Source organism: Choloepus didactylus, assembly GCF_015220235.1.
Source record: "Choloepus didactylus isolate mChoDid1 chromosome 25 unlocalized genomic scaffold, mChoDid1.pri SUPER_25_unloc2, whole genome shotgun sequence".
NCBI classification, from domain to species: domain Eukaryota; kingdom Metazoa; phylum Chordata; class Mammalia; order Pilosa; family Megalonychidae; genus Choloepus; species Choloepus didactylus.
In genome coordinates, this window is record NW_023637607.1 from 5,061,065 (window position 1) to 5,132,719 (window position 71,655).

A 71,655-nucleotide genomic window follows, 5' to 3' on the forward strand; every position below is an offset into this window, starting at 1 on the left:
TTCACCCTCAGCTGCTTTCTAGTCTGTTTAATTATTTCCTGAACTGGCTGCTATGGTCCATCTGTCAATGAATGACTCACCTGTGATTTCCACCACAGGCAATCCCACAAAGTTGCAAGATATGTCATTTCATTCTGCAGCTACTTGGCATTGTGCTCATATATCTTTTCATGGTATGTTTACAACAGGGAGTGACTGACCCCAGAGTCTCGCCTCATCTCAGCGGGTACAGCTCAGCTCTGCAGTGCATCTGGGAGGGAGGTTTGGGCGTGGAAGAATTTTCCTAAGTTGTCAATTTAGTAGTCATTTCATGTTGAGACCACTTTGGCTTCCCTCAACACCTCAAAAACTGCCCTCCTTGCAGGTTTGGAGCTCTGATGATCTCTCAAAGCTGCAACTCTAAAAGACGGATAGTGCGGTGACTGTTGGGGCAATCAAAAATAAAAGCTGGATGCCTCAACATCAACTCCTGATAGATTGAGTGAAAGAGAGAGATTAAAGAAGCAGTAACAACCAAAGGTAATACATGATTCCACTGATCTAATAAAGGGGGAGAGAAGGCTCAAAAGGACTTTATTGGGACATGAAAACAACTGGAAGAAAAAAGGAAGAAAGGGAGGGAGGGATGGCAAATGTGGCAAAGAATTAAAAGTTGGTGGAGCTGGGTATCTGAGTGACGGTCTGTGGGAATTCTCTATATGTGGTTTGTGTTATTTTTGCAACTGTCCTGCAAATTTGAAATTTATTTTAAAATAAAGCTTTAAAAAAAAAGTACTAGAGAAAAAAACACATGGGGACCTTTTTTTTTTTTTTTTTTTTTAAATTCAGTTTTATTGAAATATATTCACAAACCATACAGTCATCCATGGTATACAATCAACTGTTCACAGTATGATCATATAGTTATGCGTTCATCACCACAATCTATTTCTGAACATTTTCCTTACATCAGAAAGAATCAGAATAAGAATAAAAAATAAAAGTGAAAAGAGAATACCCAAACCATGCCCCCATCCCACCCTATTTGTCATTTAGTTTTTACTCTCATTTTTCTACTGATTTTTTTTCAATTTTTTAACTTTGTTTATCAAAAAATTAAAAACAAACAGGCAAACAACAACCAAAAAAACCCCACAACATTTCAAACAAAGCAATGGATTAAGGAAAACAAATAACCTAAAATAACTACTTTGCTTCCAATATGTTCCTACCATACCCCAAGAAAATTAATAAACCATGTCCAAACAGAGGAGTAAGAAAAACAAATAATCTAAAATAACTACATTGCTTCCAACATGTTCCTACCATACCCCAAGAAAATTAACAACCCCTAAGAAAACAAAGGAATAAGAGAAAAAAAAAAACCTAAAATAAATCTATTGCTTCCAACATGATCTTACTATATCCATGAAAGTTTACAAACCATATTCATTCCTGAGCATTCCCATAACATTGAGATTACCCTCCATAGTTTATCTGTTCTTATTAGATTATCATTCCCCCTCCACTAATTGGTATCTCTAGGTCCCCTACATTCTACAGTATAAAACATTGTACATTTTTCACAGAATTCACATTAGTGGTAACATACAATATCTCTCTTTTTGTGCCTGGCTTATTTTGCTCAGCATTATGTCTTTTTTTTTTTTTTTTTTTTAATCTTCATTTTATTGAGATATATTCATATACCACGCAGTCATACAAAACAAATCGTACTTTCGATTGTTCACAGTACCATTACATAGTTGTACATTCATCACCCAAATCAATCCCTGACACCTTCATTAGCACATACACAAGAATAACAAGAATAATAATTAGAGTGAAAAAGAGCAATTGAAGTAAAAAAGAACACTGGGTACCTTTGTCTGTTTGTTTCCTTCCCCTATTTTTCTACTCATCCATCCATAAACTAGATGAAGTGGAGTGTGGTCCTTATGGCTTTCCCAACCCCCCTGTCACCCCTCATAAGCTACATTTTTATACAACTGTCTTCGAGATTCATGGGTTCTGGGTTGTAGTTTGATAGTTTCAGGTATCCACCACCAGCTACCCCAATTCTTTAGAACCTAAAAAGGGTTGTCTAAAGTGTGCGTAAGAGTGCCCACCAGAGTGACCTCTCGGCTCCTTTTGGATTCTCTCTGCCACTGAAGCTTATTTCATTTCCTTTCACATCCCCCTTTTGGTCAAGAAGATGTTCTCCGTCCCACGATGCCGGGTCTACATTCCTCCCCGGGAGTCATAGTCCACGTTGCCAGGGAGATTCACTCCCCTGGGTGTCTGATCCCACGTAGCGGGGAGGGCAGTGATTTCACCTTTCAAGTTGGCTTAGCCAGAGAGAGGGCCACATCTGAGCAACAAAGAGGCATTCGGGAGGAGGCTCTTAGGCACAACCATAGGGAGGCCTAGCCTCTCCTTTGCAGCAACCGTCTTCCCAAGGGTAAAACCTGTGGTAGAGGGCCCAACCCATCAAACCACCAGTCCTCTATGTCTGTGGTCATGTTAGCAACCATGGAGGTGGGGTAGGCGAATACCCCTGCATTCTCCACAGGCTCCTCAAGGGGGCACTGTATCTTTTTTTTTCCCTTGTTTTTTTTTTTTTTTTTTTAACTTTCCCTTCTTTTTTAAATCAACTGTATGAAAAAAAAGTTAAAAAGAAAACAAACATACAATAAAAGAACATTTTAAAGAGACCATAACAAGGGAGTAAGAAAAAGACAACTAACCTAAGATAACTGCTTAACTTCCAACATGTTCCTACTTTACCCCAAGAAAGTTACCTAATATAGCAACATTTCTGTGAACTTGCTCCTACTATATCCATCAGAAATTAACAGACCATAGTCATTCCTGGGCATCCCCAGAACGTTAAATAGCTTATCTGTTCTTCTTGGATTATTGTTCCCCCTTCCTTAATTGCTCTCTATTGCTAGTTCCCCTACATTCTACATTATAAGCCATTTGTTTTATATTTTTCAAAGTTCACATTAGTGGTAGCATATAATATTTCTCTTTTTGTGCCTGGCTTATTTCGCTTAGCATTATGTCTTCAAGGTTCATCCATGTTGTCATATGTTTCACGAGATTGTTCCTTCTTACTGCCGCGTAGTATTCCATCGTGTGTATATACTACATTTTATTTATCCACTCATCTGTTGAAGGACATTTGGGTTGTTTCCATCTCTTGGCAATTGTGAATAATGCTGCTATGAACATTGGCGTGCAGATATCTGTTCGTGTCACTGCTTTTCGATCTTCCGGGTATATACCGAGAAGTGCAATCGCTGGGTCGAATGGTAACTCTATATCTAGTTTTCTAAGGAACTGCCAGACTGACTTCCAGAGTGGCTGAACCATTACACAGTCCCACCAACAGTGAATAAGAGTTCCAATTTCTCCACATCCCCTCCAGCATTTGTAGTTTCCTGTTTGTTTAATGGCAGCCATTCTAACCGGTGTTAGATGGTATCTCATTGTGGTCTTAATTTGCATCTCTCTAATAGCTAGTGAAGCTGAACATTTTTTCATGTGTTTCTTGGCCATTTGTATTTCCTCTTCAGAGAACTGTCTTTTCATATCTTTTGCCCATTTTATAATTGGGCCGACTGTACTATTGTCATTGAGTTGTAGGATTTCTTCATATATGCAAGATATCAGTCTTTTGTCAGATACATGGTTTCCAAAGATTTTTTCCCATTGAGTTGGCTGCCTCTTTACCTTTTTGAGAAATTCCTTTGAGGTGCAGAAACTTCTAAGCTTGAGGAGTTCCCATTTATCTATTTTCTCTTTTGTTGCTTGTGCTTTGGGTGTAAAGTCTAGGAAGTGGCCGCCTAATACAAGGTCTTGAAGATGTTTTCCTACATTATCTTCTAGGAGTTTTATGGTACTTTCTTTTATATTGAGATCTTTGGTCCATTTTGAGTTAATTTTTGTGTAGGGGGTGAGGTAGGGGTCCTCTTTCATTCTTTTGGATATGGATATCCAACTCTCACATGGGGACCTTTTAAAAATAACAATTTGAGAGTAGGAAAGGCCTTTTTAAGAAAAACAAATTCAACATAAAAGCCATAAAAGAAAAAGGTGAGTAAATCCAACCTCAGAAAAATCCAAATAGATGCATAGGGAGAAAACGTTATAAGCAAAGTAAAAATACAACAAACTAGGGGAGAAATTGCAATTCATATTGTAGAATAAGAAGTAATTTCTTTAATATTAAAAGGAACTTCTATTGTATTTTATACAGTAAAAATAAAAGCAGCTGTAAATAAATAAGAAAAAATCCTGATGACTTAAAAAAAAAAGTTTCCAGGAAAAGAATAGAGATTCACCTTTTAAACAGAGGGAAGGTGCTCAGCCTCACTCAAAATAATAAATATGCAAATTAGAACAACACCATTTTTCACTGCTCAGATTAGCAGATTTTGGTAATGCTGCTTGCAGTAGGGGAGCTCTGTGGGAAACCCTTTGGCAAAATAGGCATCAAAGTTGCATCCACCCCATGCCCTTTTGACTCACAGTTCTAGTTCTAGGAATTTATCAAACAGATCTACTCTAGGAACGTGAGATAACATTCACACCAGGTTATTCATTACACTGTTGTTTAGATTAGAAGCAACCTCCTTGTCCATCTAGAGGCTGGTCAAAGAACTAGCTCAACTGTGGAACACACTACCGCTATGAAAAAGAACAGGGTGGAGATGGTTGCACAACTCTGTGAATATACTAAAAACCATCACCTTGCCACCTTAAATAGGTGAACTGTACCATATGTGAATTATATCTCAACAAAGCTGTTACCTTAAAAAAAAAAAGGGAGAAAAGGAGATCTCTTTATATACTGATTACTGAAGAGCTCCAAGGAACACTACATTAAAAAAGCAAGGTGCAAAAGAATGTTAAAAGAGAAAAGAAAAGAAACACATTTTATTGGGGAAAAAAAAAAGGCATCTTCAAACAACACAAATGTATTAGCTTACAGTTCTGGAGGTCAGAAGTCCAAAATGAGTCTCCAGGTGCCGACAGGCTGCATTCCTTTTGGAGGCTCCAGGGGTGAATCGGTTCCTTGACTTTCCCAGCTTCCAGAGACTTCTGGCATTCCTTGGCTTGTGGTGCCTTCTTCTGCTTTAATGCCAGCAGCATAGTAGCATCTTCAAATCTCTCTGCTTCCAGCATCCCAAATCCTTCTCTTACCTTCCTGTTTCTCCCTCTTATAAGGATTACTGGAGTCTCTGTGGACCCCATCTCCCCATCTCAAGATAATCTTAATCACATCTTAATCACATCTGCAAAGCCCCTTTTGCCATGTAAAGTCACATATTCATAGGTTTTGGAGATTAGGATGTGCGCATGGGGGGTGGGGTGGTGCATTCTACAGGGAGCAGTCCTGGGGCCTGGGAAAAGGCCAGTATGGCCGGGGCCAGCTGATTGGCTAGTGGGGAGCAGCAGGGATAAAGAGGGGCCCAGGGTCTAAAAACCAGCTGGCTCAATCCCACCTCTCTGCCCCCAATTCAAGCACAGAGGGTGCAAAGAACTGGAGGGAGGGGGAAGAAGGAGCTCTCAGCCTCCCTAGGGCTACCCCCCCATACCCCACACTGGACCCATCAGCTCAGAAACCTCTCCATTCCCCACCACCAACCAGGCCTGGCTTCCATTCCTCTCAAGTTCCTCCCTTCACTTCCACATGCCACCCCAAGGCCAGGCCCTAGCTGCTCTCACCCAGCTGCCCAATGGGGTGACCCTAGCCTGGCCTCCTTGCTTCCCCTCTATCTCCCATACTCTCCTCCACATGGTAGCCTAATTTTAAATCCAATGGTACGTTTCTGGAGGAGCCTCAAGGATCTTTATGGCTGGCTCTACCCATCTTCCAGGCTCAGATGTCACCTCCTCCTGGAAGCCTGCCTTGAACAGCCACCCATTCTCAGGCTTGAGGTCAGGCCTGGGCTTTATGCTCAGGGTTGAGGGAGGGTGGGGAGAACGAAGGCTTGAGGCCTCCAAGAAGCATCCAACAGCAGAAGGCCCCCTTCCTCCCACGCTCTGTCCTCCAGTCTCCCCACTTTTGCTTGCATGGTACTTTCCACCTGAAATCTCTTTGGAGCCCTCCCCTCCCCTCTTCCTCCTCCTCTTCCGGGGACCAGCTGCTTCTCCCCTGGGGCCTGGCCTCACCCGGTTCCACAACGTCTCCCCGCATTACTATTAATAAAGACGGCTGCCAAGTTCTGAGCGCCCCCAAGGTGGAAGGCGCGAAGGCGACATCTCTCCAGTAGCAACACCAGAGAAAAGCGGCTTTGTTATCCTCCTTTTCAGATGTGCAAAATAGCTGGGCAGGATGGGCAGACAATAAACTGGATGGGTTCGGTGGGGGTGCTGCAGAGGTGAAGGGAGGCGGTGGTGGGCGGTCTCTGAGGGGGGTACATCTGAGTTGAGGCTCGAGTTACGCATTTCAAACTGGGAAGAATAGTCTAGCAGAGTGAACAGCAAGCACAAAGGCCGGGAAGCTGGCCTCAGGGCGACAGGTTCTTTCACACTAGTCTAAGAGGCCGCCCACCCCCCTCCCCCTTCCTCCCGAAAGAAAGAAAATCTCAGCTCGTTGAAGCAATTTGCTCAGGGCCCCAGGCCAGGGAAGCCCGGCCTTTCCGCGCTGCGCCCTGGATCTAGTGCGCTGACTCAGGGAGAGGTTTCTTTTCCCACTTATCGTCCAAAGGTGAAGCCACTCGCTCAGAGGGCAGACGGTTGGTCAGCAGCTCTGGGAACCCCCACTAAGACTCCCCAGAACCCGCCTGGCCGGCGAGCTGGGACCGGTCCCCAGGTTCGGGCCACTCGGGGCGGCCGCGGAGGCCTGCCGCGGGGAGCGCCGCGGTGTTAGCTGAAGCGCGGACCAAAGCTGGGCCAGGGAGGGGGGACCCGAGAGGGGGCCGGAGCCGGGGATGTGCAGGCGGGTCGGGAGGGAGCGCGCGTCGGAGAGTGCCAAGTTCAAAGGCGAGAGTCAGTCCAAGCGCGGGCTGGAGCCCCGCCCAGCGCTCCTTGGGGAGGGGCTGGAGCCGGGGGCGGGGCCCGGAGGCGGGGGATGGAGCCTGGGGGCGCCCTGCCGGGGACCTGGAAGGGGGCGGGTTGCGCGCAGGGGGGCCGAGCGCCGCGACCACCCCGCTCCCACGCCGCGGCGAGGCTCCGCCCCCTTCTCCGCCCCCGGCCTCCTCCCTCCGCCGGCCTCCTCCGGGCCTGCGGCCGAGGCGGTGCGGGAGAGTGGAGTTCGGCTACCTCGCGCGGGTAGCGCATGTCTGCTGCTCCTCCAGCTCCACCGCCGGCCCCCGGTGCGCCCCGAGGTAAGCCGCCGCCGCCACCCTGCAGGCCACCCTCGCCGCTGCGCTCGGGCCCCGCCTCCGCGGCCGTGGCCGGGGCCATTAGGCCCCCCGCTGACCCCGCCTGGGACTGCCGCTCGGGCTTGCCTTCTGGGCCCCGGGCCGCCTCCCGCGAGCGAGCCCTGCTCCCCAGGGCCCGAGGGAATGGGGGCGAGACCGGCACCGTGACGCGGGAGAATCCGGATGTGTGAGCCCGAGGAGTGCAGCCAGAGTGGCGGCCAGTTTCCAGCGAATCGGTGCCGAGTGTGGACCTAGTGTCGCCGGCGGGCCGGGGAGGGGGATGCCGCCGAGCCCCTGGCTTCGGAGCCCTCAGCCCCGGCCGTGTGGACGGCTGGTGACAGCGTAAACAGATGAGAGGACGGATCGTTCTAGCGCGCGCTAAGTTGCTGGGAAGACAACATGAAGGAAGTGGGTAGGGATGGATCCGGCTGGGATGGCGGTCGGGAGTGAGGGGGTTCGACGCGATTTGACCAGCCGCCAGGGCTTTCTAGGCCCAGAAAATGGCAGGATCCTGAGACCGGGCCCGGCCTGGCGTTTGCAGAGCAGGAAAGAGACCAGCGTGGCCAGAGCGTGGTGAGCGAGGAACGGAGGTTGGGAAGGGCCTGGAAGGAGGTGGCGAATATGTGTGGATTCCACTCCCAAGGCCGTGGGGACCACGGCTTCCAACAGTGAGTGACATGATCCGATTGTGTTCTAAGAAGCTCCCACAGCCACTGAGGGAGAAGGGGTTGCAGGGCTGGAGGGCAGAAGTCCGGAATCTGGAAGGTTGGTGACCTGGACCCTGCTGGAAGTGGGTTGGTGGGAAGTGCGCCAACTGGGGGTTCGTTTGAGCGGAAGCACGGGGTCTGGATTCCTTGTCCGCTCAGGTGTGAGGAAAGCACATCCAGGAAATTTCTGGTCTGGGCAGCTGGGAGACTGGAGGGCTTAATTGTTGGGAGGGAGGGGGTGATTGTCAGAGGAGTGGGTCTGGGGTTGCCTGTTGGGGTGGGGTGAGGGGCTGTTCTGACTGCCTCTGGTTTGTAAAAGCTGTGAGATGCCATGTGAAGGGGGAGGCTTCTGGGGACCCGAGTCGAGCCTAGGCATAGGGGCCAGCCTGGCACTGCGGGGTTGACCCCAGACCCATCATCCGGAGCCACTCCTGATAGGAATACAGGAGTGTGGGACAGTCTTTGAAGCCCTCAGCCTCCCCAGCCTCAACTCCTTCCCCTTCCAGGAGCCACTGATATGAATAAACATGGAAATGGGGGTGGGGTGCCAGAATTCCTCTATCCTAGGCTCAGGCAAGCCGGAAGGAGGAGGTAGTCCTCGGAGAAAGCAGGCGGGATGTTTCTTTGCTGAGACAGCCTGCTGGCTCCCAGGAGGGGGACTGGGAGGTAGCAGGAGGAAGTACCTTGGGGGTAGGGGCAGGAGGGAGGAGGAAGAAGATAAAAGCCTGGGGTCATTCCCTGTATCCCCAGGGAAGCTTTCTGAGCTTCAGTTTGCCCATCTGTACAATGGGTTGGTAATGCCTATTCCTGGGGAGTGTTCAGCTCCAAGGAAGCCAAAGCAGAAAGGGCTTAGCGGACCTGTGAGAGGTAACTTCAGTCAGGCAGGAGTTGAGGGCCAGTGGGCCTCTGTTTCCTGCTCTGAGAAAGAAGAGCCATGCATAACGCCTCCTGCATCCAGACCCAGGACTGGCTGCCAGTTGGGTGAGTCAGGCACAGAGCGGGTTCGGTTGGCCCTGTGCCTGGCTCCGAGCGAGCACTCACGGTGCAGGGTGACTGTGTCTGACTGTGTCGTTGGCAGCAGGGAACAGGCCAGGTTCCCCACCCCCCTGCCCACTCGCAAGCTGCCCGCAGGAAGGCAGATGTCGGGCGGGGTGGGGGGGCATGCTTTCATCTTATCTGGGTACTTCGGCTGGCCGGCGGGGATGTGGAGCTGCCTCAAACCCTGTTCTGCCAGTTTTGAGTTCAGTGGCCTGGGGCCGGTGACTTCGCCACCTCTGGTCTCAGTTTCTTCACTCGTAAAATGAGGATAATGGCAGTCCCCACCCCAGAGGCAAAAGAACTGAGCCTAGTGCCAGCTGGTGACAAGTGCCCGGTGAATGGTAATGGGAGGCTGTTGGAACGTTATAGCGTGGGTACCTGGGAAGAGTCAAGGAGGCCCTCCTGGAGGAGGTTACAGCTGGCTGTGTTGCAGGGCCGTGAAGGAATTTAAAACAAAGGGGAGGCCGGGGCTACAAGGGACCGAGGGGGACAGGAGGAGCCAGCATGCAGGCTTTGAGAGGTCCGTGTGGGAGTTATTTTGAGACAGGGAGTGAGGGTGGGCACCTGGTGACCAGGATGGAGGCCGCTGCACTGATCCAGGTGGTCCAGGCTAGGGGTGATGGCCAGGGTGGAGACATAGATGGGCGAGAATTGGGCAAGTGCTAGGTAGATTGGAAGGTGTAGGGGTGAGAGAGAGGAGTCAACTCTTAAGTTACCTCCCAAGTTTCTGCCTGAGCACTGGGAGAGCAAGTTCAGGGTCTAGTCAGCAGTCTGTTTGGAAACTGAGGTGCTGGTGGAGGCATGGAGTGGGGTGAGCTTGGGTGAAATATGCCCAAAGGAAATCAAGGGCGGGTGGCAAGCCAGAAGCCAAAGGAATGAGGGCTTTGGAAAGGTGGAAGGGGGCAGCCAGGCCTCTGAATCCCGTTTCAGTAATTGCTGACAGGTGTCTCTTTTCCTTATGTGGCTGTCCTTCCTGTTCCCCTCAACCACACCCCAAGCCATTCAGAACAGGTTCTTCTTTGCCACCTGGAGTAGGGCACTAAGATCAGCCTGGCTCAGACATGGATGGCATAAAGGAAGCCTTTCTCCTCCCTCAATCTGGAGTCGATATCTTTGTTTATATGACTCAACTGTCAGGAGCTCAGCTCTGCCCTCTCTTCCCAACCCCTTCTGGATTCCTGCAGCCTTATTTTGGTCCAGGGTCCTATAACTGTGTCTGAGGAGGGATCAATCCCCTGCCAGCCATACACACCCTGGGGACCCTCTCTGGCCTGTACCTGGCCCTGTCTCCTCTCTGCTCCTGTCTATGTGTCATTCAGTTGTTCCTTCAGCAAACACTTCTGTAGTGCCTGCACTTGGAAGCACTGGGGACACAGCAGGGAACAAAATGAAGCCCCCCCAGACCTGTCCTCATGGAGCTGATGTTCTGGAGAGGTGGGGAGAGCAATACCTGAAGGATGAGAATGAGCCAGCCAGCTGGTTTTCTGGGGGAAAACCCTTCTGTGCACAGGGACCAGCAAGTGCAAAGGCCCTAGGGCTGCAACAGACTTGGCATGTCAGAGGAACAGCTGTGGCTAGAGCAGAGTGAGTGAAGGGGAAGTGGGGAGAGGGGCGGATGGAGCGGCTCATCCCACACCTGGGGGGTTCAGCTGGCCCAGACTCCCCTGAAGAGAAAGCGGAGGGCAGAAGCCAGGCAGAGGGCACCAAGGGGGTGTGTGTGGAGGCCCCATGACTGAGGCCAGGGAGGAGGAGGGGCCACGACTGGCTGAGCAGGCCAAGGAGGAGCCCGAGCTGGGTGGAGGAGCCAGGACGTTCTCAGAATGGCAGTAGGGGCCCCAGGGGACCCAGCTGGGCCTCCAGGGTGAGCTGGGTGAGCTGCCAAAGCGGAAGCAGGTGTGTTCCGGGAATGGCCACCTGTCAGTCGCCGTCATTGCCTTCTCACTGAGAGGAGAAAAGACGTGCTCCTCCTCTCGCCCCTCACGTCCTACGTGGGCATGGGCCTCCCAGCCTCTCTGCAGACCAGGGCATGTCCCAAACCCTTGTAGCCTTGGAGGATTCACCAAAAGGATTCAGACACTCAGATGCTGGGACCCAGAGAAGAGGGGCATGGAGGGGATAAGACAGTACAACGGGGGCATCCCCACTGTCCGTCTCCAGATTGGGGGTGGGCATGCCTAGGGGAGGCTCCCCCTGGCCCTCCCTTTGTCAGGGCCAGGGCTGGGGTGTAGAGGCTGAGCTCTGGGAGATGGCAGAGGACACTGACGGTGACAGGAGGGGCAGTAGGGCAGGACGAGCTCTGAAAATACCTGCCTCTGGATCTGTTTCTCATCTGAGAGGTCGGTTTCGGGCAGGTCTCAGTACAAGGAGCTACGCGTCCGGCCTGTCACCGCCCTGCCCTTAGTGCTTCCCACTCTCCCCTCTGTGCCTTGAATCCACCAGGCACAGTCCTGTTTCAGGACCTTTGCACTGGCCGTCTCACCGCCTGAAATGTTCTTCCCATGGGTCTCCACCTGGCTCCCTCCCTCCCTTCCTTCAAGATGCCTGGAAACATCATCTCCTCAGGGAGGCCTTCCCTACGTCCGTCTTCAAAATTGCGACCCTCCCAGCTCCCTGACTCCTGATTCCTTTTCCCTGCCATATTCTCTCTCCATGGTTATGAACACCACTGGACATAATGAAATAAATTATTTAACAAAATATATAGTAACTGCCTCCCACCCACCTACCCACCTACCTTGTGCTCGTCTAGTGTGTTCCCTGCTGGGACTCCATGCACAGCCCTGTACTTGGCACACACAGTAGGTGCTCAATAAATGTTTGTGGAATGGGGGCCTTCCAGCTGCAGCCTGAGAGGGTGAACTGGGGTGGGGCAGGACTTGGGGAGCCACCCAGGGTGGCCATTAAAGGTCTGTGTCTGAAGATAGGTGGTCCTGGGTTTGGGTTCTGGCTCTCTGCTGTTTATCTGATGACCTTGGGCAACTCTGCTGGGTACCTCCTGCTGTCAAATGGGGACGAGAGAAGCACCCGGTGCTTGACATGTACTGCTCCTGTGGCTTCCCGGGGACCCGGCAGAGGCTGGAAGGAGTCCGGGCCAGATTTGAGTTTGAGTCTCCCAGGAACCCAGACTCTGAGGCAGGACACTCAGGACTTCCCCACAGATTTCTAGAACTTTCCAGAGGTGTGATGAGAGCGGGGGAGATTCCTTTTACTTCGGGTGGTCGGGGCCTGTTTGAGGAGCTGACGGGTGAGCTGAGGCCCGAGTTGAACTGTTGACTGTGCTCCCCAAGCCCACTGTCCGGCGGGAGCACGTCTGTCTAGGCATGTTCCTGGGTGTTTGCCAGCGGAATAATCTGGTCAAAATGGAGAAGCCACAGGCTCCAGAGGCAAGAGGAGACCCCTGACCCAGCCTACAAAAGGTGAGCAGGAGTCAGCCAGGTCAGGGATTCAGGTGGTGGAAACGACAAACTCAGAGGGAAGAGCTGGGGCAAGGGCCTGGCCTCTGAGCAAGGCTTCTGAGACTTAAACAGACCCTGGGAATCCATCCGGACACCCCTGGCTGGAAACCACAGGGGAGCTGAGAACCACTGAGTCGGGGTGGCTGCAGGGTGGTACCGTGGACACAAAGGCTCCTAATGCCCGGTGAGGAGCTTTTCCTGCGGGCCACAGGCTCTTGAGCAGGGGTGGGGCAGACTTTTACCAGGAGTGAATTTTTGGGCTGCTGAGTGAGGGATCGGTGGGAGGCAGGGGGCGGGCGGAGAAAAGCAATTGATCCTCTGCTTCCCAGCCTCCCTCTATACCCCTCCTCCGCTCACCTGCCCTCATATCTGTACATCACAGAGAGGAGGGGCTGTCCCTCATATCTGTCATCTCAGAGGAAGTGCTTCGCCTCGAATTACACAAACATTCCCTGCACTGCAGCGTCAGCATCCTGACTGGGGCTCCTGGCTCTGCCACCCCCATGGGGCCTGGAACCCCACACACTCGGGTCGCCAGTCTCTGAAGTCCACCGTTTGTTGCTGTCTCATGTTTCTGGCATGTGTGATGCCTGCCTGGCCTGCTGGCCCCTGGGCTCCCCTGCAACCTGGGCAGGTGCATGGGCCTGTTTTCAGATGAATACCAAGTCAGGGTGTACAAAGGCAGCACCTCGGGGGTCCTGGGATCTTGCCCTCTCCCCGTCTCTTGGATGGCCCCTGGAGCCTCCGTTTGCTCACTGGGCTCTTCCTGCCCCCTCCCACCCCTGTGCCCCCAAATACCTGCCCAAGCAGGTGGTTCCCAGATCTCACCTGTCTGCCCCAATGTACTACCCCACCCCTTGAAGACACCTGGACACAACCCACAGGACTCTGTCTCTGCCACTTACCCCACTGTTAGCCTCCTCCTTAGCTTTTCTGATCCAGCCCTTGCTCTGTCACCTTTGTCGCCTCCCAGGAAACAGCCACTGGGTCACCTCTGGGGCGGCATATCCCTCAGCTGTGAAATACCCAGGGTGGCCTGTGTGCCAGGTCAGTTCACAGAACCATCCCTTTTCAGCATCTGCCTCCAACCTTATAGTGACGTCAAGGCCAGTGGCTCCTGTGGCCACTGCTGGATGACAGGTGCCCGGGAAGCAGTCTCCCCAGCAGCAGGGACTGGCCAGGCCAGGACCTACATCGTTCCATTTTTGTTGTTTTTTATGGCTGCTCTCTGCATGTGATGCTGATGCTGGCTTTCTCTTTAAGGGAGGGAAGGATAGTTTCCTCTGAAAATAAATGTATTTGGAAAAAAAGAAAAGTGAACCTTTAGACGGAGACTCTTGGGTGCATCACAGTGAAGATGCGGCGGTAGGAAAGCCTGCCCTGGGGTCCTGGGTGTCTGCAGCTGGAACCCGGGCTTCAGGTTTGCCTTTCACTCATTTGTCCGTTCAGTGAACAGCACTGGGCACCTGTCTTGTGTCGGGGGCTGGGAAGATGGAGAGGTCAGGCCGGGCCCCATCGTCAGGCTACTGGGGGAGATAGATAGTTGCCCTGAAAGTTCTGGGGGAGCCCAGGCAAGGGGCCCTTAACCTGGCCCAGGGGCACCTAGCAGGGCTTCCAGGAGGGAGGATGTGGAAAGCAGAGTCGGGAGTGTGGCAGGCAGAAGGAATGGCGTTACTGATAGGGGGATCAGCATGTGCAAAGGCACAGAGTCATGTTGGGAACTGCAAGTTCCCCGGGTCGTTGGGGGCACTTGCAGAACTTAAAGCTGAGGGTCAGATGTGCATCTTAGGAAGACAGTCTGGATGCTCGTGGAGGGGAGGGAGATGAGGGTGGTGGCGGTCACAGTTCAGGCGAGAGACACGAGGCTGTGGCAGTGGGAATGAGCAGAGGAGGAACTTGCTTGAGCGGCACAGGGGAGACAGTACCCAGGACGGGTGAGATGTCCTAGGGAGAGCGGGTAGCACGAGGGGGCCAGGGCAGTCTCGCCAGCAGCAGAGACTAGCCAAAGCAGAAAACAAAGAGCTTGGGTTGGAGACTGGTGGAGAGGGACCAGGAAGTCACAGTTCTTGGAAGGACAAAGAGGGAGGATGGGCCATTGCAAGGTCATGAACAGGAACGTGGCCGCTGGGAGTAGTGAGGTGGGGATGGGGAGGCAGTGGTGGGGGATGAAGGGGAGGCAGTGTGGGCACCTCTAGGGGAGACTGGGCTGGGAAGGGGAGGCAGGAGTTACAAGAAGGAGGGAGTTTTAGTAAAGTAAGAGTAGAGGGATCCGCAGTCCTGCTGACTTTGCAGATAAGGCTTTGCAGGGAGGCCTTCGCTGGCCCCGGCTCTTCAAGGGGATCCCCTGTGGAGACCCAGGTCATCTGTCTGTCCCTCTCCTCTGACGGCCGCTGTTTCAGATACACCCCCCCACCCCCAAAAAGCAAAACGAAACAGGCAGATCCTTCTTTCCAAGAATCCTTTGGCAGCCCCAGCACCATAGACCTGGGTTCAAATTCCAATGTGGCTCTGAGTAGATGCCATGGCATCCCTGAGACTCTGTTTGCTCATCTGTGCAATGGGGACGGTAAGGGCATCTTCCTCAGAGCATGGCTCACATTTCTGATGCAGGGAGGTGGAACAAAAAGTGGCATGGGCCCAGCCCTGGGGCAAGTGTCCGATAGACAATGGCCGTTTTCATTCCTGGGATGTTAACCAACGTTCCCAAGCAGGTTGGGCAATCCCCTGGCAAGGTTGTAGGGGAGGCCCATGTTCCCAGAAAACAGTATGGCTTTGTGGCTACTTGGCCTTTCATCCAACCTGCCTCCAAGCCTGCTGTCACCAGGGAGCTGGCAGCTGGTGGGTCATTGGGGCAGATGTTAGGCCAGGCTGGATAGAGGAGAAAATGCCATCAGAGCGCAACTCGGAGCCCACATTTCTCTCCAGCCTGGAAGGTGGGCAGTGGCCCCAGTGAAGGGGCTGACTCGACTGGGAATTGGTTTCTTAAGTGGTGAACTGGGATCAGGGAGTGTTACCCCATACCACCCAGGCTGGAGTATCCCCAAACAGAAACATCCCTCTGAGCCTGAGCCCGTCTTCTGAGTCTACCTCCCCTTCAATGAAAATTTTCTTCTCTCTTATATTAATATAATTTGCTATTTAAAAAGTCATCCTTAAACACTGTCCTTGCACAAATAAATGAAACACAATACAAGTCAAACAGCTCCCACCCCTGATTTCCTGAAATAATAACTCTCACGAGTGCTGACTGCATCTGTACAGTCTATGTAGCCATAGAAAACATAGAAAGTCCTTTGGTGTTTTTTCTTATTTCTTGAAGTACTTTCCCTGCTCCATTTTCTTTCTGCTCTCCTGCTAGGGCTCTAATTGCATGCATGTTAGACCTTTTGATATTGTCCTAAAGATCACTGAGGCTCTGTACATTTTCATTTTAGAGCAGTTGTAGGTTCATAGAAAAATGATGCAGAAGGTACAGAGTTCCCACATAACCCCCTCACATGCAGTTTTCCCTATTGCCAACATTTTTAAGCAGTTTTATTGAGATATTGTCACACACCATACATACATCCAAAGTGTACAGTCAGTGGCTTTTAGTATAATCACAGGTTGTACATTCATCACCACAATTAATTTTAGAACATTTATGTTACTCATGTTACTCCAAAAAGAAAAACCCCATACTCCTTAGCAGTCACCTCTCAATCCCTCCATCCTTCCCTAGCCCCACATAACAACTAATCTAATTCTGTCTCTAGAGATTTATTTATATTTAAAGAATACTAAAATATTACTGTTAACTATAGTCCACAGTTTGCATTAGGTGTATCTCTCCTATATACTACCCTATTATTAACACCTTATAATAATGTTTTACATTTGTTATAATTTGTGAAACAACATTCTTACATTTGTACCATTCACTATAGACATCTTCTACTGTAGGGTTCACTGTGTTATACAGTCCCATGTTTTATCCTCTAATTTTATCTTTCTTTCTAGTAACATACATGACCCAAAATTTCCTCTTTCAACCACATTCACCAACATAATTCACCAACATAATCACATTCACCAATGTAATTATACTCACAATAATGACATCAAAGGACTTTCTTTGTTTTCTATGGCTATATAGACTGTACACCACTATCCATTTCCAAACATCTGCACAAATTAAGCATCAGCTCCTCTTTCTCTACCCCCATTCTATCTCCTGGAAACATACATTCTAGATTCTAACTTTATGAGTTTGCTTATTATACTTTGTTCATATTAGAGAGATCATACAATGTTTGTCCTTTTGTGTCTAGTTTATTTCACTCAACATAATGCATCAGGACTTTATTCCTTCATATGGCTGAATAATATCCCATCGTATGTATAGACTACATTTTTCTCATCCATTCATTGGTTGATGGGCACTTGGATTGTTTCCATCTTTGGACGATTGTAAATAACACCACTGTGAGCATCGGTGTGCAAACGTCTGTTCACATCCCTGCTTTCAGTGCTTCTGGGTATATACCTAGTAGCAGAATTGCCAGATCATATAGCAGTTCTATACTTAGCTTCCTGAGGAACCGCCATACTGTCTTCCATAGTAGCTGTACCATTTTACATTCCCACCAGCAGTGAATGAGTGTTCCTTTTTCTCCACATCCTCTCCAACACTTGTAGTAACTTTTTGTTTTTTTAACAGTGGCCATTCTAGTAGGTGTGAAATGATACATCACTGTAGTTTTGATTTACAATTCCCTAATAGCTATTGATGTTGAACATCTTTTCATTTGCTTTTTGGCCATTTGTATTTCCTCTTTGGAAAAATATCTATTCAAGTTTTTTGCCCATTTTTAAATTGGGTTGTCTTTTTATTGTCGAGCTGTAGGATTTCTTTATATATTCTGGATATTAAACACTTATTGGATATGTGGTTTCCAAATATTTTCTTCCATTGTATAGGCTGCCTTTTCACTTTCTTGACAAAGTCTTTTGAAGCACAGAAGTTTTTAATTTTGAGGAGTTCCCATTTACCTATTTTTTCTTTTGTTTCTTGTGCTTTGAGTATAAAGTCTAAGAAACCATTGCCTACCATAAGATCTTCAGAATGATTCCCTACATCCTCCAGGAGTGTTATGGTCCTGATTCTTATATTTAGCTGTTTGATCCATTTTAAGTTAATTTTTGTATAAGATGTGAGGTAGGGGTCCTCTTTCATTCTTTTGCTATGGATATCCAGTTCTCCCAGCACCATTTGTTGAAGAGACTGTTCTGTCTCTGTTGAGTGGATTTGGCAGTCTTGTCAAATATCAACTGGCCATAGGTGTGAGGGTCTATCTGTGAACTCGTAGTTCAGTTCCATTGATCAGTATATCTATCTTTATGCCAGTACCATGCTGTTTTGACCACTGTAGCTTTGTAATATGCTTTAAAGTCAGGAAGTGTGAGTCCTCCGACCTTATTCTTTTTCAAGATGTTTTTGGCTGTTTGAGGCCCCTTACTCTTCCAAATAAATTTGATAATTGGCTTTTCCAGTTCTGCAAAGTAGGCTGTTGGAACTTTTTGTTTGTTTGTTTCAATAAGAGTTTAGTTTTACACATTTTAACAACTGCTGTTTTCAAGATATATAAGGAAAATATTTTTCTAATGTCAAAATAAGCATCTCTTTGGTACAGAAATCACACTTACGTGTGATCTTTAACTAAACTCATAGTTAAGAACTATGACCTCATATGCTAAACAAAACTATTCTTTGCCCATCCATTTGCCCCCTTTCAGAGCCACATTTTGGGACTTTAGAATATTGTCTCTACACATCTCCATATATACAAAGAATTAAGATGCCATATCAAAATGTCACAGAACTTATTTGGTAGAGAATTAGTTGGTTTAATCATTGACATGTGACACAAACTATCAAAAAAAGAAAGAAATATATAAGATAAAGAAGTAAAAACAATTGTCACTAAGGACAGAGAACATGAAAACAATCACACTGTTTAACTTTGATGCATTAGAAACAATGAAACTTCTTTAGAATTGTCACAGAAACAACTTCCAGAGCTTCAAATTCAACAGCTCAGTACCCTAACTCTGACAAGGCACTTTTTTAAGACAGCAGTCAAATGTATAAATATATCAAATTCAGGAAATATTAACTGTAAAAGCAGTTAACCATAGAAATAGAGAAAAATATGTTCTATCCAGACAGGCTTTCATTTTCTGAAGTGAAAGCCTTTTTAAAAACAGCATCATACAGGATCTATATTTTCTAAACAGTGTAACTCTACAGTCGGTTTGTTCAAACACCACAATTACATGGAACTTTGAATAGGAAGTGAGATATGGTAGGTTAGTTTAGGTTAGAGTGAAATAGTGACACATCCCAAAGTAATTTGGGCAGAGAATAAAAATATATTTACAGCCTCCCCGCCTCCCTGCCCCGAGGAGCTGGGAGAAGGTGCAGAGGTGTTGGACTTCTGTATCTGGACTGGTGTTGATGCTGTCACAAACATTGGGACTGGCGGTTTGATGTGCTGAGCCCTCGATCGTGGGACTTGCCCTTATGAAGCTCGTTACTGCAAAGGAGAGGCTAAACTTGCATATAATTGTGCCTACAAGTCTCTCCCTGATTACCTCTTTGTTGCTCAGATGTGGCCCTCTCTCTCTCTAACTGAGCCATCTTGACAGGTGAACTCGCTGCCTTCCCCACTACGTGGGACCCGACTCCCAGGGGTGTAAATCTCCCTGGCAATGCAGAATATGACTCCTGGGGATGAATCTGGACCCGGCATCGTGGGATTGAGAATATCTTCTTGACCAAAAGGGGGATGCAAAATGAGACAAAATAGTTTCAGTGGCTGAGAGATTTCAAATGGAGTCGAGAGGTCACTTTGGTGGACATTCTTATGCACTAGTTAGATAACACCTCTTAGGTTTTAATGTATTGGAATAGCTAGAAGTAAATACCTGAAACTACCAAACTCCAACCCAGTAGTCTGGACTCCAAAGACGATTATATAATTTAGATTACAAGGGGTGACAGTGTGATTGTGAAAACTTTGTGGATCACACTCTCTTTATCTAGTATATGGGTGGATGAGTAGACAAATGGGGATAAAAACTAAATGACAAATAGGGTGGGATGTGGGGGGTTGTTTGGGTGTTCTTTGTTCACTTTTATTTTTTATTGTTCTGATTCTTTCTGATGTAAGGAAAATGTTCAGAAATTGATTGTGGTGATGAATGCATAACTTTATGATTGTACTGTGAACAGTTGATTGTTTACCATGGATGATTGTATGGTTATGTGAATATATTTCAATAAAACTGAATTTAAAAAAAAAGCATCATAAAAGGGCAAAAAATATTTATCGTATATTTTAAAAAGCAATCGTCAGAAGTTCAAATCCCCATAAAAAAGAGGATTTTTTTTTTTTTTTACATAGAGAAATAGTCCTCATGCTAAAAATAGGAGGAAAAAAATAACTCTAATCATGTTTGCCTACTCTTATTCAACATTTAGTTAGTGGTGTTTTTAGTCAACAAACTATTCCAGGTGCTGGAGATACAGAGGAAATTAAGACACCATCATTAGCTCTAGGGAATGTAACCTAATGGAGCTAGGTCTGTCTTCGGCAACCTTAATCAAAGTTATCCACTTTGGCCCGTAATATGACGCTAAACTACAATGTCCCCTCAAACTGCCATTCTTGGAATCTTCTTGCAAAATGATCAGTGGTCTACCTACTTTAGTACTGATAGCACTGTAGCATTACTAAAATTAACTATCTACTGATGAAATTAACTTTCATACCAAAAACTTGCCATTATCAAAAATAACATCAGTATCCCACTTTTTCACCAAAATCAGGAAAACCAAGAAGAATTGCATGAAGAACACAGAACAGCTAGAGATTATCCTGTACATATGGTATGTGTGAAATATATATGAGGAAAAATGAATTATTACACAGTCATTATTATGAATTATTACACAGTCATTATTTATCAGGTCTCAAAGAATCGTAACCTTTCAGGAGATCCTGCTGTGTTTGAAGGAACCGTGCATTTTCTGTACATTTGAAGGCAAGCTCTCCCACTTGAGCTGGTACTGCAGATGTGACTTCAAGAAGTTTGATGAAAATGCTGCATCTCTGATCTGCAGCTCCATATCATCCAGTGGGTTCACTGTTCAGCTGCTGTTTCTGCTCAAAACAGGCCAACCCAAATTCACTAGGATGATGGGGGAAGATGCTGAAGAAGCATCCAAAGACTGGGGAGGGGAGGGAGGTGGCAGGGGGGCGAAGAGACACGTACCTCCCCAGACTCAGCCACGGAGAAGTCTGGGACTGACTGTACCACTGGGATGGCAGTATTGGACTTGAACAGCTGAGCTGACACCAAGCTAGTTGGAATTGTTATTGGATGGCATTGAATCTGTAAATCAATTTGGGTAGAATTGACATGTTAACAATATTTATTCTTCCAATCCATGGACACTGAATGTACTTCCATTTATATAGGTCTTTGATTTCTTTCAGCAATATTTTGTAGTTTTCTTTGTATAGGTCCTTTACATCCTTGATTAAATTTATTCCTAGATATTTGATTCTTTTACTTGTTATTATAACTGGAATTTTTTTTCTTCATTTCCTCCTCAGATTGCTCATTTCTACTTTATAGAAACACTACTGATTTTTGTGTGTTGATCTTGTACCCCACCACTTTGCTGAACTTGTTTATTAGTGCTAGTAGCTTCGTGGTTGATTTTTTGGAACTTCTTATATATAGGATCGTATCATCTGCAAATACTGAAAGGTTTACTTCTTCCTTTCCAATTTGGATGGCTCTTATTTCTTTTTCTTGCCTAATTGCTCTGGCTAGAACTTCCAGCACAATGTTGAATAATAATGATGACAGTGGGCAAATCAGTGAAATCCTGATTTCAGAGGCAAAGCTTTCAGTCTTTTCCTATAGAGTATAATGTTAGCTGTGGGTTTTTCATACATGTCCTTAATGATGTTGAGGAAGCTTCCTTGTATTCCTATCTTTCAAAGTGTTTTTATCAAGAAAAGATGCCAGATTTTGTCAAATGCCTTTTCTGTGTCAATTGAGACGATCATGTGTTTTTTTCCCCTTTGATTTGTTAATGTGATATATTACATTGATTTTCTTGTGTTGATCTACCCTTGCATACTTTGGATAAAACCCACTTGATCATGGTATATCAATCTTTTGATGTGTTGTTGCATTCAGTTTCCAAGTATTTTGTTGAGGATTTTTGCATCTATATTCTTTAGAGAAATTGGTCTGTAATTTTCTTTTCTTGCAGTATCTTTATCTGGCTTTGATATTAGTGTAATGTTGGCTTTAAGGAATGAGTTAGATAGCGTTCCCTCCTCTTCAATTTTTTGGAAGCGTTTTAGCAGGGTTGGTACCAATTCTTCTTGGAATGATTGGCAGAATTCACCTGTGAACCCATCTGGTCCTGAGCTTTTCTTTCTGGGGAGGTTTCTGATGACTGATTTAATCTCTTTACTTGTAATTGGTATGTTGAGGTCTTCTATTATTTCTAGAGTCAGTGTCTGTTGTTTGTGTGTTTCTAGGAATTTTTTCCATTTCCTCTAAGTTTTCTAATTTGTTGTCATACAGTTCATAGTATCCTCTTCTGATCCTTTTTATTTTTTATTCTTTTTATTTCTGTGGGGTCAGAAATAAAATCTCACTTCTCATTTTATTTATTTTTGTCTTCTCTCTTTTTTCTTTATCAATCTAGGGTTTGCTGATTTTATTGATCTTCTCAAAGAAGTTTTTTGTTTGTTTTTCATTATGTTTGTTTTCTCTCTTTTTTTAAAATCTCAAATTCATTTATTTCTGCTCTAATCTTTGTTATTTCTTTCCTTCTGCTTGCTTTGGGATTCGTTTGCTTTTCTTTTTCTAGTTGGGTCTTTAATTTTAGCTCTCTTTTTTTTTTAATGTAGGTATTTAGGACTATAAATTTCCCTCTCACACTTCCTTCACTGCATTCCATAAGTTTTAATATATTGTGTTTGTTTTCATAGTGAAAGAGATGTAGAAAGACTCTAGATTCTGTTTGCTGGAGGACACTGATTTTTTTTTTAAGTTTTTTTTTCCTCAGGCAATTAACCTGGCTGAACTCAAACTCCAAAGTCAATTTCTGCTGTGGCAGGTAGTAGACAAAATCTCAGTTTAGTTCTTTTGGCCTTAGCTGGGCTTGTTGGAGTCTGCCCCACACGTGTCTGGTTCAGAACCAGCAAGAGACTTGGGCAAAGTTTTTGCGTAGAATTTCAGGCTCCACCTCTCTGGTTCTCTCCTTTCCAAGATGTTCTGTCTCATTATTTGGTGGCTGTGGTCGCTTTGGACTCTGTCCTCTGATTGCTTCTTCAAGCCAGCAAAACTGTAGGTGAATAGCAGTAAAATGTGGGAAACTCACCCGGTGGCTGTTCTCATCTTCAAGGATGGACTACCCTCCAACTTCTGTTTTCCGTCACGCTCTACAGCAGTATCATCCAGTAGAATATTCTGCAATGAATGAACTGTTCTATCTCTCCACTGTCCAGTGCGGTAGCGATAAACCCCACGTGGCTACTGAGAATTGAAATGTGGCTGTTGCAACTGAGGAACTGAATTTTTTATTTTATTTTATTTCATAATTGATTTAAATTTAAATAGCCAACATGTGGCTAATGGCTACCCTATTGGACAGTATAGCTCTAGTGTAGTTGGTTTTTGCATTCAGTTTTTGTGTATAGAGTTTATAGTTGTTATCTAAGAGAGGGCTGGTCTGATGTGGCTAACTCCACCAACTTGGCGATCCTCCCAAGTCAGTGAGTGTATCTCTTCCTTAAACTCTCTTCTTTAAGCTCCCTTCCTTAAACTTAAGCTCCCTTCCGTAAGCTCCCTTAAACAGCCATATAATTTTTCACAGTATGGAATCTTGAGGTTTCTGATCCCCAACTTTTAGACATGAAGGTTACTTCCCATTGTCACTGGAAGGGAGAGAGGGAGGGATGACAAAGGGGCACAAGGAAATTGGGGGGTGCTGGCACTATGCATTACTCTGATTGCTATGATGATTTCACAGGTATGTGTATGTGCTACAACTAATCACATCATACACTGTGAACATGCACAGTGTATTCCAAGTCGATTGATCTCACACTCCCATCTATATGCTCCATCAAGTTCCTGTACAGGCACCAATCGGATCCCACTCCTCCCCACCTGCCTGCCTTTGGGGCTGGGGTGATCATTTTGTTACGGAGCACAAGTGGGGGGCAAGGATGGGTCTCTGCCCGATGTGATCAAGTGACCCATTCCTGAGACACCTGGGTTTCAAAGAAAGAGTGTATTGCTCAGTGCAAAGCAGGAGATCAGATGGCCTGTCGGTCTAAGGAGGTTAGGGTTTTTATGGACTCAAAACAAGGGAAGGTAGAGTGGTTACTGCTATGATAGCAAGTAGAAACAAAGCCTGGGACTAGTTCAGCAAGTTTCAGTAATTTCAGGTATTAACTTTTGGATATTCTATAACATACTAGACAGTTAAAAAGAAAATTTATATAGTGATTCAGTTTCCATAGTCATTTGTTAATTCTTAACTTCTTGGTTACGGTTTTCCCTGCGAAACTCCCAGAGACCTGACCCTATCTCCATCTTCAATCCTTCTTGATACCTCCCTGACCTGACACCCCAGTCCCACCCTACGAGGTGATGCTGGGAACCCCAGGACGTCTCAGGCTGGCCCTGGCTATTTGGGAAGAAAGATCCAGAGCTTGACACTCCAACCTTGTGGGGCCACGGCCCCAAAGAAAGGCCATGGGGCGGGGCAAGCATTGAGAGCGGGGCTCTCTCCAGGGTGAGAAGGACAGGGAAGTCCTCTTAAGTAGGGAATTTAATCTGACCCAGGTCCAGAAAGATGAGTAGCGGCTGGCCAAGTGACAGGGGTGCAGCAGGCTTGGCACCGGGACACCTTGGGGGCGGTGTTGGGAATCCGAGCATCTGGGTGTGGGAGGCAGGGCCAGAGAGTGCAGGGGCTGGAATGGAGCTGAAGAAGGGAGAGGTTGGGAGCCCAGGAGGGGGGGTGGGGCAGGGGCTTCTCACTTCCCCTGCAGCCAGCGCCAGGGCAGAATTGGGTAGGCAGCCGCACAAGACCTTCAGAGCCCTTGTGTTGGGTATTTTTTTTTTTATCTGGGAAGAGGGGGCAGGTTGCCAAGGGTGTTCTGAGAAGATACAGCTGGGGGATTGGAGGGCAAGCAGTGGCCAGGAAGCTGAGGGTACTGGGGGACACATACCCAGTTCACCAACATCCCTGAGTCTGCCTGGGGTTGTGGACGTTAGGAAATTCCATACTGACCTCCTGGTGTGCTGAGAGCTCAGACGGGTGGAGGGGTGAGCAGGAGCTTCCTTCCTGGGGAAATTTTGACAGCCAAAGGCAGGCCTCAGGTCCTGTGGGCCCCGAGCCACTGGCAGAGGGGGGCACAGCATCCCCTTCCCCACCTTGGAGAGGTTCCAGCCCTGGCGCTGTCCTTTGCAGGCTGGGTGTCCATCACTCCTTGCTTTTGAGCCTGAGGCTTCCCAGCTCCTAAGTGGGGAAACTGTGGTCCTACTGTATGGAAGGGTGGGTGGGGGTTGAGCTGACTTTGCCTGTTAAAGGAGATGGTTTCTTTTTCTAGAGAGTTCAACCAGCTGGGCTGAAGTCCCTACATCTGTTCACTCATCCCCAGTGTTATGCCAGACCCTGTCTGAGTCTCGGGAGTTAACAGCAGTGACGAAAACAACATTCTTGCCCTCACATGGCTTTTGCTTTGTGGTGAGGCAGACAAAGAAGTAAACAGGAGAACAGATCAAGTGGGACCAAGAGGCCTGAAGGAACTGAAGAGGGAAAGGAGACGGAATAATACGGTGGCTTCTTTCATGGTAGTCTGGGAGGCTTCTTGGAGGAGGTGACATTGGACCTGAGAAGTGAAAGGTGACACAAAGCTAGACATGTGGCTGGGTGATAACACATGCAAAGGCCCTGGGGCAGGAATGCACGTAGTGACTTGGAAGCCCAGCAAGCAGCCGCTGTGGCCAAAGTGGATTGAGCAGGAAGTGGGGCAGGGATGGTCAGCAGGGCTAGAAGGTAGAAGGCAGAAGTGGGTCTAAATGAGAAGGGCTGGCAGGGGCGAGTAACACCTCCTTAGGGTACTGGTGGGGAGCAGGATGGCAGTGCCTCCTGGACTGGCTGCTGCTTTGGTCATTAGCCCCCTGCTGGGCCCCTGCTCAGGAGGATCCAGAAGTGAGTCAGGGCCATCTGGAGGGAACAGGCTTGGGCCCAGGGCAGGGGCAGGCTGTGGTTATCTACAAACAATCCAGGCTCAGCACATCGTGTGTTCCTGGCCTGGGCCTCTGGCCATAGAGAGTCAGGTGACCCAGGCAGGAGGCCAGGCTTTGGGGGAAGGGAGGGGCAGGTCAGTGTGTAAGTGTCTGTCTGTCTGTTACTGGGCAGCCCAGGGGTCCTTCTGGGGTCTGAGTTGATTTCCTTTTTCACAGCCTGGCAAGTCCCATGTTTCCAGGTAGATCTGAAATAAAACCAACCTCTGTGTCCAGCCCCCTCTCTGCTGGGCATCATGGGGTGTGTGGTTTCAGGGGGGGCATTAATGATCAGGCCAGCTCTCTCTGACCCCTGGGGGGACCAGGGTTTCTCTGCTCATTCCTACCCCCCTCTGAAGTCAGCACAAAGCCCCAATCTCTCATTCCCCCAATCCCCAGATATTTTTAGCCACAAAGGAGGATTATCAGAGTCTGGCTCCCAGGTGACAAGGCCAGGGCTGGGAGTGGGGCCAGGGAGGCTTCAAGGGAGCAGCCGGGTTGGGGAGCTTGGGGAGGCGGGTGAACAGGATGCAGGCTCCAGCTGGAGAAGCTGGACCAGCCACTGCCTGCCTGGTGATTCTCCAAATGACTGTAGCGGCCTGGCCAGGTCCAGCCTGAGCACATTAGCTGTAGCTTTCAGGGAGGGATGGGAGGCATGGGGGTGCTTCCAGGCAATGAGAGGAGCCTCAGAGGCTGGGAGCCATCCTGAGGGCTCCAAAGAACCGCCTAGGACCCTCCACAAGCCAGTGCCTCTCACTTCTAGACTGCTCCCCATCCCACCCCCACCTCCTCTAATAATAGCAGTAACTAAATTTTACTTGGTGCTCATTCCACCCCAGGTGTCCTTTTAGGCACTTCACAGCAAATCCGCAGAACCACCCCCATGTAGGTGGAAGGGGCTGCTGTTAATCCCCTTTTACAGATGTGGAAGTCCAGGCACAGAGAGGCTGGGCCACCTGTCCAAGGTCACACAGCCGGTAAATGGGTGAGGTAGGAATGAAAACAGTTGCAACACCAGCGTGGAATGCATACAAAGTGCCCAGCCACCATGGAGGTTCCCATCAGTGTGCACAGCCACATAGTAATACAGAGAATCTACCCATTTTTTCAGATGGGGCACTGAGGCCCAGGGAGGTACAGTGTCACAGAAAATGAGCAGAAGAACTGGGGTTTAAAAGAGAAAAACTGAAAATCCAGGAGGAATTCAGTCCTGAGCCTCCTTCCCTCCTCAGGAAGAGGGTTCTCCACAGAAACAGAACTGACAGAATATACATATACACATGTAATAGGAATTAGGTCACATGGCATGGGAATTGGCAAGTCCAAATTCTGTAAGAGTGGCTGTGAACTGAAAACTTTTGAAAAGGTGATGGTGAAATCTGGCACGTCCCAACTCTAGGGCAGGCCACAAGCCAGAATCTCTGCTGAAGGTGAAGTTGTATTCCCCAGGAGAGGCTGGCTGGCTGCAGAAGAGGCAGAAATTCTGATATTTGAAATCCTCAGTTCTGCTTTTAGATCTGCAGTTGATTGGATGAAGAGAATTCCCCTCACTGCTGAGGAGGGCAAGCCCTTTAGTTAATTGTAGATGCAATCAGCCATAGATGCAATCTGACTAATGATATAATTCCATCTACAAATACCCTCACAGAAACATTCAGGCCAGTGCTTCTTTGACTAAACAAAATGGACATCACAACCTAGCCAAGTTGACACACGAAATTAAATATCACAGTGTGAAAGGGAAGTTTGAGCTGTGCTGGCTGAGAACACCCAGTTACACCCATGCCTGAACCCCTGAATGCCAGGCCCTGCGTAGATGCAGAGTCTCTAGGTTACAAGGCTACCCTTCAAGAGGGCACCTGACCCACCAGTAGAGGAGGAATTTGAGGGTCCCAGGGCAATGAGCATTTGGAGCCAGATCTCTGGCCATTCTAAGTTCCAGACCCTGTTCTTGAACACAAGAGTCAAACTTCGTTGTCCCAGGACTGCACCCTGCCCCCCTCCTTGGGGCCGAGACCCAAGTAGCCCCTGCCTCCTCCAACTGTCAGCAGAGACCCGCTTGTCTGACACCAAGCTGAACTCCTGCCCCAAATTCAGCTCACCCATCCTAGTTCACCTGGACCCCCAGACAAGAACTTGGAGAATTTTTCTCTCTTTTTTTTTTGTAGTTATTTTTTAATGTGCATGTTTTAATTTGCACAGAGAAAAGGGCCCAAATTGAAGTACACAGCTCAGTGAATTTTCTCAACCTGAATAGCACCCAGATCAGGAAACAGAACAATCCAGAAGCCATGCCCCTCTGGTCCTTGTAAGTGGAACAGGGAGGCAGAAGAGAGAGATTCAGAGAGAAGGCAGTGTGAGAAGGACTTGGTCCAACACTGCTGGCTTCAAAGATGGATGAAGGGGCCACAAGCCAAGGAAAGTGGGAGAACTCTAGAAGCAAGAAAAGGCAAGAAAGTGGAATCTCACCTAGAGCCTCCAGAAGGAATGCAGCCCTGCTGACACCTTGATTTTAGCCCAGTGAGGCCCAATTTGGATCACTGACTTCCAGAACTTACACTAAAACATTTGTGTCATTTTAAGCCACTGAATTTTTTTGTAATTTGCAACACCAGTAGCAGGCTTGAGGACCTGGAAGTGGAGTGCTGCTGTAACAAACACTAAAAATGTAAAAGTCGTTTTAGTATTGGGTAGTTGGGCAGAGTTTGGAAGGAGTTGGGGGAGTGTGCTAGAAAACGTAGATTGTGTCGAACAGACTGCCAGTAGAATTATGGATGTTAGCAACTCTGCTAGTGAGGACTCAGAAAGAATTAAGGGCCTGGGAGAGAAAATTTAAATCACTTAAGAGGATATCTAAATCATCATAAACAGGTTGTTCATAGAAATATGGATGCTGAAGGCCCTGCAGGTGAGGGATCAGAAGAAATGAGGAGTGTGTTATTGGAAATTGGAGGAAAGAAGATCCTGGTTATAGTGACAGAAAGCTTAGTAAAATTGTGTCCTGAAGCTATGGGGAAAACAAAACTTTTAAAGGATGGCTATTTAGCTGAGGAGATTTCCAAGGGTATTATTGAAAGTGCCACCTGGTTTCTTGCTGCTTATAGCAAAATGCAAGAGGAAAGAGATAAGTTGAGGGTGGAACTGATAAACAAAAAGGAACTGAGACATGATGATTAAGTAAATTCCCAGCATACCTAGATGGAAAAAGATGCTAAAATTAAGAGAGTCACTGTCAGAAAAGTGTGCTCTAGAGAAAAAACTGAGGTTGTAGCTGGACAACCTTTTCCTAATACCTCAGAAAGATCTATAGAGCAAAGTATGCAGTCACACAGAGGGCTCTTAGAAAAGATGAAGCATTTGATTGATTCTCCCAGCCGTCTCAGCAGAAACCAAAAATAGAGATGGGTTTATCTAGGAAACATCTGTGGAAGAGCCTCTTGCCTAATGTGACTTATGCAGGAGACTCACAACATTCTTGAGAATATATATCAGCAGAAACACTGCCAGCTTGGACCAAAAGGGGTGGGGAGAATACAAAAGGAAAGAAGGCTGCAGAACCCCCAAATTTTACAGGCGAAAAGCAGGCTGATAAAACTACTCAGCTGCAAACTCTCTGGGATGACCCAGAGAGTGGAGCCAAGAATCACAGAAAAGAGTATTCCTGGGTCTTGAATCTAAATGAAGTTTTCCCAGCAGGCTTTTGAAATTGCTTGGGACCAGTCAGTCCTTTTTTCCTTCCATTTTCTCCCATGTTGAATGGGAATGTCTGTTGCTGTTATCCTATGCGTGTGCCACCATTGTATTTTGGGAACCAGAAACTTGTTTCTTGAATTTACAGACTCATAGATGGAGAGGAATTGTGCCCTGCTTCTGGGATTGCACCCACAGCCTCACCCACACCTGATTTAGATGACTTAAATGATGAGATTTTGGGCTTTTGAGACAATAAGACTTAGGTGAGGTTTTGAACATGAGTTGAGGCTGTATGGGTTGGGACTTTTGGAGAACTTTGGGATGGAATGAATGTATTTTATATGTTGGGTGGACATTACTCTTTGGGGGCCAGTGGGTGTACTGTGTAGGCAGAATAATGTCTCCCCCAAAATGTCTACATCCTAATCCCTGGGACTTGTGAATATGTTACCTCATGTTTTAGTTTGCTAAAGCTGCCAAAATGCATATACCAGAACTGGGTCTACTTTTACAATGGGGATTTATTAATTTATAAGCTTACAGTTCAGAGGCCACGGGATGTTCAAATCAAGGCATCAATAGGTAATGCTCTCTCCCCGAAGAGCAGCTGCCGGTGAACTTGGACTCTTCTGTCACATGGCCAGGCACATGGCGGCTCTGCAGGACTTTTCCTTCTCTCTCTAGTTTCTTTGCTTTCAGCTTGTGGCTGCTCCATTTGTGGCCTTCTTTCTCAGCTTCTGTTTCTTTCTCTGAATTTCATCCTCTTTATAAAGGACTCCAGTAAGAGGATTAAGACCCACCTGTGGTGTACCTCAACTGAAATAACAAACACCCACAGGAATGAATTAGCTTTAAGAACATGATCTTCTGGGGTCTGTAAAGCCTCCAAACCATCACACCTCAACATGGCAAAGGGTAATTAAGGTTGTAGACAGAATTACAGTTGCTGATCAGCTGACTTTGAGATGGGAAAATTATCCTGGATATTGTCCAGGTGGGCCCAGTGTCATTGCAAGCATCCTTGTAAGTGGAAAAGGGAGGCAGAAGAGAGCGAACCAGATAGAAGGCAGGGTGAGAAGGACTTGGTCCAACACCACTGGTTCTGAAGATGGAGGAAGGGCCCATGAGCCAAGGAATGTGGTGGCCTCTGGAAGCTGGAAAAGGCACAGAAATGGATTCTCCCCTAGAGCCTCCAGAAGGGATGCAGCCCTGCTGACACCTCAGCTTTCAACCAGTGGGAGACCCATTTTGGACTTCTGACTTCCAGAACCATAGCTAATATATTTGTGGTGTTTTAAGCCATGAAGTTGTGGCAATTTGCAATAGGAAATCAATGCAAGCATCATAGGTATGCTTGGCCCGGTTATAAATGGGATCCTACAATGTGTGCTCCACTTGGTCAGACTTCTTTTCCGGGGTCATTTTTTTTTTTTTAATGCACTTTTGTTGAAATATATTCGCATACCATACAATCATCCAAAGTATACAGTTGTTCACAGAATCACCATATAGTTATGCATTCATCACCACAATCAATTTTTGAAAGTTTTCTTTACTCCAAAAAATAGAAATAAAAAAGAACACCCAAAACATCCCATACCCTTCCTTCCCCCTACTTATCTGTCCATACACTAGGTAAAGGGAGTGTGAGCCGTAAGGTTTTCATAATCACACGGTCACACCATATAAGCTATATAGTTAAATGATCATCTTCAAGAATCAAGGATACTGGATTGCAGTTCAACAATTTCAGGTATTTCCTTCTAGCTATTCTAATAAACTAAAAACTAAAGAGGGATATCTATATAATGCATAAGAGAATGACCTCTCAACTCTATTTGAAATTTCTCGGCCACTGAAACTTTATTGTATTTCATTTCTCTTCCCCCTTTTGGTCCAGAAGTCTTTCTCAATCCTGCAATGCTGGATCCAGTCTCACCCCTAGGAGTCATGTCCCACATGGCTAGGGAGAATTACACCCCTGAGAGTCATGTCCCACATAGTAGGGAGGGCCGTGAGTTTACCTGCAAAGTTGTCCTAGAGAGAAAGGCCACATCTGAGCAACAAAAGAGGTTCTCTGGGGGTGATGCTCAGGCACAATTATAAGTAGGCTTAGCATCTCCTTTGCAGTAACAAGGGCTTGGCTTACTACAATGGTAGTCCCCAATGCTTGTGAGAATATCGGAATATACTAGGCTTAGTCAAGGGCATTTTTGATACTTCCCCTTCCCTACCTTTCCTTCCACCTCCAGGTCTAGTCCGTCAGCAACTACTGGGGGCTCTGCCTCTGAAATATCTCTTGAGTCTTTCCCCTTCTTTCCACCCCCATCTCCTCTTGTCAGCCCATAGTGCCCCATCCTGGCCTCCAAAAGGCCACTTTCTGCATGGCACCCAATACCCCGCAGCACCCCAGCTCATCTAAAATAAAGCCAAGGGCTGCAGAACCCTCAGATTCCACTGGTGGAAGTATACAATCCTCCAGCCACCCTGGAAAACTGGCCGTTGCTTATAAAGCTAAACATGTGCTTACCTTATGACCCGGCACTCCCTCCCTGATGGATTTACCCAAGAGAAATGAAGACTTCTGTTCACGCAAGTTTTGTACACAAACGTACATAGCAACCTTGTTCGTAATGACTCACGTCTGGAAGCATTCCAAATGCCAATCAGCAAGCAAAGGGTAACCCAACAGTGGCCCTTATAATTCAGCCATAAAAAAGAAGCAAGAAGCTACTGGTAGACATGACAACATGGATGAATCTCAGAAACATTATGTGGCGTGAAAAAAGCCAAACACAAAGACATCTTGTATGATTCCATTTATATGAGATTCAGGAACCGATGAAACTAATCTATGTAAAAAAAAAATGAATGAAAATGGAGATTACCTTGGGGCAGGGGGAGGCAGAGGTGGATGCAGAAGGTGATGGTGGGACTCTGTGGGGAGATGATCATGTTTAGGATACAGGGTGAGGTCAAAACTCAATGAATGTGCACTTAAGATTGATGCGTTTCACTCAAAGGCAGATTTTTACCTCGGAACAAACAAAACCATAAACAAATAACGAACCCTGGTTAATGATCTACATGCCGACAGGTTTAAAGGTGACGTGTTTTGATGTCTGCCGCTTACTTTGAAATGCACCCATGGGCCAATGGGGCAACGGGGGTGGGTGGCAGGATGGATGGGTCCATGGATGGGTGGGTGGATGGGCAGATGTGTGATAAAGCAAATAGAGCAAAATGAGAATGGTTAGGATCTCGGAGGGTATACAGTTTTGTTTGCTATAAAATTCTTGCAACTTTTCTCTGGCTTTGAGATTTTTCATAATGGCACATTGGGAGACGTAATCCAGATTCCTTCCTTCTCTGCACAGTCTGTCCCTGTCACCCCTCCTGCCCTCACCCCCTCCCAATTTTCCATGGCTCGCTCTGCTGCAGCCTCCTTGCTGTTCCTCCAACACACGGAACACAATCGTGCCTTTGCACTGCTGCCTTCTCCCTCTGGAGAGCCTTGCCCAGCCCCTTCCCTGCTCTACCCCACCCTCAACCTAGGGCTTCCTCATCTTTAAGTTTCAGCTCAGATGGTATCTCCTGAGAGAGGCCCCCTTTGGTTACTGCATTTAAAATTGCACCACCCTGTTTGTTTTTTAACCAGGCCCCATCATGCTCTTATCTAATTTATTTATGAATCTGTTTACTTATGTGTTGGCTGTCTTCCCTGGTGGGAGCTCCCAGGAGAGAGGAATGTGTCTGCTTTGTTCCCTGCTGGGTCTCCGAGACCCAGCCCTGGCCTGGCACGTACAAGGCAATCAGAAAACATCTGGATGGATGCATGGATGGATGCATGGATGGATGGATAGATGGGTAGACATTTCTGGCAGGGACCAGTGTGGCCATCTGAGCACTTGGCTCATGGTCTCAGGAAAGGCTGAAGCTGCTTGAGCTCCTCGGGCAGGCGGGGCCTGCCACTGGGCTAAAGCTGGCTTTCTTCAGTCGCCACTGTTGATGCAGCACACCCAGGCTCAGGGCAGGCTGTCCTACCCGACCACAGTCCCTGGGAGAGTGAGCCTGACGACATTCATTCCTAAAGGGGATGGCATGTTCGTTCTGAAGGGTGGCCAGGGAAGGAATTGTGGATTGTTTAAAATCCTTAAATTTGGGCTGCCTGCCATGGAAGGAAACCGTCCCAGTCATTGGAGACCCAAGTCCATGACCCCAATCAGCCACCGTTTCCACATCTGTAAAATGCAGAATAGGGACAACTACTTTTATGAGCTATTGAAAGCCAGTAGGCTGAGCACTTTAGTGACCCCATTTACCGACGAGCTTGAAGACGGGGTGGTCGGGCCACTGGTCCTCCACATCTGTCCTTCACCCCAGCTGTTATAAGCTCTTTGCCAGGCTCCGTCCTGGGTGCAGGGGGTAGAGGGCAGCGAGAGGAGGCTGCCTGAGCATGCCCCGTGTCTTGCCCGCCCCACGCCCATGGCGCCCCATTAACTGAAACATGTGCTCTCCAGGATGTGGTCCAGCCTGAACGAGTGGCTGTGGCAGGACAAGTTCTGGTTGCCTCCCAACAACTCATGGGCAGAGCTCGAGGACCAGGATGGTGTGATCTACGCCCACCCTCGGGACCTGCTGGCAGCTCTGCCCCTGGCGCTGGCCTTGGTGGTCACACGTGTCACCTTCGAGAGGTGAGTGTTCCCCATCGTCGCTCACCTGTGCATGTGCATGTGCGTGTGCAGTGCTTCCCGTGTGCTTTCCGCACTGTGGATTGTCGTGGTGGTGTGTCCCAGGGAGAGCCTGGCTTTGAAACAAAGCACCCTTCTTGGCTCCAGTCTGTCCCCCAGCTGCACCCACCTACATCCCCCCTGGTCTCTGAGTGCTGGTTTATCAGAAATCTGGCTGCAGCATCTTTATCAAACAGGGGCAGGGACCTGGGGGACAGACACCCGCTTTGCAGAGGCCAAATGCCAACAGTGAGGAAAGCCCAGTTCCTCCTGCCCTGAAAGCCCCTGCCTCCTCCCTCTGCCCCCCGAGGGCAAGCCCTACCCTGGCCCCCATCTCCCCTCTCCCCTCTCTCCAGGCTCCTTCTGACACCTTTCCTCTTCTTTCCCCTTCCTGGCCAGAGGAAGGAGTGTCTATACTCAGGTCCCCTCCTTTGTACCCCCCATTCACCGCGACTTTCCCCCCCCTGCCCCCTTGCAGCCTGGCTCCCATCCCCTAAGAGTGTGCCCCCTTGCCCTGGTTCCCAAGGCACCTCCTTGCCAAACCCCGTGCACTTTCAGACTCCACATTGAACAGGGCTTCCACCTGTTCTCCTTGGGGATCCCTCTCCTGGGAGAGGGTTGGGCTTTCTTTCTGTCCTCAGCATGCGTGTCCCTAAGGAGCCCCTCCTGGGGTCCCCCTCCCCCCAGTCCCGGGTGCTTTCACCCTTCCCACGGCCACATTGACCAATGCTGTGTTCCAGGCCCTCCTCCTGCCTGAGACCCCCTGCCTGGCTCTGCGCTGCTCTCAGCCACCCTCAGGATCTACCCCCTGCCCCCCACATAAAGCCCCACAGCACCCGCCTTCCTCCACGTGTACCTCCCCCACCTCCTCTCACATCTGTCTGCGGATCTGCGTGGCCCTTCGTGGCCTAAGCCTTGACACTTACCTGGACTGTCCTGCAATTCCTTCAGGCCTGGGTTCCAAGGAAGCCTGCCCTGCCCCTCCCTCATCCCCTCTGGGCCCCCCACTTGGGGCCCCTCCTTCTGTCCCAGCCCTTACCTCAGGAGCCTGGGAGTGTGGGAGCGTGGTGCATCTCGCTTTGTCCCTCCTGACGCCCAGGCTCAGACTAGGCCTGGGAGGACCCTGGGAGCTTCCATGGAAGTGGTTTCCTTATGCTCTAGGCGGGTCATGCATCTCACCTCCATCCCCAATTGAGCAACCCCGAGGTGGTACTGTCACTGTCCCCATTTTACACAAGTGGAAGGAGACTGAAGCACAGAGAGGGCAAGTGATCCCCCCAAGTTGCACAGCAGGGAGGTGCTGGGGCCTGAGACTTTGCCTGTGGGATTCCCAGAGTCCCAGTTCAACCTGGCCTCGGAGGGTGAGCCTCTGCCCTCCCTGGGGGGGTGCAGGGGGCAGGGGTGGGACTGTGCCAGGTTCACCCTTGGAGCCTGCAGGGGGTTTGCATAATTAACTGGTTATCACTTCCCAAGGGCACCTGAGAAGGGCAGTGGGCGGGGCAGGGATTTTAGCTTTCATTAAAGGAAAGGAAAGTGAGTTCTGGGTTCGAACCCTGAGTCTGTAACACATGGTGTGACTTCATGCATGTCTTTGGCCGCTGGAAACCTCACTTTGTCCGTTGGGTCAACAGGAAGGTTAAGTGAGCCAGCGTATAACCTGGCAGATAGTGAGCACTCAACAAACATCAGTCCACCCACCCCAAAATATGATGGAGACTGGAATGAGTTGCCTATTGGGCTGCTCTGGGCCTCAGTTTCCCTGAATGAGGGGTGATGCTGGGATGGAGGATATGAAATTTGGTCCCAGTCCCTGGCCTTGGGGCGCCCCCTTGTGGACAATGTGGTGAATGACCAGGGTCTGGTTTCTCCAACCACCCTTGGAGTCAGGGGCTGCTGGAGGGGGACCCTGAGAGGGAACCAACCCTGACTATCCTTGGGGAACCCCCAGCCTGGGGGGAGGGCATACCAGAACTTAGGCCACCATGAGACAGGAAGCGAGGGGACCCTTGTCCCTGGTTTAAGAGTGGGTGAAGGTGCCTGGGTACCCCCAAGAATTGGCCCTCACAGCTGCATCCTGAAGATGCACCAGTCTGGCTCCTTTCCTGAGTCTGGTCTGGCCACCAGGTGCCCCCTCTGGGTCCCAGAGCGTGCATCCTCCAGTAGCAGTGAGAAGTTTATCGGAGCCCTGCCCACGGCCTTTTCAGTTCGGAGCTCCTGATCCTCTGCTTGGATGGAGAAGAAAGATTCCAAGTCTTGCACACTCCTCCAGTCCTTCCATGGCCGGGGACTTGTCCCCTCGGAGCCTCAGTTTCCCTACCTGTAGCATGGGCCACTACTCCCCCAACCCCCACCCCAAGCCTGTCTCTTCTCCCCTGGACAGACCAGCTCTGTCTCCCTTGCACACAGATTCATCGCCCTGCCCCTTGGCCGGTGGCTGGGGGTGCGGGATCAGGCCAGGAGGCCGGTGGTGCCCAATGCCACACTGGAGGAACACTTCCGCCTGCAAGGACAGAAACCCAAGGAGGTGAGGGCCCCCCCGTCCCCCCATCCACTTCAGCTGCCATGGCTGCCCTGTGGTCAGGGCCTGGGGGTTGTGTGAGGCCCAGTTTTGGGGGGCAGAGGAAGCCCAGGACCTAGCACCCCCACAATGCCCCCACCCTCCAGTCTGCCCGGGGCTCCATCAGTGGGCACAACCACCCCATGGGCAGATCCTGGGGCTGGGGGCTGGGGGCACAGGTTTCTCTCTTGTCTTGGGAGGAGTGGAAGGCCTGACTTTTCGGGGAAGGAGGAGTTGTCCTGTGAGCTTCCCCCCCCATTCCATCCATAAGGCAAGGGGGGTAGAGTGGGGTTAATATACCCTGGGGGAAGGTGGGGGGGGCAGCTTCTATGCAGCTGACAGTCTTTTGATCCCCTCTTCTCAGCAGTCCCCATCACAGGTAAGGCTGACTGGGGACAAAGTCTCAATGGCTTTTGGGGAAAAGAGGGTTGAGACCCAACTGTTTTTGGTTGGGGGGGGGGTGCAGGAAAGCACCCTACCACCCTACACCCCCACCCTTTTTTTATTGTAACATAAAAGTGGCCATGTTAGCCATTTTTAAGTGTACAATTCAGTGGCATTAATTACTTTTACAGTGTTGGGCCACCGTCACCACCTCCCGTTAATACAGCTTTTTCATGACTGCAAACCGAACCTCAGTATCCATTAAGCATTAAATCCTCATTCCCTCAGCCCCCCAACCCCCCAGCCCCTAGTAACCTCTAATCTACTTTCTGCCTCCATGAATTTGCTTATTCTAGCTATTTCATATAAGCAGAATCAAACAATATACTTTTTTGTGTCTGGCTTATTTCACCCAGCATAATGTTTTCAAGGGCGCTCCATGTTGCAGCGTGCATCACGATGTTGCTTTTTTTTTTTTTTTTTTTTTTTTTAATCATCATTTTATTGAGATATATTCACATACCACGCAGTCATACAAAACAAATTGTACTTTCGATTGTTTACAGTACCATTACATAGTTGTACATTCATCACCTAAATCAATCCCTGACACCTTCATTAGCACACACACAAAAATAACAAGAATAATAATTAGAGTGAAAAAGAGCAATTGAAGTAAAAAAGAACACTAGGTACCTTTGTCTGTTTGTTTGCTTCCCCTACTTTTCTACACATCGATCCATAAACTAGACAAAGTGGAGTTTGGTCCTTATGGCATTCCCAATCCCATTGTCACCCCTCATAAGCTACATTTTTGTACAACTGTCTTCGAGATTCATGGGTTCTGGGTTGTAGTTTAATAGTTTCAGGTATCCACCACCAGCTACCCCAATTCTTTAGAACCTAAAAAAGGTTGTCTAAAGTGTGCGTAAGAGTGCCCACCAGAGTGATCTCTCGGCTCGTTTTGGAATCTCTCTGCCACTGAAGCTTATTTCATTTCCTTTCACATCCCCCTTTTGGTCAAGAAGATGTTCTCCATCCCACGATGCCGGGTCTACATTCCTCCCCGGGAGTCATATTCCACGTTGCCAGGGAGATTCACTTCCCTGGGTGTCTGATCCCACGTAGGGGGGAGGGCAGTGATTTCACCTTTCAAGTTGGCTTAGCCAGAGAGAGAGGGCCACATCTGAGCAACAAAGAGGCATTCAGGAGGAGACTCTTAGGCACAAATACAGGGAGGCCTAGCCTCTCCTTTGCAGCAACCGTCTTCCCAAGGGTGAAACTTATGGTAGAGGGCTCAACCCATCAAACCACCAGTCCCCTATGTCTGTGGTCATGTTAGCAACCATGGAGGTGGGGTAGGCGAATACCCCTGCATTCTCCACAGGCTCCTCAAGGGGGCACTACATCGTTTGTTTTTTTTTTTTTTTTTTTTTTCCTTGTTTGTCTTTTTTCTTTTTTTTTTTTTTAACTTTCCCTTCTTTTTTCAAATCAACTGTATGAAAAAAAAAGTTAAAAAGAAAACAAACATACAATAAAAGAACATTTCAAAGAGACCATAGCAAGGGAGTAAGAAAAAGACAACTAACCTAAGATAACTGCTTAACTTCCAACATGTTCCTACTTTACCCCAAGAAAGTTACATACTATAGCAACATTTCAGTGAACTTGTTCCTACTACATCCATCAGAAATTAACAGACCATAGTCATTTCTGGGCATCCCCAGAACGTTAAATAGCTTATCTGTTCTTCTTGGATTATTGTTCCCCCTTCCTTAATTGCTCTCTACTGCTAGATCCCCTACATTCTACATTATAAACCATTTGTTTTACATTTTTCAAAGTTCACATTAGTGGTAGCATATAATATTTCTCTTTTTGTGCCTGGCTTATTTCGCTCAGCATTATGTCTTCAAGGTTCATCCATGTTGTCATATGTTTCACCAGATCGTTCCTTCTTACTGCCGCGTAGTATTCCATCGTGTGTATATACCACATTTTATTTATCCACTCATCTGTTGATGGACATTTGGGTTGTTTCCATCTCTTGGCAATTGTGAATAATGCTGCTATGAACATTGGCGTGCAGATATCTGTTCGTGTCACTGCTTTCCGATCTTCCGGGTATATCCCGAGAAGTGCAATCGCTGGATCGAATGGTAGCTCTATCTCTAGTTTTCACGATGTTGCTTTTTACGGATGGAGAGCATTCCGTTGTAAGGAGAGATCACATTTTATTTATCCATTCATCTGTTGATGGACACTTGGGTCATTTCCACCCTTTGGCTATTATGAATAGCACTGCTGTGCAGATTTGTGTACAAGTATTTGCTTGAGTCTGTTTTCAGTTCTTTGGGGCATACACCAGGGAGCGGAATTGCTGGGTCATGGGATAATTCTATGTTTAACTTTTTGAGAAATCACCAACTGTTTTCTGCAGTGGCTGCCCCATTTTACACTCCCGCCAACAGTGCAGGAGTGTTCCAGTCTCCCCACATCCTTGCCAACACTTGTTATTTTCCATTTTTTTCAATCATAGCCATTCTAGTGGCTGTGAAGTGATATCTCATTGTGGTTTTGATTTGCATTTCCCTAATGCAGTGACATTGAGCATCTTTTCATGTGCCTAATGGCCATCTGTTTCTGTTCTTTGGGGAACTACCTATTCAAGCCCTTGACCCAGGTTTTTTTGTTTTTTTTTTTTTGTCATGCTGAGAATATCTCTGCTTTATTTTAAAGAATTTCCAGTACAAGCAACACACAAGCATTCTAGAAATGTAATGGGAAATACAAACAGGCCCAAATATTAGTCCCATAATTATTACCATAATTTTTTGGTAAAAATTGTTGTGGGCTTTCACCAGTCATGTCATGCTAATTATTTCAGTAATTATGTTGCGAAAATACTTCTAAAGGTATAGTCTCAATCTCACACCTGATATCATTTTTACTTATTATTTTTTTTTATTGTGATTGTTCACATACCATACAATTATCCAAAGATCCAAAATGTACTATCAGTTGCCCCTGGTACCATCATACAGCTATGCATCCATCACCACAATTAATTTTTTTTCAATTTTTAGAACATTTTCATTACTCCAGAAAAGAAATAAAGACAAAAAAAGGAAACTCAAATCCTCCCATACCCCTAACCATCCCCCCCTCCATTATTGACTCAGTATTGGTATGGTACATTTGTTACTGTTTATGAAAGAATGTTGAAATACTACTAACTATAGTATATAGTTTGCAATAGGTATATATTTTTTCCTATAAGCTTCTTTATTATTAACTTCTAGTTGTAGTGTCGTACATTTGTCCTGGTACATGGAAGAGACCTCTAATATTTGTACAGTTAATCACGGACATTGTCCGCCACAAAATTCACTGTTTTATACATTCCCATCTTTTAACCTCCAACTTTCCTTCTGGTGACATATGTGACTCTGAGCTTCCCCTTTCCGCCTCATTCATGCACCATTCAGCACTGTTAGTTATTCTCACAACGTGCTACCATCACCTCTGTTCATTTCCAAACATTTAAGTTCAACCTAGTTGAACATTCTGCTCATACTAAGCAGCCACTCCCCATTCTTTAGCCTCGTTCTATATCTTGGTAACTTATATGTCATGTCTATGAGTTTACATATTACAGTTAGTTCCTATCAGTAAGACCCTGCAATATTTTGACCCAGTTTTAAATCAGGTGGTTTGTCATTTTGTTGTTGAGTTGCAGCGCCTTTCATATCCTAGTCCCTGCGAGCATCTTGGCTGCCCCGTGAGCAGAGCTGGGTTCTGCCCTGCCCTGAGTGTGAGGATAAGGCCCGACTATTCTGGGGCCCCACCCTCTGACCCCCCCATACCCCCCACCCCTCTCACCCCCGTCTCTATTCAGTGGACATCCCTACCCCATAGGCAAGGCTTGGGGCTGCAGGGGAGTGGAGCAGAGCTGGGTTCTGCCTGCCCTGGGGCAAGGGCGGAAAGCCCCCATGGACCCCCCATGGAACCTCCATGGACCCTTGGCCCTCCCCACCTCTTCCTCCGCAGCCCCAGCTGGCCCTCCTGGCTGCCCAGTGTGGTTTCACGCTGCAGCAGACCCAGCGCTGGTTCCGGAACCGTCGCAACCAGGATCGGCCTTGCCTGACCAAGAAGTTTTCTGAAGCCAGGTCGGCCAAGGGCTGGGGCTGGGGGGAGGCCTGGAGGTGCTGTGAGTGGGGGAAATGGGAGGGGGAGGCTGCTCTTTGGGCAGCTGCCTCACAGGCTCCTTTCCTGCCTACAGCTGGAGGTTTTTATTCTATCTGTGCTCTTTCTTCGGTGGCTTAGCAGTCCTGTATCACGTGAGTGTGCCTGGTGCCCCCCCTGCCCCCTCTGCCTTTCTCACCAGCTGCTACTGTGCACTGGACCAGGGTTGGGGGTGGGCAGGGTGCAGGCATGGGGAGAAGCACGAGCAAAGGCACAGAGCAGGGAGAGAGCTTGGCAAAGTCGAGGTAAACGTTCACTCACTGGGCATGTACTGAGGATGGGAGGCTGGGATCCTGCCGGGCTATAGGAGGGGAGTGCCTAAGGGGCCAGTGGGAGTCCTGAGGGGGCCCCAGAATGCTGTGGGGGGGGGGAGTGGGATTCTTTGGGCAGCCTCAGAGTAATTTCCCCGCAGGAGTCATGGCTGTGGACACCATCAATGTGCTGGGACAATTACCCCAAACAGGTGAGTAGTGAGGGGTCCTTGGAGGCTGGAGGTTCCTCTGGCCACAGAGAGCCGAAGCAGGATGCCAGGCCCCTGACTCCCCTCCAATTCTTGCTCTCCCATCGATGTTTGACTTGCTCGTGTCCTGGAGAGAGAGTCCAGGAGTCTGGAAACTTGGGGCAGGAGCTGCCACAAAACTGCTGTTCTTGATTACCTCCAGGGACGGGGAGCTCTCACCTTCCTCATCCCTGGGGATCTGGTGTCCTGGTTTTAGGCAAGCAGGGGCATGGCCTTGGGCCAGGCCCCTGCCTGGTAGGAGCCTCCACTCCCCTCAGCTAAACTTGCCCTGCCCACCCTGCAGCCCCTGAAGCCAACGTTGTACTGGTGGTACCTCCTGGAACTGAGTTTCTACGTCTCACTGCTGATCACGCTGCCCTTTGACATCAAACGCAAGGTGAGGCCAGCTCAGGAGCCATGCATTGGGGGCTGCCCAACCCAGTACCTGGACAGGGAGTGGGGATGGGAGTGGCAGCCTCACAGCCCCACCCTGAGAGTCCCCCGGTGCCCCTGGACAGAGGCCTGATGTCCACGAGGTGCAGAGGCTGCATCGCCCCCCAGAGCGGGCGTACTCCAGGCCCTCGGCCAGCCGAGCCCCGGCTCTGCTGTCAGCCCCCGTCTCCCATAGGATTTCAAGGAGCAGGTGCTGCACCACTTCGTGACCATCATCCTCATCACCTTCTCCTACAGCACCAACCTGCTGCGCATCGGGTCTCTGGTGCTGCTTCTGCACGACGCCTCCGACTACCTGCTGGAGGTGGGCGGGCCTTGGCCGTCGCTTTCCTCCTTTCCCCTCCTCTGCCCTCCTAACCCCTCCCCGGGAGGGAGGCCCCGCCCCACCCCGCCCCCAGCTACCCAAGGAAATGAGGCTCCGCCCCCAGCCGCCCGGGCGGGGAGGCCCCACCCCTCCTAGCCTTCCTGGGAGATGAGGCCCCGCCCCTTGGCGACCTGGGAGGTGAGGTACCGCCCTAACTGCCTTGGGGAGTGGGGCCCTGAGCCCCTCAGCTCTTCTGGGAGATGAAGCTTCACTGCTAGGGTCTCTACCTTTTCTCGCCAGCTCCCGGAGAGGAGGCTCTTCCCACCCCCACCGCTCACCTGGCCCCGCCCACAGCTTTTTCCTGTGACAGGCTCCACCCCTGGCCTGACCCCACTGCCTCCGCGGGGTTTCCTGGCCTTAGCCCCTTTGTTTTTGGTGCCCTCTGCAGGCCGGTAAGATGTTCAACTACGCACGCCGGCCAGTGTGTGACATTCTCTTCCTCATCTTCTCCCTCGTCTTCTTCTACACCCGCCTGGTGCTCTTCCCCACCCAGTGAGTCCGCCCTCCTGGGGGGGCTGGGCTGGGGGAGGGCTCGGCCGCCCACCTCAGCCTCGCCACACTGCCCAGGTGGGGCTGCTGGCTGGCAGGCTGAAGGAGGAGTCAGGGAAGGGCGTTCCTGACACAGGGCACAGCATGTGCAAAGGTGAGAGACAGAGAACTGGGCTGGGTCCGTGTGACCAAGTACGCCTGGGGCATGAAGGGGGCTCGTGAATGCCCTTGCCCAAGAATGTGACTCTCACCTGTGCCAGGTGGTAGAGACTCAGCAGAGAGAAAACAGGAAGCCCCTGCCCTGATGGAACTGAAGTGAGGGTCTGGTGATAAATGAGGCAGTTAAATTAAATGTAGAGCACGTCAGGGAGTGATAATGTGCTAAAGAGAAAAATTAAGCACGGAAGGGCAGGGGCAGTGGGTGGAGATTAGACAGGGTGCTTTGAGGAGGCCTTGTGACAGCATGTGCACAGAGAGAACTGAGGAAGAGATGGTGCTCATCTAGGGGAAGAGTGTTCCAGGCAGGGGGAACAGCCTGTGCAAAGGCCCTGAGGCTGATCCATGCCTGGTGTGTTAGAGGAACAGGTGGGGAGGCCTCTGTGGCTGGAGTGGTGGGAGCCAGGGGGAGAGCAGGAGGCGGTGAGGGCAGGGAGGGCCTGAAGGGAGGTGGGAGCCATGGAAAGCTGTGGACAGAGGAGGGAGGGGTCCTGACTCAGGTGCTCATGGGCGCCCTCTGGCTGCCACGGGGAGCTAGGGTGGGAGCCAGTGGCAGACCAAGGTGGAGGTCCCTGTACTGATCCAGGTGGGTGATGATGGGGGTGCTGGAGCAGTGGGTGAGCCAAATGGGTAGATTTGGAAAACGGAGCCACCATTAACTGTGCACAACTGTTGCAGGGACGGGAGGTCAGCCCCGGCTGGGTTGGGTTGGAGGAGATGTGAAGTGGGGGTGGGGGGTGGGACACACCCATCTGGGGTCCCAGGGAGATGTAAATGATAGGAGTTGCCAGCGCATAGCCAGTGTCTGCAGCAGCTGGAAGACTGGGCGGGACCCCCGGGGACTGGGTGTGGACGAGGTGGCCAGTCCTGGAGACAGATGGTGTGGTTGTGAGGTGGGAAGTGGCAGTGCAGGGTCCCTAAAAGCAAGTGAGGAAAAGTGTCAGGGAGAAGGGCAGTCCCCAGTGGCCTGCATGGGGAGGTTAGGAGTGTGTGTGAAAACCTGCTGGGGGGATGGGGAAGGGAGATGACAGTTTCAAAGGAAAAGAAATGAGGCAGTAACCAGGGGGGCAAAGTAGGTCAAGAAAGCTTTGCAGCTTGGGTTTTGTGTCCACGTTCTTGCGAGGTGAGGAGGCAGGTCCCCTGCTGAGGGTGAGGCTGTGGGAGAGTGGTATTGGGGGTTTGAGAAGAGATGAGAAAGTACAAAAGGGCCTTTCAGGGTTGCAGCCAGAATATGATGCATCTCCTTCAGGTTATGGTCATGAACAGCCCAATCAGGAAACTCAGGTACTTTTCTGTAATTTGGTATGGCCAGGTGAGAGGGGACCTCAGATGCCTAGCTGAAGAACCAAGTTGTCATCCCGGGGGCAGTCAGGAGCCACAAAAGGTTCCAGTGCAGGGAAGGCCATGCAAGTTAGTGATCCCTAGGACTGGGGTTGAAGGCTGCGGGGCCCTGGCAGCTGGTGAATCCCACCTGTCCTTCCCACCGCAGGATCCTCTACACCACGTACTACGAGTCCATTATCGACAGAGGCCCCTTCTTTGGCTACTACTTCTTCAATGCACTCTTGATGCTGCTGCAGCTGCTGCACGTCTTCTGGTCTTACCTCATCCTGCGTATGCTCTGCAACTTCATGAAGAAGGGCCAGGTAGGGCCAGATAAGGGTTGGAGCCCCCATCCCAGCCCCTGTTCTTTGCCCTGAGCTCTGGCCCCCTTCCTGTTCCCCAGATGGAGAAGGACGTCCGTAGTGATGTGGAAGAGCTGGACTCGAGCGAGGAGGAGGCCACCAAGGAGCATCTGCAGCTGAGGAATGGGGCAGCTCGCGGGCCTGGGGAAGCCTCCACTGAGGGCCCCCGGAGCCGGGCAGCCGGGCGGCTGGCCAACGGGCACACGCTGGCCACATAGCCAGCTGAAGCTAGCTGGAAAGGGCTGCCCCCCAAGCCCAGTGGCTTGGATTCATGGGATGGTCCTTGGGCCAGCTCTGTGGAGACAGGGAGAGCCCCAACCCAAGAGGGAGGGCTGATGATCTGTCTCCAGCCCCCTCCTCCTCCCCACCCTCGCTCCCTCTGGGCAACTGGACAGAGCTACTTCCAGGCTACAGCCTGGGGACTGTGGGGAGCCCCATCCTGCAGGGGCCCAATAAAACTTGAGTGGAGCCGAACTGTCAGCCTGAGAGCTTGTGTCCCTGTGACAGTTCCTTCTCCATTCTGGGAGGCTCCCGAGTGAGCCAGGATTCTGTAAACCCCACTTGACAGGATACTCACTGCCACCCCGGGCTGCAGGGACTGGGGAGGGAGTGGACATGTGCCCCCCACCCCTAGGGGGTACAGGCAGTGCGCGAGGCAGGCCAGCCAGCTCCTGAGACAAGCCACCTCTTTTAACCCTCGGGGTAGCCATTGGCCAGCAGATGAGAAGGGACCAGGCGTAGAGAGTTCAAGTCCTTTGCCCAAGATCACACAGAGGCCAGAGGCTGAGAGGAGGGTAGAAGGGAGGCTCAAGGTTAGCAGAGCTGCATCTGCATGGTCCCCAGGGTCTCCCTGGAGACAGTGAAACAGGCAGGGGGTTCATTCCCACAGGCTTCTGTGGCTCTGCAATGGGATGTCCTCCAGACTGAGGCTGGGGGGCCACTGTCCTATACCCCAGATGTCACAACCACAAGATTGTATAGAGGGTCCATAGAGGGAAAATGCAAATGACCCCTAAGCAAATGAAAAGCTGGCCATACTCGCTCAGTGTAAGCAAAGTGCAAATTAAAACTACACTGATTTACCACTTCTTGCCAGCCATATCGGCAAAAATACACCAACCCTCTGTTGGTGAGACTGTAGGGAAACCAGCTTTCATGCATTGCCAGTAGAAATTTGGGAATATCTAGCAAAGGTATAAATGCGTTCTCCTTTATCCCTAAAGATGCCCCTAAGGGTTCCTAGTACTTCATCAATAAGAAAAGAACAAGCAACCTTAAAAGGAAATGAGAGCAAAAGACATCATGGACATTTACAGAAAACACTGAAGCCAATAAATTTAGGAAATCCAGTCTCATCAACAATCTTGGCAATGCAAATCCAGGCCATGAGATAATATTTTAGACCAGTCATTTGGCAAAAATAAAAAAAATTGGAACATAGCAAGTGTTGGAGATGAAGAGGATCAATAGGAATTTCACATACGTTGCTCTTGGGGGGGGGGTGTTATGAATTGATATGACAACTTTGGAAAACCATTTAGCATCATGTAAAATTGTTGGCCATTCTATAAAGTTGAAAAGGAACTCTAAACGATGTATTGTTTAGGCATACGTGTCTATCTAGTAGAATACTTCTTTAATAGCAAAATAAAATCACAAAATTCAGAATAGTGATGTTACCTTTGACCTGGCGAGGCAAGAGGGTGAGATACAGGTCGATATAAATTACTGTCACTGTTCTAGTTTTTGAAGTGTGGAGGTGTGGTGACAGATATTCATGACATTAATAAATACAATTTATAAGTGACATGCAAAAAGACAACCTGTAGAATGGGAGAAAATATTTGCAAACCATAAATCTGATAAAGAACTCTTAAAACTCAAAAAAAAATTTTTTTAATGGACAAAGGACTTGAATAGACATTTCTCCAAAGTAGGTGATACAAAGGGCCAACACACATGAAAAGGTGTTCATCATCATTAGCCATTAGGGAGATGCACATCAAAACCACAGTGAGATACTACTTCACACCTATGAGGATGTGTATAATAAAAAAAGTGGGAAATAAATGTTGGTGAGGATATGGAGAAATTGGAACCCTTATACATTCCTGGTGGGGCTATAAAACAGTTTAGCTGCTGTGAAAAAAAAATGGTTTGGCAGTTCCTCAAATAGTTAAACATAGAATTGTCAAATAACCCAACAATTCCACTCCTAGGTATATGCCCCAAAGAACTGAAAACTGGTATTCAAACAAATTTTGCATCCAAATGTTCACAGCAGCATCATTCACAATAGCCAAAAGGTAGAAACAACCCAAAAGTCCATCAATGGATGAATGGATAAGGAAATTGTGATATATCAAAACAATGAAATAGTCATGAAAAGGAATGCGGTACTGATATGATACATGCAACAATGCAGATGAACTTCAAAAACATTATGCTTCAAAAATATGAAGCCAGACCCAAAAGGTCACATTGTATGATTGATTAATAAGTAAGTCCATAAAAACAACACAGATTGGTGGTTACCAATTATGAAGAGGAGGGGAAAAGGGAGTAACCACTTAATGGGTATGGGGTTTCATTTTGGAGTGATGAAAATGTTTTGGAACCTCGATGGATGTGGTGGTTGCACAACATTGTGACTGTATTCAAAGCCACTGAGTTGTTTATTTTTAAATGGTTAATTTTGTTATGTGAATTTCAACTCAATAAAAAAATATGCATGGAATAAGGGGATATGCACAGACCAATCATTAACAGTGTATTGTGAAACAAGAATTATGATTTCTCTAATGCCACATACTTTACTCCCCACTATAACTCCCTTCCAAACAAAACAGAAAACCCTCAAAAGAGATCATAATTGACATTAGAAAATATGCACTTAGATACGAATACCAAAAGTCTTTACATATTAATACTTGTGGGCTGCAGCTAAAGCTGCCCTTTGAGGGAAACTTGGAGCTTTCTATGCTGACAATAGAAAAGAAGAAAAGCTCAGAAGTAATTAGCTGGAGGAGTGATGTCACAAAAAATGGCAGCGTAGGGTACTCAAAGAATCTGTCGCTCCATGGAAATGACCATAAGCTGGGAAAGACTGACAGAATCAGCTATTTTGAACTCTAATCCAAAATTTACAGCAACAGGGGACAGCCTAATGAAGAAAGGGTAGGCTGAAATTCAGTGAGAACGTGGTGGGGTTTGCATCCATCTGGCTACTATTCCGCATTCCCCGGTAGGGCGGCACCGAGGATGCCAGCCCGTGTTGCTGCTGCAGCTTGTGGGTGCCAGTGGGCTAATATAGACCTTACTCTCTAAAAATACTGTGGTTGTGCATTTTGCCACATCTGGTGTTCCCTGAGGATGGACTTTGGTTTCACTCCCTATCCCTCCTCAGGCTGGAGCAGCTTTTTAGGCAGTGGCAGCATCTGTCAAAAGATTTAAAGAGAAACCCACCCCATGCACACCTGAAGCAAGGGATGATGGATGGAACAAGCAGCAGACAGGACCCAAAACCTGTCTGCTTTTGAGGAGAAGAAGAAGGATGATTATTGGGCAAATAAGGGCTTACGAAGGCCTTTACATATGCTGGGAAAGTTGGAATGGGACACCCATGCTCAGAAAAGACCTTAGAAGACTCTGGTGATTCTATCCCTTTCACTGTGCAAGTAGGAAGTGAAGGCTAAGTCAGAGTCTTAGGTGGCCTGGCCAGCTGTTGAAGAAGTGTCCCAGGTCAGAGCCAACCTGTGAAGACTAGGAGAGTATTTTTGATTTTTTCTTTTTGGCTACAGGAATTTAAGGAAATCTCTGTCAGGTCATTGCCTGATCATTGAGAATATGACAGTCCTTTGTCCCAGTGCCTTCCCCATGCTTTGGGAGCTTCCCCAACCCCACCCCTCAGTACTGGCTGATGCCAAAGAGACTAACCCCATGGAATTTGGGCAATTTAGGGAGCAGAATGCTGAACAAGGGGGGCATGTTGATGAGGAAGTGAGCAGCATCATACTTGGTTTAGCAGCTGGCTAGGAGGTAGGAGAGATGCTGAGGAACTTGGAGGAAGAGGCAGACTGGAGCCTGTTGTCCAGCTGCTCCTAGTATGTCAGTAACCAAGGTTTTTGTTGGGTCCCTGGGTCATGCATGGCCCAAGAGGGCTTTTGCAGCCAAAGGACTAAAGAAAGCAATGGTTACATTCTGAGACATGAGCTTTTATTTTGGGGGCTTACCTACAGGGTGGAAAGTCAGCTGCTCTGAAAGGTGGCAGGTTCAGAGCTTGGTGTGTAAGGTACTCCGCAAAAGCAGGGGGTGCCAGGAGTGGTTTATAATAGTTAGAACAAAGGCATTCAAATGGGTCTTGTGATGTAGGGAGGGATCAATTGTAGTCAACAGGGAAGAGAGGAGACTTACAGATTATCTTGTAGATAATAGTATCTCAGGGAGTTTCAGGGAAGAGGTAAGCTATAGATTACATTTAGTGCTGGAGGCCTGATCCTACAAGGAGAGTAGGTCAAACCTTAACTGTCCTAGATCAAGCAAGCTGCTGTGTACACAGTCTTCAAGGCCCTTGGGGAAGGCCCTGGGCCCAGGGCTCCATAGCCCATCCAGATGCCACAGCTACTCATCACTCAAGTGTTGGGGTTTACTTTTCTGTGAGCTACCCCACGTTCATCCTGCCAGCTGCAGAGGCCCATCTGGCCTGGGGATACAGAGCTCACTCCCACTTGGAAAATGTGTGTGTGTTTTTTTTTTTAAATACATTATCACATCTGAAAACACACAAAGGGGAAGCTTCAAAGGGTCTGTATGTATGCCCCTAAAAGAATGGTGATGGTGAAGACACAGAAGTGAGATGAGACTGTGGCAGAAAGCAAAGGCTGCCAGGGGGCCAAGATGCTTCCCCTGTTTTCAGAAAACACAGGAGCTCAAGACGGGTATGGGAGAAATATGATCAGATACACTCACAATCAAGAAGCACCATATAACTGAAGGAGGCCAACTCCAGGAAAGACAGACAACAAACTCAAAAATAGAAGAACTCATATGTGAGGCAATAGAGATAATAGAACAATTAAAAGAGGCTTTTTAATATATCCAATCTATTCAAAAATGTAAAGGAGAGAATCACATCCATGCAATAAGAACAGGAAGGTTTAAAAAGAACTGTCAGCTATGAAAAAGAACCAACTGCAACCTTGGAAAGTAAAGAAAAGAAAGAATTTTAATAGATGATTTAAATGGCAGAAAGGACACTAATGACAAGACAATGAGTGGGCTGGAAGACAGCTGAGGAGTTTCTCCCAGAAAGCAGCACAATGAGAGAATTTCTCTTTCACATGTTCTGTTTCTTTAAAACACATGGAAAATAGATCCCTACAGACCAACATCTTTCTCAAAGTAGTAACAGAAGATAAGAATTAAGAACTGAAGAAAAGGCAATATTTGAAATGAATAACTAACTGCTGGGAAGTTTCCAGAACTGAAGAAAATCATGATTCCCCAGTTTGAGAGTCCATTTTAAACCAAACTGGGAGGCGGGGCAAGATGGCGGCGAGGCGGGGCAAGATGGCGGACTGGTGAGCTGTATGTTTTAGTTACTCCTCCAGGAAAGTAGGTAGAAAGCCAGGAACTGGGTGGACTGGACACCACAGAGCAATCTGACTTTGGGCATACTTCATACAACACTCATGAAAACGTGGAACTGCTGAGATCAGCGAAATCTGTAAGTTTTTGTGGCCAGGGGACCTGCACCCCTCCCTGCCAGGCTCAGTCCCGTGGGAGGAGGGGCTGTCAGCTCCGGGAAGGAGAAGGGAGAACTGCAGTGGCAGCCCTTATTGGAAACTCATTCTACTGATCCAAACTCCAACCATAGATAGACTGAGACCAGACACCAGAGAATGTGAGAGCAGCCAGCCCAGCAGAGAGGAGACAGGCATAGAAAAAAACAACATGAAAAACTCCAAAATAAAAGCGGAGGATTTTTGGAGTTCTGGTGAACATAGAAAGGGGAAGGGCAGAGCTCAGGCCCTGAGGCTCATATGCAAATCCCGAAGAAAAGCTGATCTCTCTGCACTGTGGACCTTTCCTTAATGGCCCTAATTGCTTTGTCTCTTAGCATTTCAATAACCCATTAAATCTCTGAGGAGGGCCATTTTTTTTTTTTTAATTCTTTTTTCTTTTTCTAAAACAATTACTCTAAGAAGCCCAATACAGAAAGCTTCAAAGACTTGCAATTTGAGTAGGTCAAGACAAGAGCAGAACTAAGAGCGATCTGAGACAAAAGGCAATAATCCAGTGGCTGAGAAAATTCACTAAACACCACAACTTCCCAAGAAAAGGGGGGTGTCCGCTCACAGCCATCATCCTGGTGGACAGGAAACACTCCTGCCCGTCGCCAGCCCCATAGCCCAGAGCTGCCCCAGACAACGCAGTGTGACGGAAGTGCTTCAAATAACAGGCACACACCACAAAACTGGGCGTGGACATTACCCTTCCCTGCAACCTCAGCTGATTGTCCCAGAGTTGGGAAGGTGGAGCAGTGTGAACTAACAAAGCCCCATTCAGCCATCATTTCAGCAGACTGGGAGCCTCCCTACACAGCCCAGCAGCCCAGAACTGCCCTGGGGGGACGGCACTCACCTGTGACATAGCACAGTCATCCCTCAACAGAGGACCCGGGGTGCACGGCCTGGAAGAGGGACCCACTTGCAAGTCTCAGGAGCCATACGCCAATACCAAGGCCTTGTGGGTCAGTGGCAGAGACAAACTGTGGCAGGACTGAACTGCAGGATTAGACTATTGCAGCAGCTTTAAAACTCTAGGATCACCAGGGAGATTTGATTGTTAGAGCCACCCCCCCCACCCTGACTGCCCAGAAACACGCCCCATATACAGGGCGGGCAACACCAACTACACACGCAAGCTTGGTACACCAATTGGACCCCACAAGACTCACTCCCCTACTCACCACAAAGGCTAAGCAGGGGAGAACTGGCTTGTGGAGAACAGGTGGCTCGTGGACACCACCTGCTGGTTAGTTAGAGAAAGTGTACTCCACGAAGCTGTAGATCTGATAAATTAGAGATAAGGACTTCAATTGGTCTACAAATCCTAAAAGAACCCTATCAAGTTCAGCAAATGCCACGAGGCCAAAAACAACAGAAAATTATAAAGCATATGAAAAAACCAGACGATATGGACAACCCAAGCCCAAGCACCCAAATCAAAAGACCAGAAGAGACACAGCACCTAGAGCAGCTACTCAAAGAACTAAAGATGAACAATGAGACCATAGTACAGGATACAAAGGATATCAAGAAGACTCTAGAAGAGCATAAAGAAGACATTGCAAGACTAAATAAAAAAATAGATGATCTTATGGAAATTAAAGAAACTGTTGACCAAATTAAAAAGATTCTGGACACTCATAGTACAAGACTAGAGGAAGTTGAACAACGAATCAAGGACCTGGAAGATGACAGAATGGAAAATGAAAGCATAAAAGAAAGAATGGGGAAAAAAATTGAAAAACTCGAAACGGACCTCAGGGATATGATAGATAATATGAAACGTCCGAATATAAGACTCATTGGTGTCCCAGAAGGGGAAGAAAAGGGTAAAGGTCTAGGAAGAGTATTCAAAGAAATTGTTGGGGAAAACTTCCCAAATCTTCTAAACAACGTAAATACACAAATCATAAATGCTCAGCGAACTCCAAACAGAATAAATCCAAATAAACCAACTCTGAGACATATTCTGATCACACTGTCAAACACAGAAGAGAAGGAGCAAGTTCTGAAAGCAGCAAGAGAAAAGCAATTCACCACATACGAAGGAAACAGCATAAGACTAAGCAGTGACTACTCAGCAGCCACCATGGAGGCAAGAAGGCAGTGGCATGATATATTTAAAATTCTGAGTGAGAAAAATTTCCAACCAAGAATACTTTATCCAGCAAAGCTCTCCTTCAAATTTGAGGGAGAGCTTAAATTTTTCACAGACAAACAAATGCTGAGAGAATTTGCTAACAAGAGACCTGCCCTACTGGAGATACTAAAGGGAGCCCTACAGACAGAGAAACAAAGAAAGGACAGAGAGACTTGGAGAAAGGTTCAGTACTAAAGAGATTCGGTATGGGTACAATTAAGGATATTAATAGAGAGAGGGGAAAAATATGACAAACATAAACCAAAGGATAAGATGGCTGATTCAAGAAATGCCTTCACGGTTATAAAGTTGAATGTAAATGGATTAAACTCCCCAATTAAAAGATATAGATTCGCAGAATGGATCAAAAAAAATGAACCATCAATATGTTGCATACAAGAGACTCATCTTAGACACAGGGATACAAAGAAATTGAAAGTGAAAGGATGGAAAAAAATATTTCATGCAAGCTACAGCCAAAAGAAAGCAGGTGTAGCAATATTAATCTCAGATAAAATAGACTTTAAATGCAGGGATGTTTTGAGAGACAAAGAAGGCCACTACATACTAATAAAAGGGGCAATTCAACAAGAAGAAATAACAATCGTAAATGTCTATGCACCCAATCAAGGTGCCACAAAATACATGAGAGAAACACTGGCAAAACTAAAGGAAGCAATTGATGTTTCCACAATAATTGTGGGAGACTTCAATACATCACTCTCTCCTATAGATAGATCAACCAGACAGAAGACCAATAAGGAAATTGAAAACCTAAACAATCTGATAAATGAATTAGATTTAACAGACATATACAGGACATTACATCCCAAATCACCAGGATACACATACTTTTCTAGTGCTCATGGAACTTTCTCCAGAATAGATCAAATGCTGGGACATAAAGCAAGCCTCAATAAATTTAAAAAGATTGAAATTATTCAAAGCACATTCTCTGACCACAATGGAATACAATTAGAAGTCAATAACCATCAGAGACTTAGAAAATTCACAAATACCTGGAGGTTAAACAACACACTCCTAAACAATCAGTGGGTTAACGAAGAAATAGCAAGAGAAATTGCTAAATATATAGAGACGAATGAAAATGAGAACACAACATACCAAAACCTATGGGATGCAGCAAAAGCAGTGCTAAGGGGGAAATTTATAGCACTAAACGCATATATTAAAAAGGAAGAGGAGGCGGGGCAAGATGGCAGACTGGTGAGCTGTATGTTTTAGTTACTCCTCCAGGAAAGTAGGTAAAAAGCCAGGAACTGCGTGGACTGGACACCACAGAGCAATCTGTCTTTGGGCATACTTCATACAACACTCATGAAAACGTGGAACTGCTGAGATCAGCGAAATCTGTAAGTTTTTGCGGCCAGGGGACCCGCGCCCCTCCCTGCCAGGCTCAGTCCCGGGGGAGGAGGGGCTGTCAGCTCCAGGAAGGAGAAGGGAGAATTGCAGTGGCTGCTCTTACCGGAAACTCATTCTACTGATTCAAACTCCAACCATAGATAGACTGAGGCCAGACACCAGAGACTCTGAGAGCAGCCAGCCCAGCAGAGAGGAGACAGGCATAGAAAAAAAACAACACGAAAAACTCCAAAATAAAAGCAGAGGATTTTTGGAGTTCTGGTGAACACAGAAAGGGGAAGGGCGGAGATCAGGCCTTGAGGCGCATATGCAAATCCCGAAGCAAGGCTGATCTCTCTGCCCTGGGCACTTTTCCTTAATGGCCCTGGTTGCTTTGTCTATTAGCATTTCAATAACCCATTAGATCTCTGAGGAGGGCCGTTTTTTTTTTTTTTGTTTTTTTTTTTTTTTTAAATCCTTTTTGCTTTTTCTAAAACAATTACTCTAAGAAGCTCAATACAGAAAGCTTCAAAGAATTGAAATTTGGGCACGTCAAGTCAAGAGCAGAACTAAGAGAGCTCTGAGACAAAAGGCAATAATCCAGTGGCTGAGAAAATTCACTAAACAACACAACTTCCCAAGAAAAGGGGGGTGTCCGCTCACAGCCACCATCCTGGTGGACAGGAAACACTCCTGCCCATTGCCAGCCCCATAGCCCAGAGCTGCCCCAGACAACCCAGTGTGACGGAAGTGCTTCAAATAACAGGCACACACCACAAAACTGGGCGTGGACATTAGCCTTCCCTGCAACCTCAGCTGAATGTCCCAGAGCTGGGAAGGGGGAGCAGTGTGAATTAACAGAGCCCCATTCAGCCATCATTTGAGCAGACTGGGAGCCTCCCAACACAGCCCAGCAGCCCAGAACTGCCCTGGGGGGACGGCACTCACCTGCGACATAGCACAGTCATCCCTCAACAGAGGACCCGGGGTGCACAGCCTGGAAGAGGGGCCCACTTGCAAGTCTCAGGAGCCATACGCCAATACCAAAGACTTGTGGGTCAGTGGCAGAGACAAACTGTGGCAGGACTGAACTGAAGGATTAGACTATTGCAGTAGCTTTAAAACTCTAGGATCATCAGGGAGATTTGATTGTTAGGGCCACCTCCCCTCCCCGACTGCCCAGAAACACGCCCCACATACAGGGCAGGCAACACCAACTACACACGCAAGCTTGGGACACCAATTGGGCCCCACAAGACTCACTCCCCCACTCACCAAAAAGGCTAAGCAGGGGAGATCTGGCTTGTGGAGAACAGGTGTCTCGTGGACGCCACCTGCTGGTTAGTTAGAGAAAGTGTACTCCACGAAGCTGTAGATCTGATAAATTAGAGATAAGGACTTCAACTGGTCTACAAACCCTAAAAGAACCCTATCAAGGTCAGCAAATGCCACGAGGCCAAAAACAACAGAAAATTATAAAGCATATGAAAAAACCAGACGATATGGATAACCCAAGCCCAAGCACCCAAATCAAAAGACCAGAAGAGACACACCTAGAGCAGCTACTCAAAGAACTAAAGATGAACAATGAGACCCTAGTACGGGATATGAAGGAAATCAAGAAGACCCTAGAAGAGCATAAAGAAGACATTGCAAGACTAAATAAAAAAATGGATGATCTTATGGAAATTAAAGAAACTGTTGACCAAATTAAAAAGATTCTGGACACTCATAGTACAAGACTAGAGGAAGTTGAACAACGAATCAGTGACCTGGAAGATGACAGAATGGAAAATGAAAACATAAAAGAAAGAATGGGGAAAAAAATTGAAAAAACTCGAAATGGACCTCAGGGATATGATAGATAATATGAAACGTCCGAATATAAGACTCATTGGTGTCCCAGAAGGGGAAGAAAAGCGTAAAGGTCTAGGAAGAGTATTCAAAGAAATTGTTGGGGAAAACTTCCCAAATCTTCTAAACAACATAAATACACAAATCATAAATGCTCAGCGAACTCCAAATAGAATAAATCCAAAAAAACCCACTCCGAGACATATACTGATCACACTGTCAAACATAGAAGAGAAGGAGCAAGTTCTGAAAGCAGCAAGAGAAAAGCAATTCACCACATACAAAGGAAACAGCATAAGACTAAGTAGTGACTACTCAGCAGCCACCATGGAGGCGAGAAGGCAGTGGCACGATATATTTAAAATTCTGAGTGAGAGGAATTTCCAGCCAAGAATACTTTATCCAGCAAAGCTCTCCTTCAAATTTGAGGGAGAGCTTAAATTTTCACAGACAAAGAAATGCTGAGAGAATTTGCTAACAAGAGACCTGCCCTACTGGAGATACTAAAGGGAGCCCTACAGACAGAGAAACAAAGACAGGACAGAGAGACTTGGAGAAAGGTTCAGTACTAAAGAGATTCGGTATGGGTACAATAAAGGATATTAATAGAGAGAGGGAAAAATATGGCAAACATAATCCAAAGGATAAGATGGCCGATTCAAGAAATGCCTTCACGGTTTTAACGTTGAATGTAAATGGATTAAACTCCCCAATTAAAAGATATAGATTCGCAGAATGGATCAAAAAAAATGAACCATCAATATGTTGCATACAAGAGACTCATCTTAGACACAGGGACACAAAGAAACTGAAAGTGAAAGGATGGAAAAAAATATTTCATGCAAGCTACAGCCAAAAGAAAGCAGGTGTAGCAATATTAATCTCAGATAAAATAGACTTCAAATGCAGGGATGTTTTGAGAGACAAAGAAGGCCACTACATACTAATAAAAGGGGCAATTCAGCAAGAAGAAATAACAATCGTAAATGTCTATGCACCCAATCAAGGTGCCACAAAATACATGAGAGAAACATTGGCAAAACTAAAGGAAGCAATTGATGTTTCCACAATAATTGTGGGAGACTTCAACACATCACTCTCTCCTATACATAGATCAAGCAGACAGAAGACCAATAAGGAAATTGAAAACCTAAACAATCTGATAAATGAATTAGATTTAACAGACATCTACAGGACATTACATCCCAAATCACCAGGATACACATACTTTTCTAGTGCTCACGGAACTTTCTCCAGAATAGATCATATGCTGGGACATAAAACAAGCCTCAATAAATTTAAAAAGATTGAAATTATTCAAAGCACATTCTCTGACCACAATGGAATACAATTAGAAGTCAATAACCATCAGAGACATAGAAAATTCACAAATAACTGGAGGTTAAACAACACACTCCTAAACAATCAGTGGGTTAAAGAAGAAATAGCAAGAGAAATTGCTAAATATATAGAGACGAATGAAAATGAGAACACAACATACCAAAACCTATGGGATGCAGCAAAAGCAGTGCTAAGGGGGAAATTTATAGCACTAAACGCATATATTAAAAAGGAAGAAAGAGCCAAAATCAAAGAACTAATGGATCAACTGAAGAAGCTAGAAAATGAACAGCAAACCAATCCTAAACCAAGTACAAGAAAAGAAATAACAAGGATTAAAGCAGAAATAAATGACATAGAGAACAAAAAAACAATAGAAAGGATAAATATCACCAAAAGTTGGTTCTTTGAGAAGATCAACAAGATTGACAAGCCCCTAGCTAGACTGACAAAATCAAAAAGAGAGAAGACCCATATAAACAAAATAATGAATGAAAAAGGTGACATAACTGCAGATCCTGAAGAAATTAAAAAAATTATAAGAGGATATTATGAACAACTGTATGGCAACAAACTGGATAATGTAGAAGAAATGGACAATTTCCTGGAAACATATGAACAACCTAGACTGACCAGAGAAGAAATAGAAGACCTCAACCAACCCATCACAAGCAAAGAGATCCAATCAGTCATCAAAAATCTTCCCACAAATAAATGCCCAGGGCCAGATGGCTTCACAGGGGAATTCTACCAAACTTTCCAGAAAGAACTGACACCAATCTTACTCAAACTCTTTCAAAACATTGAAAAAAATGGAACACTACCTAATTCATTTTATGAAGCTAACATCAATCTAATACCAAAACCAGGCAAAGATGCTACAAAAAAGGAAAACTACCGGCCAATCTCCCTAATGAATATAGATGCAAAAATCCTCAACAAAATACTTGCAAATCGAATCCAAAGACACATTAAAAAAATCATACACCATGACCAAGTGGGGTTCATTCCAGGCATGCAAGGATGGTTCAACATAAGAAAAACAATCAATGTATTACAACACATTAAAAACTCGAAAGGGAAAAATCAATTGATCATCTCAATAGATGCTGAAAAAGCATTTGACAAAATCCAACATCCGTTTTTGATAAAAACACTTCAAAAGGTAGGAATTGAAGGAAACTTCCTCAACATGATAAAGAGCATATATGAAAAACCCACAGCCAGCATAGTACTCAATGGTGAGAGACTGAAAGCCTTCCCTCTAAGATCAGGAACAAGACAAGGATGCCCGCTGTCACCACTGTTATTCAACATTGTGCTGGAAGTGCTAGCCAGGGCAATCCGGCAAGACAAAGAAATAAAAGGCATCCAAATTGGAAAAGAAGAAGTAAAACTGTCATTGTTTGCAGATGATATGATCTTATATCTAGAAAACCCTGAGAAATCGACGATACACCTACTAGAGCTAATAAACAAATTTAGCAAAGTAGCGGGATACAAGATTAATGCACATAAGTCAGTAATGTTTCTATATGCTAGAAATGAACAAACTGAAGAGACACTCAAGAAAAAGATACCATTTTCAATAGCAACTAAAAAAATCAAGTACCTAGGAATAAACTTAACCAAAGATGTAAAAGACCTATACAAAGAAAACTACATAACTCTACTAAAAGAAATAGAAGGGGACCTTAAAAGATGGAAAAATATTCCATGTTCATGGATAGGAAGGCTAAATGTCATTAAGATGTCAATTCTACCCAAACTCATCTACAGATTCAATGCAATCCCAATCAAAATTCCAACAACCTACTTTGCAGACTTGGAAAAGCTAGTTATCAAATTTATTTGGAAAGGGAAGATGCCTCGAATTGCTAAAGACACTTTAAAAAAGAAAAACGAAGTGGGAGGACTTACACTCCCTGACTTTGAAGCTTATTATAAAGCCACAGTTGCCAAAACAGCATGGTACTGGCACAAAGATAGACATATAGATCAATGGAATCGAATTGAGAATTCAGAGATAGACCCTCAGATCTATGGCCGACTCATCTTTGATAAGGCCCCCAAAGTCACCGAACTGAGCCATAATGGTCTTTTCAACAAATGGGGCTGGGAGAGTTGGATATCCATATCCAAAAGAATGAAAGAGGACCCCTACCTCACCCCCTACACAAAAATTAACTCAAAATGGACCAAAGATCTCAATATAAAAGAAAGTACCATTAAACTCCTAGAAGATAATGTAGGAAAACATCTTCAAGACCTTGTATTAGGAGGCCACTTCCTAGACTTTACGCCCAAAGCACAAGCAACAAAAGAGAAAATAGATAAATGGGAACTCCTCAAGCTTAGAAGTTTCTGCACCTCAAAGGAATTTCTCAAAAAGGTAAAGAGGCAGCCAACTCAATGGGAAAAAATTTTTGGAAACCATGTGTCTGACAAAAGACTGATATCTTGCATATACAAAGAAATCCTACAACTCAATGACAATAGTACAGACAGCCCAATTATAAAATGGGCAAAAGATATGAAAAGACAGTTCTCTGAAGAGGAAATACAAATGGCCAAGAAACACATGAAAAAATGTTCAGCCTCACTAGCTATTAGAGAGATGCAAATTAAGACCACAATGAGATACCATCTAACACCGGTTAGAATGGCTGCCATTAAACAAACAGGAAACTACAAATGCTGGAGGGGATGTGGAGAAATTGGAACTCTTATTCATTGTTGGTGGGACTGTATAATGGTTCAGCCACTCTGGAAGTCAGTCTGGCAGTTCCTTAGAAAACTAGAGATAGAGCTACCATTCGATCCAGCGATTGCACTTCTCGGGATATACCCGGAAGATCGGAAAGCAGTGACACGAACAGATATCTGCACGCCAATGTTCATAGCAGCATTATTCACAATTGCCAAGAGATGGAAACAACCCAAATGTCCATCAACAGATGAGTGGACAAATAAAATGTGGTATATACACACGATGGAATACTACGCGGCAGTAAGAAGGAACGATCTGGTGAAACATATGACAACATGGATGAACCTTGAAGACATAATGCTGAGCGAAATAAGCCAGGCACAAAAAGAGAAATATTATATGCTACCACTAATGTGAACTTTGAAAAATGTAAAACAAATGGTTTATAATGTAGAATGTAGGGGAACTAGCAGTAGAGAGCAATTAAGGAAGGGGGAACAATAATCCAAGAAGAACAGATAAGCTATTTAACGTTCTGGGGATGCCCAGAAATGACTATGGTCTGTTAATTTCTGATGGATGTAGTAGGAACAAGTTCACTGAAATGTTGCTATAGTATGTAACTTTCTTGGGGTAAAGTAGGAACATGTTGGAAGTTAAGCAGTTATCTTAGGTTAGTTGTCTTTTTCTTACTCCCTTGCTATGGTCTCTTTGAAATGTTCTTTTATTGTATGTTTGTTTTCTTTTTAACTTTTTTTTTCATACAGTTGATTTGAAAAAAGAAGGGAAAGTTAAAAAAAAAAAAAAAGAAAAAAGACAAACAAGGAAAAAAAAAAAAAAAAAAAACGATGTAGTGCCCCCTTGAGGAGCCTGTGGAGAATGCAGGGGTATTGGCCTACCCCACCTCGATGGTTGCTAACATGATCACAGACATAGGGGACTGGTGGTTTGATGGGTTGAGCCCTCTACCATAGGTTTTACCCTTGGGAAGACGGTTGCTGCAAAGGAGAGGCTAGGCCTCCCTATAATTGTGCCTAAGAGCCTCCTCCCGAATGCCTCTTTGTTGCTCAGATGTGGCCCTCTCTCTCTAGCTAAGCCAACTTGAAAGGTGAAATCACTGCCCTCCCCGCTATGTGGGATCAGACACCCAGGGAAGTGAATCTCCCTGGCAACGTGGAATATGACTCCCGGGGAGGAATGCAGACCTGGCATCGTGGGACGGAGAACATCTTCTTGACCAAAAGGGGGATGTGAAAGGAAATGAAATAAGCTTTAGTGGCAGAGAGATTCCAAAAGGAGCCGAGAGGTCACTCTGGTGGGCACTCTTATGCACAATTTAGACAACCCTTTTTAGGTTCTAAAGAATTGGGGTAGCGGGTGGTGGATACCTGAAACTATCAAACTACAACCCAGAACCCATGAATCTCGAAGACAATTGTATAAAAATGTAGCTTATGAGGGGTGACAATGGGATTGGGAAATCCATAAGGACCACACTCCACTTTGTCTAGTTTATGGATGGATGAGTAGAAAAATAGGGGAAGGAAACAAACAAACAAACAGACAAAGGTACCCAGTGTTCTTTTTTACTTTAATTGCTCTTTTTCACTTTAATTATTATTGTTGTTATTTTTGTGTGTGTGCTAATGAAGTTGTCAGGGATTGATTTAGGTGATGAATGTACAACTATGTAATGGTACTGTGAACAATCGAATGTACGATTTGTTTTGTATGACTGCGTGGTATGTGAATATATCTCAATAAAATGAAGATTAAAAAAAAAATAAACCAAACTGAATGAATCTTTTCAATCCCACACTGACATTTACCGTAATGAAATTCCAATTACCAATAATATAGAGAAAAACCCCAAAAGCTTCTACAGGGAAAAGACAGCTTTCCCACAGGAAAACAGCAGTGGGTACAGAGTAGAGTTTCTTATTTTAAATTCAATTATATTGAGATAAAATCACATAACATACAATAATTCAAAGTGTACAATGAGTTGTTCACAGTATCGTCATATAGTTGTGCTTTCATCACCACAAACTTTGAACATTTTCATTACTCCAAAATATAAAATTAAAATTAAAATAAAAAAGAACATCCAAAACATCCTATTCCCCTCTTCCCCCCACTGTTCATTTACTTTTTAAAATAGTTTAATTAAGAAATATTCACACACCCTACAGTCAACCACAGTGTACAATTATTCACAGCAATATCACACAGTTGTGGGTTCATCACCAGAATCAATTTTTTAACCTTTTCCTTACTCCAAAATAAAAATAAAAGCAAAAAAGAACCCCTAACTCTTTCTATCCCCTCCATCCCACCCTAGTCTTCGTCTAATTTTTGTCCCCATTTTTCCACTCATCTGTCCATACACTGGATAAAGGGAGTGCGAGCCACAAGGTTTTCACAGCCACACAGTCGCATTCTGCAAGCTACATAGTTATACAATCATCTTCAAGAATCAAGGTCACTGGGTTGCAGTTTGACAGCTTCAGGTATTTCCCTCTAGCCATTCTAAAACACTAAAGACTAAAAGGTGATATCTATATAGCACATAAGAATACTCTCCAGAGTGACCTCTCGACTCCATTTGAAATCTCTCAGCACTGGAACCTTATTTTGTTTCATCTCTCTTCCCCCTTTTTGTCAGGAAGATCCTCTCAATCCCACAGTGCTGGGTCCAGGCTCATCTCCAGGAGTCATTTTCTGCGTTGCCAGGGGGATTCACACCCCTGGGAGTCACATCCCACTAAGGGGGGAGGGCAGTAAGTTCACCTGCTCTGTGGGCTTAGAGAGAGAGGGGACCACATCTGAGCAACGAAGAGGCTCTCTGGGGGGGACCCCTAGGCACAATTATAAATGGGCTTAGCCTCTCCCTTGCAGCAACAAGCCTCACAGGGGAAAGCCCCCTGATGGAGGGCTCAACCCACTAATCTGTCGATAGCCCAGGTGGGGAAGTCCAACACTTCTGCATTTCTCCCCAGCTCCTCGGGGACACCACAAATACACATTTACTCTCTGCCCATATCACTCCGGGGTGTATCAGGATTTCACCCCAGCCTGTACAAACTCACCAAACCCCACTTCCCTTTCAAAGCTCCACGCGCCTATGGTGTTCAAACAAACTGATCGTACAAGTTAAATTATCTAGCATGCTACAGAAACTATAGATCTTGCACCAGATAAACATCTCCTCCCTTGGTCTCACATATAACTTCTAGTTTTAAAACCCAGTCAGATGACAACATGGATGAACCTTGAAGACATAATGCTGAGCGAAATAAGCCAGGCACAAAAAGAGAAATATTATATGCTACCATTAATGTGAACATTAAAAAATGTAAAATTAATGGTTTATAATGTAGAATGTAGGGGAACTAGTGATAGAAAGCAATTAAAGAAGGAGGAACGATAATCCAATAAGAACAGATAAGTATCGTGGGTAAATTTAATGTTCTGGGAATGCCCAGGAATGAATATGGTCTGTTAATTTCCGATGGGTATAGTAGGAACAAGTTCACAGAAATGTTGCTATATTAGGTTACTTTCTTGGGGTAGAGGAGGAACATGTTGGAAGTAAAGTAGTTATCTTAGGTTAGTTGTCTTTTTCTTACTCCCTTGTTATGGTCTGTTTGAAATGTTCTTTTATTGTGGCTGCCCCACCTTGATGGTTGCTAAGGTGCCCACAGACATAGGGGACTGGTGGTTTGATGGGTTGAGCCCTCTACCATAGGTTTTACCCTTGGGAAGACGGTTGCTGCAAAGGAGAGGCTAGACCTCCCTATAATTGTGCCTAAAAGCCTCCTCCCGAATGCCTCTTTGTTGCTCAGATGTGGCCCTCTCTCTCTAGCTAAGCCACCTTGGCAGGTGAAATCACTGCCCTCCCCCCTACATGGGATCAGACACCCAGGGGAGTGAATCTCCCTGGCAACGTGGAATATGACTCCCGGGGAGGAATGTAGACCCGGCATCGTGGGATGGAGAACATCTACTTGACCAAAAGGGGGAAGTGAAAAGAAATGAAATAAGCTTCAGTGGCAGAGAGATTGCAAAAGGAGCCTAGAGTTCACTCTGGTGGGCACTCTTACACACGATATTAGACAACCCTTTTCAGGTTCTAATGAATTGAGGTAGCTGGCGGTAGATACCTGAAACTATCAAACTACAACCCAGAACCCATGAATCTCGAAGATAATTGTATAAAAATGTAGCTTATGAGGGGTGACAATGTGATTGGGAAAGCCATATGGACCACACTCCCCTTTGTCTAGTTTATGGATGGATAAGTAGAAGAATGGGGAAAGGAAACAAACAAACAAACAAACAAAGGCATCCAGTGTTTTTTTTTTTTACCTTAATTGCTCTTTTTCACTTTAATTATTATTCTTGTTATTTTTGTGTGTGTGGTAATGAAGGTGTCAGGGATTGGTTTTGGGGATAAATGCACAAGTATGTAGTGGTACTGTGAACAATCGAATGTGTGCTTTGTTTTGTATGACTGCATGGTATGTGAATATATCTCAATAAAATGAATTCAAAAAAAAAAAGAGTCAGTATCAGCCTTTACCCTTGGGCCTGATTTCCCTTAGTCCTAACCAGATCCTCTTCATTCATATCTCTAATTAAAGACTGAATTCTTTTTCAGCACCTTCAACAGTTGCCGTGTGGAGTAATACTGACATTTATAGCTGCCAAGTTCTAGCTTCGAGTCTCATGTGTCACACAGAGACTGACCAGGTTACACACAAGGAGCTCAACATCTCAGGATTTAGATATAACCATTACAACTCAGGATTGGATGTGACTGCTATAAGAGCTTACAGTCTAGGGACCATTACAATAAGCATTTCCCTGATAAGCTGTGCTCCAAGATTCAGTTCTCAGAGTTTACACATTATAGTCAGTCCATATCACCGAGACATTATAATGTTTGTCCTCTAGTTTCTGGCGTGCTTCACTCAAAATGTTGTACTCAAGATCCATTCACCTAGTTGTGTATCTCACAGCTTCATTTCTTCTTATAGTTGCTCAATGTTCTATTGTATGCATACACTACAGTTCATCATTCTGTTCATCAATCAGTGTACTCTTAGGCCATCTCTGTCTCTTGCAAACAGTGAATACTGCTGCCATACAGCCTGGTGCATAAATGTTCATTCGTGTCCCTGGAGAGTAGAGTTTTTAATCAGAACAATAGATGCTGAACAATGGAGGTCTGTCCTCTGAGCTTACAGTATAAATGTCTGAGAACCCAAGGTTCCTTACCCAGCTAAACTACCACAGCAGAGTAAGAATGCAAATAACATTTTCAGACAAACAAGAGCCGTCTGTGAAAGAACTACAGGCATGTGAAAAGGAATGGAAGTGGGAGTGTCTCTAGGACCTGGACTTAATTTCCCTGCTTTCCCAGAACACGTTCTCCCTTTAACAAGGCTTTACAAAATAACCCTAAACCCTCTCCTCTGCCCAGTCTCCCTGACATCAGCTCCCCGAGGACCTGAGTTAGACACAGAGGCCCCATGCAACTTTATTTGGTTTTGTTTGTTCTTACTTTTAAATTTGAAAGAATTTCAGAACTTACAGAACATTTGTAAAGAGTACAAAGAATTCCCATATAGGCTTCATCCAAATTTCTCAAATGGTTTCATCTCACCACATTTGCTTTATTCTCCTCCCACCTCTAGTTCTCCCTTTATACACACATGCATGCATATACACACACACTTTTTTTTTCTGAGAGAGTAACTTACAGACACAATGCCCCTTTAACCCTAAAAAACTCAGCATGTATTTCCTAAAAACAAGGACACACCCTTACTGAACTACAATACAGTTACTGAACTCAGGAAAGTTAACACTAGTACAATACTGTTGTCTAACCCACATACCTTCTTCAGAGTTTGCCAATTGGCCCACAAATGTGCCATATAGATCACAATCCAGGATAACATATTGTATTTGGTTATCATGTCTTTCTAATCTCATTTAATAAGGAACAATTCCTTAGGCTTTCTTTGTTTTGTTCAGCTTTGTGTCTTGATCCCCAGAAGTCAGCCTTGGTCACATCCCAAGGGAATACATGATGTCTTCCTTCTACAGGGGACACATCAGGCCACTTGTGTCCCATAGAGGCTGTGGCTCATCAGCAAAGGGCAGAGTTGCGTGGAGCTGCTGGTGGGAGATCAAAACTCTCAGACCACTGAGAGGAGCCCAGGAACATCCAAAGGAAACTGAAGAAGGGGAGTAAGGTTGAGGCTGCAGAAACAGGGGAAAAGCCAGCCTGGACAGTCTGGTGGACAGAGATCCAGGGCCTCTCATGAATCCAGAATCCCATCATGTGTACCCTCACAAGGAGTGTTGCTTCCACTGCTGCCCTTCACCCACACACGGTCCCTGTACCTGTGGGCTCACCTTGTTCCAGGACCTGCAAACACCGTCTGTGATTTCGACCTTCATCCACCCCAACCCGGGCAGTAAGCGCCTCTGAGTCCTGAACCTTAATGATGGAATTCCAGTACCCACCTGCTGAGGGACAAGGAATTCAGGGCATTAGGTCTTCTCCCTGTTCAGCCAACCTGAGCCAGGACTCCTGGATCCTGCCTGACCTGAAGACACTCCTGTCCATCTAGTGCCAGGTACCTGGGAGACATGGGAGTTGTGGAAATTTTTGGATACCTGATGTTGCAGAAGTTCTGACAGGGAGAGGCTGTTAGACAAGGGCCACCTCCACCTCCTCTTCTTCCATGCCTGGCTTCTTTGTAGCAGCAGGTTCTTCTTGCAGTCTAAGCTCCAGCTCAGACACCCTGGGATAGGTGTGCTCCTGCTGTTTCTGAGAAGCTGGGCATTTTGCATGTACACATCCTGGGTTCTGACATTCAGCACCACTAAAGTCCATACAGTTTACAGCCATATGTTTTCCCTAGCATGTGTTATGTTTCTCACATGCTAGTGACTTTGGCATGCTGTCCTGTATTCTCACATGTTCTGTGAACTCACACATGTTTTCACATGTGTATGTGTGTGCTTTTATACAGGGCCTGGGTTGTGGTTTGAAGCTGTATATACCCCAGAAAAACATGTTCTTACATTTAATCCATTCCTGTGGGTATGAGCCCATTAATAAGTAGGAAGTTTTGATGAGGTCACTTCAGTTAAGATGTGTCCCAACTCAACCAGTTTGGGTCCTATCCCTATTACCAGATTAAGATAATTAAATGCAGATGAGAGAGAGAGAGAGAGAGAGAGAGAAAAAGCCACAGAGGAAAGCAGCCAGCAGCTGAAATCAACGGAAACTTGGACGAGAAGGGAGAGACCAGGAGACGCTACCATGTGCCTTGCCATATCCCAGAGCACCACAGTCTTCCTGGAGAAAACATCACCTTGATGATATCTTGATTTGGACATTTTCCTGGGCTCAAAACAGTGAGCAAATAAATTCCCATTTTTTAAGCCAACTCATTTCATGGTAAGATTAAGCAGCCTAGGAAACTAAAACAGGCTGCATTTTATCCTTTGTAGAAGTTTGCATGCATTCTATACAGGGGCCTATATGGAGGATCCATGCTCCCTGTTCAAGGTGCTGAAAGGCAACTTTTCAAAATGCACCACCTCTCCACCTCCCAGCCCAAGCAAGGTTTCTCCTCCAGGAAGCCCCCTCGGATTGCTCCCATCTCTTCAACTGGCTTCATCTCCCTGCTGGGCTCAGCACCCTTTGCCTGAGCCTCCAACCGCCTCCCACCCCTGCCATTCCATTCTCAGTCAAGGCCCTCCCTGTCCTACTCTACCTCCCAGTTCCCAGGCTGGGGCAGGTCCCACCACCTGGCTCTGCAAAGCCTGGCCCTGAGAGCCCATCAGCCTGGCGGGGACCCTGACCTGAGCAGGCAGGCACCAGGCCAGGCACCCCCATGCCCACAGAGGCTGCACTCAGCCAGGGAGCCAAGCCAACAGAAGACCAGAAAATGTGTGGCAGAGAAAACCCAAACACCCAAGAAAATCAGGCGCTAACACTGATTAAAGCAGAACCCAACAAAACAGGGCAAAGGAACAGAAAAGGAAGAATAAAACCAAATTCAGCCTCTTTGGAAGGACTAATAAGATAAAGCCTCTGGAGAGAATGAGCAAAGGGGAAATGAGAGAAGTCCAAGTGTAAAATAGGAAAGAGAAGAAATCAGTACAGATGTTGTGGGGAGTTTTTAAAAAAAACATCATATGAGGTCAATGAACAACTATATGCCAACAAATTTGAAGATCTAAACAAAATGAATTCATTTATGGGAAAACAAAATAAATGCAAAAATTTTACCAAAAAGAAGCAGAAAATTTGACTAGACCAATTAATGTTAATGAGATGGAAATGAAGGGGGGGCACCCTCCCCAAAAGATAAACCCCAGAGGATTTTACAATAAAATTTTATCGGCATTTCAAGTAATAGATAATTCCCATCTTATTGAGGTTGATTCAAAGCATAGGAAAAAAAAGGGGAGTAGGTGGAATAACCAACTTCATTTGAGGTAACAGTTTAGCCTAGAAACGAAGAACAGATAAGGACAGGATAGGGAAATCCTGGCCAATTTTATTTATGTGTGTAGAAGCAAAACTCCTAAACAAAATATTGCTACTCAAATCTAGCATGGGAGGAGGGGAGGATTACATCATGACCCAGAACAGTTAAGCCAGAAACACAAGGGTGAGGCAACCTTAGAAAATCAGGGTGATTTATCTCCGTCAGCCAGTGGGGCTTGCTGCTGACATAAGTGCTGCTTTTTGCCACAACACCACGAATTCACGCCTCGAAAATGACAAGACTCATGCAGAAACAGGGTGGGGCAGACCACTCAACGCCCTTGCAACTCTGTAGCCAGAACATTAATTTAAAAGACATGTTCAAATCCTAGTACGTGTAAAGAAATAAATATAGGATTGGTCTTAAAAAGAAAATACAAAAATGAAAGTCACTTGATGGAAAGAGAGTGGGGAAGAGTGGAGGGTGCAAATACATTAAAGGACAAGGAAGAACTGAGAAATAAGCCAAAATAAGCACCTGCTCGCATCGAGCCCAAAGGCCGCCCAAGGGTGGGTGGGCGTCAGGTAAAGGGAGAGAGTGCCACCTGCAGGTGGCTTCTGCCTTCCGCTGCTTCCTGAACTTTCCTTTATGCTGCTGTCAACTTGCTGCAAAACTTCAAGGGACAGAAAAAAACCTGCACGGGAGCCACACTATTTCCTCTATTTACTGATATCACCCCCCTATTTACAATGTTTGTAGCAGGACAGATGGCATCATTGATAAAACAGAAACCAGCAGAAGTGAACTTCCATGGTCATCCCCCACCACCCACCCACGCTCTTAGTCTTCCCTCCTGCTGCTATGGCCGAACAATTTGCCCTGAACTCAAGCAAAACCTAAACACATTAAGCAGTCTCTCCCCTCTCCCCCCAGCCCCTGGCAACCACCAGTCTGCTTTCTGTCTCATGGAGTTACCTATCTGGATGTTTCATTTAAATGGAATCAGACAATATGTGACCTTTCGTGTCTGGCTTCCTTCATTGAGCCTGATGTGTTCGAAGTTAATTCACTTTGTAGCATGTATCAGTACTTCATTCCTTTTTAGGGCTGCATAGTATTCTAATGTATGCATATACCACATTTTATTTATCTATTCTTCCAGTGGTGGACATTTGGGTTGTGTCTTCCTTTTGTTATTATGAATAATGAATATTCATGTATAAGGATGTGCTCGAGTGTCTGTTTTCAATTCCTTTGGGTATACATAGGGGTGGAATTGCTAAGTCATATGGTAATTCCATGTTTAACTTTTTGAGGAACTGCCAAACCATTTTCCACAGACCCTGGCCCATTTTACATTTCCACCAGCAATGTACAACGGTTCAAATTTCTCCACATCCTCTCCAACTCTTATTTCTCACTTTATTTTTTTAATTATTATTTTTATAGCCACACTACAGCAGCATCTTCCACCTTAAAGGGAAAAAAGAATATTTCTGAGTGCCCACCCCCTCTGGTCACTGCCTTATTTCTCTGCACCCCCACCGCCACCCCCACCCCCTTGTCAGCAAAAAGCACAGAAAGAGTTGTCTATAGTCACCTTCTCCCTCCCACATGTTCTTCAACCCCTGCCAGTAAGGCTTTGGGCAGACCCCTCACCAAAGCTGTTCTTGCAAACGTCACCAATGACACCCCCCACCTCATGTCATTAAATCCAACGGTCACGCTCCAGGCCTTGTCTTCCCATCACATCTGTGGCACAGGGCATTATGGATTTTTATTTGAATCACTCTGTTCTGATTTCTCCTTTTTTCCTCATCCATCTGTGGCCTCCCCTTTCCATTTCCTTGTTCCGCCTCACCTCCCCAAGCTCTGGACCTTGGCTGCCCTCCCTCGCCTCTCCCTCCGGGCCAAGGACAACCACGTGGGACAACTCTCAAATTCATTTCTCCCACGCAGACCCTAGGGCCAGATGCCTTCTCTACATCTCTACCCGAGGGCGGCGCAGGCCTGTCAAACGTCAAGTACCAAGGCCAACTCCTAAGGCGCCCCCGCCAAGCCACGCCCCCTCACGCCTAGCAGCCCAAGGCACGCAGACGACCCCCGCGGTGCTAAGCCACGCCCCGCTCTTGGCGACCCCACCCAAGCCACGCCCACACCATTTCCCGCAGTCCTCGCCCAACCCACGCCCCCTCCGCTCCTCACGGTCCTACATCCAAGCCACGCCCCTCCACAGCCGATGCGCCAGCCAATCCTGTTGCTCTCTGAGGTTTCCCTTGGAAACAGACCCAGAATCCCACCACTTCTCACCGCCCGCCCTGGCCTCCAGGTGCAACCCATTCACGCCCTTCTTGGACCAGTGCGGTCGACTCCTCCCCTCCTCACCCGGATCTCCCGGCTCCCACCCTATACTCTGTTCTCCCCAGCCTAACCAAAAATATCCCACACCATGAAAAAAAATTTTTTTTATTAGAGAAGTTGTGGGTTTACAGAACAATCATGCATACAGTACAGGACTCCCATATACGTCCCACCACCAACACCTTGCATTGGTGTGGAACATTTGTTAGAATTAATGATAGTACTTTTTAAAATATTTGTACTTTTTTTTAAACAGTAGTTACCTTTATTAAATTGATAAAAGATTATTAAAATAGTCCATAGTTTACATTAGTTGTATTTTTCACATAAACCACCAC

At 46.7% G+C, this 71,655-nt stretch overlaps 1 protein-coding gene and 1 pseudogene across 3 annotated transcripts; one reads left to right on the forward strand and one right to left on the reverse strand.

Annotated features, from left to right (window-relative positions):
- The first annotated feature begins 7,106 nt into the window (after positions 1-7,106).
- Positions 7,107-45,715, forward strand: CERS4 (ceramide synthase 4). 3 transcript variants are annotated; one of them, XM_037824401.1, is made up of 11 exons: positions 7,107-7,319; positions 34,140-34,313; positions 36,756-36,873; positions 41,341-41,459; positions 41,573-41,630; positions 41,948-41,998; positions 42,339-42,431; positions 42,663-42,791; positions 43,240-43,343; positions 45,046-45,202; positions 45,283-45,715. In XM_037824401.1, exons 2-11 carry the CDS (start codon positions 34,141-34,143, stop codon positions 45,457-45,459), a joined length of 1,179 nt encoding a protein of 392 aa, XP_037680329.1. In that variant the 5' UTR covers positions 7,107-7,319; position 34,140; the 3' UTR covers positions 45,460-45,715. The 3 variants fall into 3 exon arrangements, with proteins under 3 accessions (XP_037680329.1, XP_037680328.1, XP_037680330.1); XM_037824400.1 differs by lacking the exon at positions 7,107-7,319 and adding an exon at positions 7,367-7,928; XM_037824402.1 differs by lacking the exon at positions 7,107-7,319 and adding an exon at positions 7,960-8,120.
- LOC119525515 lies at positions 20,556-32,574 on the reverse strand (annotated as a pseudogene).
- Positions 45,716-71,655: the final 25,940 nt, after the last annotated feature.

What these genes read in the sequence shown, in the direction of transcription:
- CERS4 (XM_037824400.1), top strand. Translation starts at nt 7,774, where the DNA reads ATGGATCCGGCTGGGATGGCGGTCGGGAGTGAGGGGGTTCGACGCGAT. An exon ending in GGGACAATTACCCCAAACAG is followed by an intron (nt 41,999 to 42,338) that starts GTGAGTAGTGAG and finishes CCCACCCTGCAG; the next exon opens with CCCCTGAAGCCAACGTTGTA. An exon ending in CCTTTGACATCAAACGCAAG is followed by an intron (nt 42,432 to 42,662) that starts GTGAGGCCAGCT and finishes CGTCTCCCATAG; the next exon opens with GATTTCAAGGAGCAGGTGCT.